The following is a 64,586-nucleotide window of genomic DNA, read 5'->3' on the forward strand; positions in this document are numbered from 1 at the left end:
AGAAGTTAGAGCAATGCCTTTAATCCCAGCAGTCAGGAGGCAGAGGCAGGTGGAACTTTGTGAGTTTGAGGCCAGCCTGGTCTACAAGAGCTAGTTCCAAGACAGGCTCCAAAGGTACAGAGAAACCCTGTTTCAAAAAACCAAAAAAGAAGAAGAGGAAGAGGAGGAGGAGGAGAAGGAGGAGGAGGAGGAGGAGGAGGAGGAGGAGGAGGAGGAAGAAGAGGAGGAGGAGGAGGAGGAGGAGGAGGAGGAGGAGAAGGAGAAGGAGAAGGAGAAGGAGAAGAAGAAGAAGAAGAAGAAGAAGAAGAAGAAGAAGAAGAAGAAGAAGAAGAAGAAGAAGAAGAAGAAGAAGAAGAAGAAGAAGAAGGAAGAAGAAGACAAGAAGAAGTTGTTAGAGCAAAACTGAGCCACCCTTTCCTGATAAGGGATGGGGTGTGATGTCCTACAGGATTCTCGAAGGTGGAGAGCAGGGAGTGGAATGGGGATGCTGGGGCCAGGGTGCCCACATCTGCTGAGCTGCCCAGTGCCCAGCTTGAGGGCTCACACAAACCACAACTGCTGTGCCAAAGGGCTCTCTGACGCCTTTAATGGGAGCATCAAGACTCTCCCTCTACCCTAGATGAGCCCTCCATGGATGACAGCGGGAGTTTGGGACTAGACACTCAGTCCTTGGCCCCCTAGTGAGACATTGGGAGATGCACCCAGCAGGTCCCCAGGAATGGGAGCTGGATAACCCAATCAGCTGGGCTCTGTCCCTTTCTGAATCTCACCTCCCAAGATGATTCTTCGGGATTGCTTCCCAAATAAACTTGAGGCAAATCCTTTCCAAAGGGTCTACTTCTGAGAAACACTAAATTAAGACAAAATATCATCAGTGGCACTTGTGGATGCTACTGACACTTTCAATATGGACCTGGACAGGTGCCAGAGGATAACACGCGACCGCACTCCTCTCTGCTAGGAGAGAGGTACTGCTACCGATTACAAGCCTGAGGCTCAAAGAGCCTGGGAAAGTCGCTCAACCACACACAGTGAAAAACGTCAGATGTGAACAAGAGAATGGACAGATTATGCTGCCTGTGCATCTATAAGCGTGTGGTGCTATGGGCTGAACCCGGGACCTCACATCCGCTAGGAAGGGCTCTCCCACTGAGCCACACCCTAGCTCTGTAGAGGCCCCATCTAAAGCGCCAAGGACCTTCAGCTCCTAAAGCAGGGTCCTGCGGTCTTTGGACACTTTAGAGAGTCACAATGTGCAATGGTACCTTAAAGGTCACGAGAAGGCCTGCGGCACGAAGCCTGTGTGAGGTTAGCAGAACACAGCAGCTCTGCAACCAGCGTCTCTGAGTTCAAATCCTGAACCAGCACAAGCTGTGCAACTGCAGAGAACTTAGGCGTGTTCTCTGGTGCTTCTTTTGTTTCTTCACTCAAATAAGGACTGATCAGGTTTATGGAAATGCGACAGGAATCCAGTGGATCAATCAACTAAATGTATAATTTAATATATAATACATTGTACATACATAGTATATTATATGTATATATAATATATATTATATATATACACATGCCCTCAGCGCTTACCAAATAAATATTAGATGCATATTACAGTTTTTAAAGGTCTTCATTGGTTTAACATATTACAGAACTTAAATTCTGGTCACAATTTTATATGTGTTTAGAGCATATGCATGTGTTCCTATGTATGTGCTTGCTGAGCCCAGAGGTCAACATCAGATGTCTTCTTCAATCTCCCCCTGACTTATTTTGGGGGCCTGGATCTCACGGAGCCTCCCAATCCAGCTAGACTGACCGGCCAGCAAGCTCCAGCAGTACTCCCGTCTCTACCTCCCCAATGCTGGGATTATAGACACACAGCACCATGCCTGGCTTTCGTATGGACACTGGGGATCGAACTCAGATCCTCATGCTTGCACAGAGAGCAGTTTACCAGCTGAGCCATGTCCGTAGCCTCTGAGGGAAAAGTAGGAAACTAACACACACTCCCTTTGTCTTAATGCTAAAAGGGGAAAGATGAGCTTTTCTTTGTCAACAAAACATCACAGCCGCCTGTCCCTTTAACCACCTCCTGGAGAGTAGGCAGCGTGATTGTACCCCTAACTGCAGCTGGAGCCCTTCACCTACAGACCCATTCTTCCATCTTCTGAGCTGACTCCTCTGCATACAGAGTCCCTTGGAAATGGTCCCCAAATGATGTGTAATGGAGACTTTGAATCTAACTCCTTAGGCCAAATATGACATCAGACCCTCGTTTTAATGGCTGCTGGATAATCCATGATACTAAGAAATCAGAATTCAGCTGGCCAGTTGCTGGTAGTGGACAGCTGAGCGGCCCGCCCCGTATCTCCGCACACCGGCACAACATCAGGGATGGACATGGTTTACCTGGGAGCAGCCTCCACTGCCACCTCACCTGGCCCACTTCTCTATGGTGTGACCACCCCAAAGGCCTAGCCTGCCCTTGAACCGAGGTCGGTCAGAGCTCGGCAGGTTAAACAAGATGTAGGGCTTGAAGGGCCGAGGCTGCCGGTGCCAGCTTCTACCAGGGCCCAGAGCAGATGGAGGAAGCCAGAGGGAGATTATAATAAAGAGGGAGCTGGCAGCTGGGCCTTCCTTTGGGAACCAGGGAGGCCAGGAAGGATGAATTAAATGCTTCTTTTTTTTTTTTTTTGAGAAAAAAAAAAGGTGACAGGAGCTGGAATCCAGCCACGGGCTTGTCTTGTGTCTGACAGCAACAACACATACGCCGGGCAGAGACGGACTCCTGGGCAGGCAATTTGGGGAGCCCATGGTATGACATGAGGAACACCAGCCCTCAAAGCGCAGTCTCGTGTGCCTGTTTTTTTTTTTTTTTTGAGGGTTTTTTTTTTTCACATAGTTCGCCCACCCAGCCCATTTCAGGGCCTTTGCACAGGCTGGATTCTGCTTCAGGGAAGCTCTTCCCATGGAGGAAACGGTCTCCTTGGGCATAGTTTAGCCAACCCCTCTCCTCGATGCAGCCCTAGACACCCTCTGGAAGGCAGCCTTTCTCCCCGGCACCCACTATACTGCCTGTCCAAGCCCCTATGTGATTCTCTTACACAGCCCTCCAAAGTCTCGGAGCTGGGTATAGCTCAGCCACCCTGTGCTTGCCCAGGGTGATAGCTAATACAGCCAGCCTGATGGACCTAGAAGCCTCAGGACAAGAGAGCCTGTGAGGGATGGGTTAACAGGGGGGAGGACTCATGTAAATGTGGGCAGCATCCTTTGGGCTGGGGTCCTAGACTCAGTAAAAAGAAGGGAATGAGCTACGTGCCAGCATTGATGGCTCTCTGCTTGCTGACTGAGGACGCAGTGTGATCAGCCGCTTCATGACCCAGCTACTGTGACTTCCCAGTCCTGATAAACTGTACCTCAAGAGTGAAACACGTCTTCCCTTTAAGTCACTTCCATTCTGTTTGTTTGTTGGTTGGTTGGTTGGTTGGTTGGTTGAGACAGGGTCTCCCTTTGTATCTCTGGCTCTCCTGAAACTCTGTATGTAGATCAGGCTGGCCTCGAACTCACAGAGATCTGCCTGCCTCTGCCTCCCGAGTGCTGGGATTAAAGGTGTGCGCCACCACCGCCACGCTGAAAGCCTTGCTCCAGACAGGTTCAATGACCAGAGATGGATGTGGCACCATTGTGACCACCTGTTATCCAAACAAGTGACCTGCAACCGCCTGGGCTGTTTTTATTCATGCAATTTCAATAACAGTTCTACATCAGTTGTTTCCTTGAGTTTCTAAAAATGGTTATAATAATTGCCACTTTGTTCCTCTGCCTCGTTCCCCTTCCATCCCCCAACTCTCCCGCTGGTAACCATTACCTATTTGATCACCGTTTGAAGCATAAGCGGTGTTGCAAGCCACAAAGGGAGTTTTCTAACTAGGCTCACCTACTCGTCGAAGAGTGCGCCCAGGTGGCGCATTTGCGGTTACAGCATCACACGAGGTGAGAGACACTTTTGTCTCTAGTGGTTCATATTTGCATCCGCTAGGGGCTGGGTTCTCATGATGAACTCACCGAAGCTGGACCAATTCATTCTCCATCTGGACCACTCCATCTCCTCTGGGGGTATTCCAGGTTTTTCCTTTGATTGATAAGCAACATAACTTGAAAACCTATACTTGCTTGCTGGCATTGTTTAACCCCTGTTCTCGCAGCTTTCTCCCTTAAGTTCTTGGGGTATGGGCGCAGCTATTCCACATGAGGGAACTGTGGGTTTCTACGATTCTGCTTCATCCCATTCCCAGACTGTTCCCGTTCACTCCTGATATCTATTTATTAGCATTTCTCCAAGACTCTTCTGGCTAAAGTCATTCTTCCCAGGACAGTTATGCAAATATGTAATATTAAACCTTATGACCAACTATGACCCATCCAAGCCAGCAGTGAAAACAAGGAGAGCAGGTAGCACACAGGTTCCCAGGGTCACACAGCGGACTGTCCACAGGTCTTTGCCAACTGGGTCAGGGTCTCCAGGGTCTTTCCACAAGGAGAGCCGTTCGTGCTATTCTCAGGGCTTGTCCCCTATCCAGCCACTACCCGGCCTTTAAGCTACTTTCATCGGGTATTCTGTCACGCCAACAGAAGGGTAACTATACACCAAGCAAGTGCAAGGCCACAAAAAAAGCCCCTTTTGCTTACTTATTTATTTATTTATGTTATGTAGGAGTGCTCTACCTGCATGTGTGCCTTTATGCAGAAGAAGGCATCAGATCCCACTATAGAAACGAACTCGGGACCTCTGGAAGAGCAGCCAGTGCTCTTAACCACTGAGCCATCTCTCCAGCACCCTCTCACTTTCTTAACACTGACCCTAACTATAGTATAAATTCCATGAAGACAGGGATTTTTTTTTCTTCCCTTGTCCCTGCCTTGCCCCATCCCCACCTTATATACTGCATAGAACAGAGATGGAGCCACGGTGCACAAGGATCAAACCAGAGCTCTGGCACTAAAAAACCTGAGCAAAAAAAATTCAGCTGTTCTACACCCATTCCTTTCTCTAAAAAGGAGAATGAGGACTTGAGCCATGGCTCCATGGATACTGGATGCTCTTGCCGTTCCCAGCAACTGCAGGAAGAGTTTTGGATGTTAACACCAGGTCCAAGGAATCTGGTGCCCTCTTCTGGCATCAGTGGGTACCGCACCCTTGTAGAGCAGTTCCGTACATAAAGAAAAAGCTCATACATATAAGAATCTCAATTAAAAATAAGTAGATAGTGGGAATGGTAAAACCTCTCGCCTTGCCAAAATATCACAAACCTTAAGCAGCACCCTTGAACACTCTATGCAGTGTGCAAGAGCCCATAAGTCTCTCCAAAGGAGTCCCAACAATGGCAGGCACCGCTTGCCCCCTTCAGTCCTTCCCGGATTTCCAAACCCATAATTCTACCCTGAAAGATCCGGCCCAGATCCCTTTACTGCTGCTGCAGGCCGCTAAAGATAACTATCACACGAGTTCTGGGGACCAAAATGTTATTAATCCGCACTTCTTTACAGCCCAGCTCAAAGGTCAGTTCTTAACAATTAAGGTGTCTGGGGGGCAGATTCTGACTTACTCATTAAGGTAGAAAACCAGCCTCTAGCCACTGTCCACTTAGAGTTTTAAATGCCAGTGATTACAGCTTGCACGGTCCACACCCACCTGCTGACCAGCGGTATTAATTATTTAAAGAACGACACTAGTGGCCGCGTCTCTCCTTAAATTCTCAAATTCCCTGCAACAATCTCTGCTTGTATCGCTCATTAGCGGCTCCGCGTAGCAACAACGGGCTTCGGAGGGTTGGGGGTTGGGGGGCACTTGCTACAAAACAGGTTTCCCTTTGCCAGGAAATTGAGGAAAATCCAGGCGGTTTTCAAAGCATCGTGCTCCCTCTCGTGGCCATAGTGTGAACTGCAACGCCAGGATCCAGAGACTCAGGATGCCGCAACTGGCTTTGGAGACATGCAGATGAACTTTAACCCGACGAGGGTTAACCCGACACATGACTTTTATTAAGTTCTTTGTGGGAAGGGGGTAATGTGCATAAACTCTTAAAATAACAAGAATTAGGGTTTGTGCCAAAATAAGGCTACACCTAAACCCTTTCCCTTGGATTTCAAAGCCAACCTGTGCCTCCAGGGGAAGGGGAGGTAGTGGGGGAGTATTGGGGTTTGTTTACGCTGGGGAAGAAAGGTTTTCCTGCTGTAGCAGACCGGATCTAAGCTCCGAGCCTCCTCTGGCTGCCAACATTTTCTTAAGCAACCTCCTTTGATGAGGCTGCCGCCAATTAATGGAAACACACGGAACACACGGGGGTGATTTCCAGAGAAATCCACCAGGCCTGAGAACCAAGGGAAGCTTGGCGCTTGGGGCAGAAAACAGAGGCTGCCAAGTTGAAGAGAGACAGCCTCAGTTCCATGTGTGCATAGGCAACCACCTAGGGCCGGGGGTCATTAGGAAGAGGCTCCTAGGGAGACCCACTAAATTTGAGACCCTCCACAACTTTTTCAATGAACCTGTGTCCCACCGAAACGCCGCCCCTCCCATCTTCCTTGCTAACGTTGTTTCCAAGACTTAAAATTCCCCAGCTCTCTTTGGGAGCAGCAGCTGGGTTCCTGGGTTCAACTCTCTGGCGTCCCTTACAGTCCAAAGGGACACCCTGCTGACACTAAGTAGCGGTAAAACCAGCAGTGAGCAGAGCTTTGTGAGAGCGTCAATCTGAAGATTTCATACCCGAGAGTGTAAGGACAGGCCACACCACAGCCTGGAGGAGTGGCCATGGGTACAGTGGGGGGTGGGGAGGAGGAAATGGAATTGTGGGAGGACTCCCCAAGCCCTCTTCCATCATTCCATTCCCACAAGTGGGTATTTGGTTTGTAATATAAACACAAAGAGAAAATTTCACTCAGACAGTTAATAGTTGATGCTTCAGGAGGCTGGTGAGGGAGCTTGGCGCTTTCTCCTCCCACTTGTAGGTTAAGAAGTTGGGACAGGTGGCTGAGCACCCTGCAATCTCACAGGAGTGTGAGCAGCGTTTGTTCTCTTGTGTGCTGTGATTCAGAGAAGCTTTGTCTGTCCTGGGCCCTGCCTGTTGCTTCGGGGAAAATGGCTGCCTCTTTTAGCCCCTCTGAGAAATGTGAGCCGGGAACAGGAAGGCTGATCATTGGAGCCACTAAATGGGGTGCCAGATCCTCCTCATGACTGAGTCACCTTTGCTTGGAAATATCTAAAATTGTTAAGTGTGTATTCATTTATTCAAGGAATAGTTACTCAGAGACCACTGTCATTGTCTGTCTTCCCAACATTAAGTGCTCCAATCCTGGATATTAAACTTCATCTGTTCTGGCTGCCAAAAAAAAAAAGGAAGAAGAAGAAGTTGGGACGGTAGCTCAGTGGTGGAGCCCTTGTCTAGCAGGCTTGAAGTCCTGGTTTTGATGCCCAGAACCGCCACAATGAATTAATTAATTAATCAATAACTGCAAGAGGAGGCAGTCCTTGTGTGGGGCGCCTTCTGGAAGCCACTCTCTCTTCCCTGTGTTTAGCCCCATAGCTTGGTCACTAGTGTGGATGACGCTCAGCTCTTACTCGCTCCTAGATTTTGACCCCATGTAAGGAAGGAAGACATGTCTGTAGTTGCTAGACTCTCTTAGAAGCTCAGAAATAGGGGGATTCACTTCCCCAAGGATTGAAGGACAAATTCCTCACAGCCGGAAACGGGAAGTGAAGGAGCAGTTCAAACTCCAGGTGAATGGAAGGGTTCCGTGTACAGAACAATAGCTTCTCACACCGCGGCCAACAGCAGGCACCTCTGGAGGGCTTGTTAATCACAGGACACAGGGCTGCCGGGGATGGCTTACTCAGTGGGGCTTCACTGGGACTTAGGAAAAGGGGTCTCACATCGTGTAGGCACCTACAGGATGAAGCTGAAGATAACATTTCCATTCTGGAACTACACACTGGACCAGTGACCACTGATTCTGCAGTACCTACCGCACTTCAGATAAAGGAGGAAACTGAACACGGAAGAGAGATCAGTTCAATAGATCCCAGACTGTTGGGAGCTGTGAATCCCCCAGATCCTGAATTTCTGGTAACAACTTGTAATGCTTACAGCTGCTCTGAGCATGAGACCCTCAGGAGTTCCAGATGGCAGGGGAGTGGTTTCTGGTGCTTTTGGCTGGGGTGTGGCTATCAGTTAAGGTTCCCTATATAAACTGCCCCTGGACACAATAAAGGGGGCATCCTGACATCAAGGATGACCCGTGTCTCTGTCTCTCTGTCTTTGTGTGTTTCAATCTCCAGCCCCTTGCCCGGTTCACGAACTGTATGGTAGCGCATAGAGCACAGCCGGGCATGGTGCCCTACACCAGACCTGGCTGTGCCTCAGAATGCCATGCGCCCTGATTGTTAGAATGTGGGTTCCCAGCCGGGTGGTGGTGGCCCTCACCTTAAATCCCAGGACTCAGCAAGCAGAGGCAGGCGGATCTCTGTGAGTTCGAGGCCAACCTGGGCTGTGCAGTAAGAGCCTATCTTAAAACTAAAGGGGGCTGGGTGCAGTAGAAAGCCAAGTGGTCAGTCAGCCTAAAAAGCTGCTCAAGGTTAAGAGCGCCCTCTGGCGGAAGGGACACGAGCCCACTGTAGCATGGGACTCTGGCAGGCCTTGCCCTTCTCCCCCATTTTCCCTGCCTTGCTAAAAACATTCCTAAAGCAGGCCACCAAGGTCTGCTCCCTTATTTGGCCGCTTCCTCCTCCTGAGGCTGACTACCAAAGTCCAACAGCCAAAATTCCCCTTTGGCTCACCTAATTAACACACCCAATTAAAATTAAACACCTCACCCTAACACAGGGTTTCTCCCTTCACCTTTATAAACCGCCATTTTCCTGTGGGCCACATCTGTCCCTCGTTTATCCAGAGCTGCCCTTTGTCCCTCTGAGACAAATATCCCTGCCACCTTTCCTTTGTCCCCTTCTTCCTGGTCCCCTATCTCCTTTACCACCAACATCCTGGAGTATTCTCACACAGACCTCCCTTTTTCTCTTCTTTTTTTTTTTTTTTTGGTTTTTTGAGACAGGGTTTCTCTGTGGCTTTGGAGCCTGTCCTATGACTAGCTCTGTAGACCAGGCCCTTTTTCTCTTCTTAAGAATGACACCCGCAAGGTCCTTTGCTGCTGGTTTTCTGCCTAAGTCAGAAATCAGCCACTTCAACTTTTCTTCCCCTCTTCATAAAGGGTCTCTCCATGCAAACAGGGTGTGGTTTGTGCCATCTGGGATCTGGAAGGGAGCCCCAAGCTAAGCCGGAGTCTACTTTGTCAGCTGCTCTTCCTGATACCTGGGTTCAGTCACCAGCACCCACATAACAGCTAGCTCACAGCAGTCTATTAACTCACTTATAGAGGATACAGCACATGCTTCTGGTGTCCTTGGGCACTGCATGTTATCATTCATAACCCTGTGACCCGAGGCCTCGCGTAAGAGACAGACAGATACACCACGCAGAGACAGCTTGAGTATAATGTTTATTTAGTGGGTAATGGCGGGGAGAAGGCAGGGGAAGGGAGGAAGAGAGAGGCAGAAGCTGCCTCTCCAGAAGAAGGGTGGGGGAGAGCAAGGGAGATTTTCTTGCCTGGGGTGAGGGGCTTGGGGGAGGCTTGGCTTGTCTCTTAAAAGGGACAGGGTACCCAGGTGACAAGCCAAGCCAACAGATTGCAACACTGAATTCATACGCTGTCACAGAATCCTGTAGGCAAAACACTTGTGTATTTTTGTTTTTGATTTTTTTTTTTTTTTTTTTTTTGGTTTTCTAAGACAAGGTTTCTCTATGTAGCCCTGGTTTTCCTAGAACTCACTCTGTAGACCATGCTGTCTTAAACTCACAGAGATCTGTCTGCCTCTGCCTCCTGAGTGCTGGGATAAAAGGCAGCACTCTTAAAGCATAAAATTAAATAAATATTTAGAGGCTGGGGAAATGGCTCAGCGCTGGCAGCTCTTTCTAAGGTCCTGAATTCAATTCCCAGCACCCTCATGGTGGCTCACAACCATCTGTAATGAGATCTGGTGCCCTCTTCTGGTGTGCAGGGATACATGCAGGCAGAACATGTATACATAATAAATAAATCTTTTAAATAAATGAACAAATATTTAAAGAGCTGCTCAAATGTTTTAAAAAAAAAAAACAAACCTGGATTTCCCCCAGAGTGAGATAGAAAACGATTTCCAAAAACAATTGCTCTATCGTGGCCCAATACAGGTTACTCACGAGCACCTCTGGGATGCTCACAGGGGAATGTCCTAATCCGGTAGTTCCTAGAGGGCCTCTCCCTCACCCACACGTGGTCCTCGCACCGTTTCTGGACCTGCCTCTGCCTGCCCACAGCGTGCACACTGCCCACCACTCCCTATCGCCTTCCATTCCCCTCTGCCGCCCCCACCAGCTTCCTCAATACTCCTGTGCTGATGGCACTAACAACCCACCTGGTGTGTCATTCCACCGCCATGAGAAAGCGCTCCTCCCTGGGGAAAAAGAAGCTTGGGACAGCTTACAAGGTAACAGCAAGTGGCAGAGCCACAAGGGAACTCCGGGCCGCGAGGCACAGATTCCCCCTCACACCAACCACACTGGGTCTCACAGCCCAGGACAGCCTGGAGCTCACAGTCTAATCCAGACTAGCCTCAAACTCTCCATCCTCCTGCTCCAGACGGCCGCTGTATAAGAACTCCACTTTCTCCTCTGTACTGGAAACAGCACCTATGAGAGGAGGGGTTCAGACCCAGCTTGGGCCCTCCCAGAGAACAGGAGTTCTTCTGCCATGTCCAGTCCCTGTTGGCGCAAATGGAAATGCGGGCTGTGGATGGACCCCCACACAGCACTGTGGGTTCACAATCCCCGCATGCTTCAAACTCTCAAGGGACGCCATCACCCCCGCTTGGCAACGTGCAAGCGATCAGGAGCTACTGGCCCTGCCCGAGTCATGCCCAGTGAAGATGTCAGTGAAGATGCTTTCCCGCTGAGGTCTCCAGGCCTTCTGAAACAAAAGCCGGGATTTCACCCCTGATGTAACTCCACATCTGGAGTTACCCTGTTCCACATGCTAAGGGTGAAATCCCTGAAGGTCCCACTTTATTAACAAAGTCTGTTCTGCCGCTGTGGGGACAGCCATGAGCAGGTATATGTGGAGCCCATGGCCAAAGGAACCTGGGCAGGAGCTGTGTTTTCCCACCGGGCAGCCGCTCAGACTCCTGGGAAGCCGCCTCTGTGCCCAGGTGTGTTGGCTGAAGGCGTGAGAAAGCAGAAGGCAGACTGGTACAGCAGGCGGGGGAACTCATCCACAGACCTTCAGAAAGCTCCAGGCAGGCCCAGCACACGTCTGTGCTGGGATCCTTTCCCCTCGCACAGAATAGCTAGGGTCGCCTGACTGAAGCACACTTTCTCGTACCTGGGCACAGGATACTGAGGAAAATTCAAAGTTCATACAGATAAGGTGTTGGTTCGGTTTTGTGTTTTGTTTGCTTGATTTTGTCTTTTTAAACAGGGTTTCTCTGTGTAAACCCTGGCCATCCTGGATCTAGCTGTGTAAACCAGGCAAGGTTAACTCCTCACTTAACGTCCTTCACATTCCAATACTCGGTCGCTCACGTCAATCATCTTAGGGTCGGGGATGGCTCAGTGGTTAAGAACACTTGCTACTCTTGCAGAGGACCTGGGCCTGGTTCCCAGCACCCACGAGACTGCCTGCAACTGTCTATAACTCCAGTTCCAGGGCATCCACCCTTTCCTGACACTCCTGCATTGCTGGTGAGAATGCAAGCTGGTACAGCCCCTTTGGATGTCAGTGTGGCAATTTTTCACAAAGTTAGGAAACAACCTTCATCAAGACCCAGTAATGCCACTTTTGGGTATATATCCAAAGGATGCTCATAGTGCCACAAGGACATGTGCTCAACTATGTTCATAGCAGCTTTGTTTGTCATAGCCAGAACCTGGAAACAACCTAAATGCCCCTCGACCGAAGGATGGATAAGGAAAATGTGGTCCATTTACACAATGGAGTACTACACAGCAGAAAATATAACGACAGCTTGAATTTTGCAGGTAAATGGATGGAACTAGAAAACATCATTTTGAGTGAGGTAACACAGACACAGAAGGACAATTATCACATTTACTCACTCATAGGTGGTTTTTAAACATAAAGCAAAGAAAACCAGCCTACAAATCACAATCCCAGAGAACCTAGACAATAATTAGGACACTAAGAGAGACTTACATAGATCTAATCTACATGGGAAGTAGACAAGATTTCCTGAGTAAATTGGGAGCATGGGGACTTTGGGAGAGGGTTGAAGGGGAAGGGAGAGGCAGGGAGGAGAGCAGAGAAAAATGTAGAGTTCAATAAAAATCAATATAAATAAATAAATGAATGAAATAATACCCTTTCCTGGCCTCCTCAGGCACCACGCACACATATATTCAGTTACACATAATTTTTTTTCTTAATTTAATATGTCTTCATTATGGTCACGGCTGGGAGTACGACTCTGTTGATAGAGAGCTTGCTTGCCCAGCATGTAGGAAGCCCTGGAAGTCTTCACTGTAGAAACCTTAGACATGCTGGCACATGCCTGTCACCTCAGCACTAAGAGAGAGAGGTTCAGGAGTATGGACCCATCCTAGACTACAGAGTGAATTTAAAGCCAACCAGGGCTACATGAGACCCAAAACAACAACAGCAAAAAATGGGGCCACCTTGATTCATTGTTCCCTCGTGGTCCATCACCATGGGGGCTTGAATGGACTCACCTCTTCTGTGGAGACGTCTCCTCTTCCGCTCTACCCATCAGTAACTCCACCCATTGTCACCACTTCGGTGTGCCCGATCCTCTCCACGGCATGTGCCCTCCTGAAACTGTCATTATTCTGTGTGTTTTGCCTACCTGTGTCCTTCTCCCTTTGACATCAGCTCCCTGTGGCAGCAGAGGCCCCGTGCGCTGTCTCCACCTCCCCTCTGGCGACCCGGGTCCAGGCTCGCACAGGTTCTCACAGGGGAACACAGGATTTACTCAGCTTCCCTTCCCTGGCTCATCGTTGCCTTTCAAAATGTTTTGGCATCTCTCTCTGTCAGGCCGGTAGAGAAGGCCGAGGAATGTGTCCACATTTTATGCAGTGGTTACTTTAAATTTTGATGGATTGTGTTGTTTTGACAGCACTGACACATCTTTAAACGTGCTAACTGAAAACGTGTGCTAGTCCTCGGTTCCCTCCCTCCCTCCCTCCCTCCCTCCCTCCCTCCCTCCCTCCCTCCCTCCCTCCCTCCCTCCCTCCCTTCCTTCCTTCCTTCCTTCCTTCCTTCCTTCCTTCCTTCCTTCCTTCCTTCCTTCCCTCCTTCTCTCTCCTCTCTCCTCTTTCTCTCTCTCTTTCAGAAAAACAGCCACCACCCACTTGCAAATAAACTTATGACCACAAGGGGGCACCCCCAGGCCGTGCGTCTGCTCCATCTGAGAAATGTGGTCTGGCCAACAGGCGATTTTTAAAAGTCATTTCAGTCTGAGACTCGAAGTGGGAACATCTATATGGAGAGGCAAGCCAGGAAGTTACATTCGGGGCAGTGATAATAATAACAAAGATGTATGATTTTTTTTTCTGGTGGCTGAGGCTCTGTGACGACCGTTCTTTGTCCTAAGTTTTTTAAGTCACAGTTGGATAAGCAACAGCAGGGCACAGCAGTTGACGAAACCGAACATCTTGTTACCTATGGCCTCCAGAAGGTCTTTCTTCATAACAGGGTCTTCAGGAGTCTGCAGGCGGGCTGTGCTCATGTGTGCTTCAGCATTGGTAAACACTCACGGGGAAAGCACAGCACCTAAGATCAGATCCCCAGCACCTCAGTAAACACAGACGCAGCACCGGTCATGCCAGCTCTGGGACCAGGCAGAGAGAGGAAAATCCCTGGGTTTGACTTCAAGGCATCGCAGCAAGCGCCAGGTACTGAGAAAGACCCTGTGCAGAGAAAGAGAAGAGAGAGACAGAGACAGACGGAGGAGTGGAGAGACATCTAAACTCCACCCACTTTTACATACTGATTACTTCCAAGGGGATTTCGCTTAATGCCGTCAGTTGAATGAATTTAGCAGTAAGGAAAAAAGACTGGAAAGGAATTGTAATGACCATGTCATTGCTACAAATATCCCTTGTACAGGCAAGGGGAATTAGGCAAAAGGGAAAATTGAGCCTTTGACATAAAAATCCTATTCGGTGTTCACACAGCTGTGTCATTAAAGAACTGAACCAACCTCTCTGGTTGTCTTTTTGGGGATTTTTTTTTTCTTTTGGTTTTTTTGTTTGTTTGTTTGTTTCGTTTCATTTTGTTTTTCGAGGCAGTGTTTCTCTGTCGCTTTAGAGCCTGTCTTGGAACTCACTCTGTAGACCAGGCTGGCCTCAAACTCTCAGAGATAGGCTTGCCTCAGCCTCGCGAGTCCCAGGATTAAAGGCATGCACCACCACCACCTCCAGCTGCTGTTGTCTTTCTTTCTTATCTCTGCCCTAGAGACAAGAGACACCGGCATCTACTTCCTGAAGCTGAGGCGGTGAGGTGTAGGAAATGGTGGCCTCACCCTGCTCATGCAAAATAGCTGCTGTGTGACCTTTCTTTCAGGCTCCGTGACTTGTGAGTGACACCTCTTGCTGTCAGTTATAAAAGTGAGATGACTCCCTGTCTGTGGACTATAAAAGGTCCTTTCATATTCCTCTAAAGATGCCGGGAAAACTTGCAGATGTTTTGCTACCTTTGTGAGGGGGGTCTCCCTACAGAGCCCAGACTGACCTCGAACTATCAACCTTCCTGCCTCAGCCTCCCAAGTTCTGGATTTCCACACCCAGCTTTAACAGAACATTTATCATTCATTATTGCTGCCGGTCAGTCCAGACCTTGTTCCCCCGGGGGTGGATTTAAGAATCAACTCTGGCCTGGTGGTGGTGGTAGACACCTTTATTCCCAAGATTTGCCAGGCAGAGGCAGCTGGATCTCGAAGTTCAAGGCCAGCCTGGTTTACAGAGCTAGTTCCAGGACAGCCAGGGCTGCTGCTACACAAAGAAACCTGAGGAGGTGGGGGGGGGGGGGGTCCATGCCTACCCAGAGAAACCCTGTCTCAAAACAAGCAAAACAAAACAAAAAAGGGAATGAAGGAAAAGAAAAAAGAAAAGAAAATGGTCTTCACCTGGAAGAAAACAGACTTCACGTCCTGATTGGTGAAATGGCAGGTTACTCCCCACCAGAGAAAGCCCAGCTGTGCCCTGGTTGATAAGTTTTGAATCCCTCGTTATTGGATATTCACCGCAGCTGATATAATAAGCCAGTCAAACTGAATTAATAAATCCAGGGTTAATGAATAGAGCAAAGTGACCCGGGGGACCCTCACGGGGGCAGGAGAGGAATCACAGGGCAAATATGGCAGCCATATCTTAAGTCGCCTATAGGTGTGGTCTTGAGCATCCCCTGGGAGAGGAGCTAACCCTTGGTGGGCTTTCTGAAGGGGTGGGGCTTGGAATGGGAGGCGTGAGACCTGAGCATAGAATGGGGCCTCAAGCTGGAGATACCCAACATCCCAACTTCTTTGGGACTCCGGTCGGGCTTCCACCTAAACACTGGTGGTGGGAGCCCTCTCCGATCCCCACCTTCTCCTGTCTTTGTCAGGTTCTGGATTTGGGGGTTCAGGGTAGACATGAGCGGCTTCACATTTCATGAACAGAACATTTTACATTTTTTTAACTTATGTATGTAAGTGCTCTAGATGAATGTACAACTTTAAGCCAGAAGAGGGCATCAGATCTCATCAGATGGTTGTGAGCCGCCATGTGGTTGCTGGGAATTGAACTCAGGACCTCTGGAAGAGCAGCCAGTGCTCTTAACCACTGAGTGTTTGCAAATTGAGACAACCATTGCTTAATGAGTATGGCTGTGTTCGAAAATTAAAAAAAAAAACACTTAATGGGGCTGGTGAGATGGCTTAGCAGTTAAGAACACTGGCTGCCTTTACAGAGGACCCGGGTTTAAGTCCCACCACCTACAACTATCTGTGACTCCAGTTTCAGGGGATCCAGTGGCCTCTTCTGGCTTCCACAGGCACGTGCACAGATACACACATAGGCCAAACACTGATACACATAAAAATAAATATCAAAAAAAGTTTTTAAACTTACTTTAATATAGATGCTGACTTTTGAGCATCAAATAATTTTCCACCTGTTGCAAAGTCCTGCTTTTCTTTGGATCTTTTTTTCCCAACCATTAAAATGTAAAACCTTCCTTTTCCCTCGTGAATATCTGAAGAAGTGATGGGTCTGTCACCTAGATGCTCTGCTGGCATCACCCTGACAGTCTTGATTAGCCATTGTCCTGACTGCTTCTAGCATCCTCTGGTCCTGGTGCGAATTTGTGAATGAGAAGGACTAGGAGAGAGCTGTGTCTGCAGAAACGGTCAGCTGGTTTGGTTGGATGCCGTTCTGTGGAGAGGTTGGAATGCTGGGGGTGTAGAACCTGATTGCCTTAGTTCAGGCTAGTTCTGGCCCCTGGAACAGCCATTTCTTACCAACCTTGGCATCAGAGCTAACATTTCTCTGTAGCTTTGGAGCCTGTACTGGAACTAATTCTTGTAGACCAGGCTGACCTCGAACTCACAGAGATCCTCCTGCCTCTGCCTCCCAAGTGATGCAATTAAAGGCATGTGCCACCACCACCCGGTGAGAACTAACATCTTGTGACTAATGGATAAAACCTTTTTGTGGTGCACACCTTTAACTGCAACACTTGGGAGGCAGAGGATCTGAGTTCAAGGCCAGGCTGATTGCTCTACAGAGTAGACCAAGACAGCCAAGACTACATAGAGAAACCCTGTATTGAAAAATTAGAATTAAAAAACACACACACAAAAACTTTTGGAATCTATTAATTGACCAGACCAGAAGCTTCCACCAACTCAAAAGCAAGAATGTCATCAGATAATATGAAGACCTGTAGAACTCCCCATCTCATATTGCTATGTGCGCCTCTCTGTAGAACTCCCCCAATCTCCTAATGCTGTGTCTGCCTGATATAACCACCAACTTGCCTTGATTTATGTCTTTCTATGATCTATATGACTATAAGACCACAAGAAATTGCTTCCATGTTGGAACATAGAATTTGGGGTAACCTAAAATCTCTGTTCACAGGTTATGGTCACTCAAAATGGATTCAGAATAAACTCTCTCTTGTCCCCTGTGGTTTTCACAGTTTAATCAGCCAGACCCCATCAATTACTCTGTAGCCCTGGACCTGCCTCTGTCTGCAGCTCAGTGCCCCTCGCAGCTGGCTCTCAACTGCTGGGATAAGGTCTCTCAGAAGCAGAATGTTAATAAGTAAGTATATTTGTTTATAAAAAAAATACGTGTTTCGCTGGGTTTTTTGTTTTGTTGTTTTGGAAGCTGAGGCCCTCGGTGGAGGACGATCACACACTTTGCTCTGGCACCAATTCAGAAGCAGCACACGAAAGGACACCCTCCCTACTGCTCTACTTCGCCAGTGAGGTTCAAGCACTTGTAGCCATTTCACATAGATCTGATCTCCTTCGGCTTCCACTAACTGCTGCATGTTCAGCGGGGCATATCCTAAGTCCCTCAGGATGGAGTTAGCAACAAACCAGTGTGTTTCACACTGATCGACAGCTCTTCCAGAGAAGTCTGAGTCCCACGCCTCAATTCAGAAATCCAGACACCTCTCTTGATCTTGTGGCTGCTATCACCCAGAGGAAGCCCAATGCTCACACTGGAGCCGCTCTAGCCAAGGTGTGGTCACTCTCGCTAGTGGAGCATGTCCTGACCGCCTCTGAGACTCACCAGACCATGTCTTCAAGAAGATTCCCCACAGAAACAAGAATTAGAACAGTTTCCAAGAGCCACAAACGGCAGCAGAGAGGCACAGTGCCACAGGCAAAGCAGGTCTTGTCTTTGTGCAAATGAAGCTGTTTTTGTAACAAGCAGCAGGCATGGGTTTGCAGAACCCACAAACAAGCACAGCTGGTTTCCTTCACTATAGTGTCACACCCCCCCACCCAACCCCCAGAAGCCAAACCACCGCAGGAGGTGGAGAAAGGACAGGGAGTCCTAAGGAGAGACTGGACTGTCAAGCTAACAAAGACCAATGTGGTGAGCTAGGGATGGTGACGAGCTGGAGGTGTTTGCAAGAGTGTCATGAAGGCAAGTGGCCATCTTCAGCAGGCAGCGACTATTCTTATTGTGATGGCTAGTCTTATCAACTTGACATCCTGCGGAAGTGATCCCTAACTAAAGAATTATCTCCATTGCACCGGCCTGCAAACAAATCTGGAGTATTTTTAGAAATTGCTAATTGATGAGGAGAGTCTGGCTCACTGTGGGCAATGCCATCCCTATTTGGCTGAACAGGCTGGGGCAGCAGGAGCCAGTCAGCAGTGTTCCTTCCCGTTCTCTGCTTCAGTTCCTCCTTGGCTTCCCTTGATGATGGACTGTTACCTGTAAACAGAATAAACCCTCCCCTCCCACATGCTACTTTTAACTAGTTGGGTTTTTTGTGTGTGAGAGCCTGTACAGGAACTAGTTCTTATAGACCAGGCTGGCCTCGAAACTAACGGAGATCCGCCTGCCTCTGCCTCCCAAGTGCTAGGATTAGTGTTTCATCATAGCAATAGAGAAGCAAACTAACTAGGACAAGGATGTAGGAAATCCTACAGACAGTAGCCTTTAAGTACCCGCCCACTTGGGCGTGGCCTCCCATTCTATAAATGCTAATGTAAAGGCGCATCTGGACTCTCTGGGCTGCGGGATTCCTTTACAGTTCCCAGGTTGGGTAGAGGACTGAAATCTGTGGGTCTATCCCTAAATAAATATATATCTATTATACTCAATTCTGAGCTAGCGTGGCATTTAAGCGACCGTCTTCAAGGACATATACACTTAAATACAGGTGTTTATGACTTGAAATAGAACATGGGTTTATCATTTAGTCCTTCCCTCCTCCACCACAGACCCAGCGATAACTACCACACCCTGCCTAACCATTTTTTAAGTAATTTAAGTTTACTAGCTTGTTCAGTTTTCCAGGAAATGAGAGGACTGGTTTGAACTATTAAGCTGCTTCAACTGGCAAGTTGAAATAAAACAAAGCCACTTATAGGACACCGTGTATATGAGAAAGCTAAAGCTAATAAGATAGGGGAGGCAGCTTATCAATTCAGAAGCTTCACAAAGATCTGCTTGGTAAACGGGGGGGGGGGGGGGTGGTCTCAACGTGTGAGCCACATTCACTATGCTGAGTGCCTTGTGTTTGCAAAGATGCAACTTTATCTGTGGACACAGGACAAAGCTGCACAGTACTGGGGCCTGACCTCGTGTGCATGTAAGCAACTAACACCTACCAGAGCCTGTTGTGGTTCCTAACAGATTGTCCTCTTGTTTTGCAACAAGTGGCAGTTAGGATTCAAACCCAAGGAATCAGATATCCTTTCCAATGGTGCTGCACTCCATGGGAAAGGGCACTAGCTGAAGGGGAAGGGTGTGAGTGATGTGGAGACAAGAGCAGTGGGCAGAAACAGTGCCCTAATTTGTGCTTTTGCTGGGTGTAAGTGATCTTTTCCCACTTTGGGGTGTTTGCTGTTCAGAACTGGAGGATGAGAGAGGCACAAAATCCACACCACACATCTGGAAACCTGGGCAGGACAGGGTTGCCTGACCTCATCACCAGAAATCCAATTATTTAAATTCTGCCTTTTTATGTGCCTAGATGTTTTTGTCTGTGAGAACATCTCTCCACCACATGCCTGCAGTACCCAAGGAGGCCAAAAGAGGAAGTCAGATACCTTGGGAATACAGTTACAGACAACTACCACGTGGGTGTTGAGAATCAAATCCAGGATTAAATTGAATAACAAACACTCAAAAATATACTTTACTAATTTCTGAGTAGTGATGAACCCAAAGACCATAAACTCTAAACTAAAGCCTGTTTCACTATCTACACCTTATCCAGAAAAATAGCCAGAGAAGCCCGGTCCTGGTAGTACACTCAACTCTATCTGTATTGGCTGCATTTAGCAGCTAAATTTTAGTGACTAGTAATCCTGAATCACTCATCCTACCTGCACATATAAAGCCACAAAACAAAGGAACTGTAACCCCCCTTTCCAGACAATCACACTTACCATACAGGTGCCTCAAGGTAGGGTTTCTCACATGATATCAACATGCAGATCAATGCATGCAGACTAATGGCAAATCATGCCAACAGAATCTGCAGACCTGACAAGACCCCGCTGTCCATGCAACTCTGTTTTCTCCTGCTGGCACCCTCAAGCTCAGGTACTTAAGACATGCATTAAGCTCTTACCCTGTGCATCCTCTCAACTGAGGAAAAATGCGGAAGAGGCAGGGGTGCTAGGATAGTAAATAAAGTAATTCCACACACGAAGACATTCTTCTATTTTACATTTTATTGCATTATGAAAATAATACATTTATTTGGCAAAGTGATCTAGGCTTCAAGTTGAAATAAAGGAGAATTCTGGTGTCCGGATTAATTTTTAAATGTGAAATATATGTATTCTAGCCAATACATACTAGCATCCTTGTTAGGCCAATAACCCAGTCAAGCTAATTTTCATAATTCCATATGAAATTACAAGGTGTTTTTGCATCCATTCATCTTATGGTTAGCATAAAACTCAAGAACTGACCTTCATTTTTGTCAAAACCAATAGATCTCCGAAACTCCTGCTCAGAAGACAATTTGAAACACTACTGAAAATAATTTGCTTTGGCTCTGCAGGTACATTTCCGTCCTCAGTACAGTTTTCACATTCAACCATTGCAGCAGCTTTAGGCTCTGCCCAAGTACCATTAAGTAAACTAGTACATTACATACATTATTTGAAAGTTGATTTTACAAATGCATAAATACATGCCTATCTACACTGCAAAATAAAACACTGGAACCTCAATGCTCTAACAGGCAAGCCAGACTTTGATCCAGACTTCTGGGACAGCTTTCCCAAGCCAGGGTATAGCTCCCTGACTAATTCCATTGCCCTGGCCACATGTGGGAAAGGCTGTAGTTGTGACAAGCAGTAAGTGAGTTTAATCAAAACTCAAAATGTATTTTGACTACTCCTGTTTTGCCACATTCTCAGAACTGAAAAGACATTTTTCAAAAATGTTCACTTCTTAAAAGGGGAAAAAGGCAAAAACAAGTCACATGTATACTGTTTCCTCATTGACATCACCCAATTACTGTCAAGGTTGGGAATGGAGAAATGGATTAAGAAGTCCTTCAATTATCAGAGGGCCAGCTACTTCAGTCATCAAAGCCTTGATGCTCCTGGATCTTCCCATAGGACTCTGCTGGGTATATCAAGGAAATATGCCTAAAACTTGCCTTTTGAACATACAAATGACTCAGTTCATGTTAGAACTGATGCTTTCTTTGCACCTAACACTTGTGAAAATGGGCTTCCAAGGGGCAATGCATCTGCAGCCTGCTGAATGGCTTCCCAATGTACTGAGTACTGCAGCTGCCCGAGACCCTCCACCAGTATCCTACATGAATCTGTATAAACAGCAACAACTTTCATCTATGATCAACATAGGCATCGCTAATAAATATTAAAACTATTAAACTATAGGTTAAAATGCAGACCTCTCATAGAATTGAGTGATGTGATTTTGGTACATTTACCATTATTGTACTTTATTTAATAAAGAAATACATTTTCCCTTGCAAAGATAGCAATTGCAAGTTTACAAATAAAACCACAGACCTCCACTCATGATGCTAAATCTTCAACTTTTAACCAGCAGCAAACTGATTTGTTTACAAATGGTCCGTGGCACCACAAAGAAAGACTATCAAAGGTCACAGGTGCTTAGAGAACAGGTTTATTGACAACAATCTCATAAATACCCTAAGGAAAAAATCTCAAAGTTTCTAAACCTAAAATATTTAAAATATGCTCTTACTGGCAATCCCTCAACAAAATAGAGTAACAGGTCACTACACATAAATGTCACATTCAAAATTTGCTTCATTTTAACATTTTTGCCAATTTTTTAAAAATTACACTTGACTTTTTACCCCTTTTGGGTACAATTAAATCAACATTCAATTTTATTACAGATCCATAAATATATCGTCTAACTGTTGTGAACTTGTAGGCTGTCAGTCAGTAGTATATTACTCTATGAACAAACTGAGCCAAATATCTTTATTTTTAGGCATAGTAATGTCTAAGTAGTCAAAATGCAAACGTCGTGGTTTCCCTCCAAATCCCCAAAGCTTATGATACAGTGTGAGAAATTGTTTGCATCTACTACAAGTCCATCTGTGTACCTCAGGTGTCTGAAACTAAAAAAGGGTTCTTTAGTATTTTGATAAAAATGTACTCGAATATTTCATAACATTAATATTTATTGCTTTATATGAATACTGTATTGAAAGCCCAAGCATTCAGTTTACACACGAAATTATACAATTATACCGCTTCACAAAGGCAGTGAACACATTACAGTCTACAAAATCTACTTTACAGAAATTTAAAAATTCTAAATATCAAAAGGTACAGCTGAAGAAACAGGTATAAATTTGGCAGCCAGTAATTTTGACAGGGAGTTGCAGCTTGCATGACTTTAAATACGTGACTTTGAAAATAGTGAGTTTAGAGTAGTAACCATTGTGCTTTGTGTTGATCTGAAAAATAGAACACTGGCTGTCGAAGAAGCATGTTCAAAAATATTAATTCACTTCAAAATGTTATACAAATCATGGTGGTTTCTGTGTATCCCTAAAGCTCTCGTCATTTTAGCTCAGGTACATTACTGAAATAATCCAAGAATTCTTCCAGTACAGTGCTGTTTCACACCAGTGCCGTGTGCATATAAGGTAATTTAGAAAGAAAGGTGTAATGTTCACAATGTTCAGAAAAGCAAGTGAAACGTTACAGGACCTGTGGGCTCTTTTGAGATGGTTTCCTGTCAGACTCCTAAGCACTCGTTCAACCAAATGGTGAGCTAATGCTCCTACACAACTCCCAAGATAAAGCACATTTTCTCATACATAACCAAGTCTTTTTTTTTTCCAGGCACCATAGAAGTATACAAAAGAATTTTAGTTTGCACAGATCTCTTGGAATGTGTTTAACCTGGTATTTCAGACTTAAAGATTCCCAGGGTTTTCCAGGGGCCAGATTTTATCTCAATTACTCAGAAGAAAAGAAAATGTCTTCTTAAAGAAGTGAACTCAGTCATTACCAATAAAAAAGTATCCACTGTATTCATCTCTTATAGAAACAGAAAAATATAACATCCCCCTTAGAATAATCTATATATGTATATATGACTTAAAGTCCCATTGTACAGTTGAACAATAAAATCTGAAACCACATGAAACCCTATAATTCACATGTTAACATGTTCAAACTATGACTGAAATATGGAAACCGCTAGAGACAAGACAAAATCTTCCTTGCGCATGTATAAACCAAATGTGATCATCTTTAAAGTTTTCAAAATTATAATTATCTTCCAGTTTAAAAACTTTAATTCTAAATTAAAAAAAAAAATCTATACACAAACCACTGATTTGAGTACACCAGGAAAAAAAACAAACAAAAACCCAACAAAAACAAGAAAATCAGCAATAAGCAGGACCCAGAGGAGCCAGTATTCACAGCTCTTCCACGCACAACTGTCAGGGTTTATTCTTAAGGTTCTTTATTTTACAGCCTGTTTCTCTTGTAAAACTAAAGGTCCATTTATTACTTAAAAGTTCTCTACAGTGTAAAACCAGAACTGTATGTAAAATACTGCCTCTAAGTGTTTCTAAGTAGTTAAGTCTTGTTCCATTGGTTCGTCTGTGACGTCTGTGGTTTCGTCACTCTCCATGGATGACACAGAGACACTTTCTCCCGTTTTCCTGGAAGTGGACCCTCCTGACTCTTCTGTCTCAAGGCAGTCAGAACCACTACTCACAGCCCCTGCACTGTCACTCCGTTCTGAGCGAGGATCTCTCTGAGCTGCAGACCCGTCAGAGTCTTCCATGTGAGTATCCTCCTCTGAAAGCTCTTCATTCACAGCTAAAGCGTCATCAGATTCTCTTTCTTGATTTTTTCTTTCTGGGACCATTTCTCGTGGTGTCATAAAAGATTCTAGAAATAAGCAAATGTTATAGTTAAAATTTACTTTCAAATTACATGCAGTTGTTTTATAAAATCAGTTATCTACGGCTTGTAACTTCTCAAACTTAGTAACACATAGGTGGTACAAGAGCCCAGTATCACTGCACATACTGGCTTTGTGGGAGCCTAGGCTGTTTGGATGTTCACCTTACTAGACCTGGAAGGAGGTGGGAGGTCCTTGGACTTCTCACAGGGCAGGGAGCCTGGTCTGCTCTTCAGGCTGATAAAAGAGGGGGAGTTGATTGGGGGAGGGGGGGGATATGGGAGGCGGTGGCGGGGAAGAGACAGAAATCTTGGATGGATGGATGGATGGATGGATGGATGGATGGATGGATGGATGGATGGATGGATGGATGAATCGGGGACTCTCTCCTCTCACCTTCCTCCTCCTCTTCCTCCTCGTCCTCATCGTCTTCTGTACAATGTTGCCTGCTGCGATTTTCTCTGTCTTTCTCCGGAGGGGAAGATGCTGTTTCAGCTTCCTCTGCTCTAACTGAGCCTTCACTGGACACCGTCTGGCTAGCTGTCTCTCGGACGTCACCTTCTTTGTCAAACCGTAGCCTTTTCACCTCATGCTCCTCGGCTTCCACAGTATCATCATCTGGATATTTATTTTTAACAGGGCTCAGTGAAGAAACTTCTGATTCGGAAGCTGGAGAATCACTGCCAATGGTTTTTAAAGTGTTATTAATAAAATTATTTTCCTTGTAATCTACATTCTCATCTGTAAATTGAAATACTTAAACTGTGCTGTCAAATTAAATGGAAGTACCGGTGCTGAGAAAAAACAGAAGAACAACCCTAAAGCAATCTGAACAGGTTTATGGATGTTCCCACTGGGACCTACTTGACAAGTTCTACCTTTCTAGGAAATTCTAGAAAAGCTTGTCTAACATTCACCATCATCTGGGCTGAAGAGATGTCATAGCTCCTACAGCCACATTAAGGCCTGTTCTGTCCCTCAGAACAGTAAACAGTGTTCCAGGACCTGTGGGACACGAAGATCCGAAGACCTCAAGCTGCACGTTATGAAAAGCACAGGATGTGCACAGAGCCTCCCACTGCTAGGTGACATAACACCCAAGGCATGTAAACACCATGGGCACAGGGGACAATGGTGATACCTAATCAGTACAAAAGCAACCTTTTTCTCGATTACTTTTGATCTTTACTGGTTGAATCTACCAAATCCAGAGACGGAACCCAAGACATAAAAGGTCCATATACCTTGTAAATAGTAAATAGTGCTAAAATAACAGCAACCATCGTTAAATTTCTACACGCTTCTTCCTGTCTCTTTAAATATAAAACACAAACCTGTGGGCTTTCTCTTCATTTGAATGCAGGTCTGACTCTTTGCTATCTGCACTCTCAGGCAAACCATTTGTTGTCAAGGAGGTTGACAAAGAAAGCTTTGGTCGATTAAGTGGCCTTGGTGTTCCAGGTCCATTAATATTAGACCTATAATGAGATAAACAAACATTATTTTCCACTTTTGGAAAAATTATATACCTCTATACACATCACCGGTTCCAAAGTATGTGCACTACTTCTGGTTTTCAAAGTCTTGTCCTAATTAGCAAATGTAGTCTGGTAGAACCTACAAGATAAATCTTGTATCTTCCCCATAAAATGTTCAATTAAAAAAAAAGTATACTGAGCCTGCTACCTCAAGCACTACCAAGAAACTTGGAACATTCTGGATGGTTTACAAAAAACAAACCACAATATTCTCACCTGTCAGTATAGTTTGGTGAGTTTCCAGGAAACATTACACCATTCATTCGGTTTAAGCTATTAGAACTGTTCTTCCTGTAATAAAAGAGAACACTTCAGCTGGGCATGGTGGCACATGACTTTAACCCCAACACTGGGAGGCAGAGGCAAGTAGAGATCTGTGTGTTCAAGGCCAGCACTGACAACCCAGCAAGTTCTAGGCCAGCCAGAGTCAAGAGTGAAATCCTGTCTCAAAATAGAAGAAATATTTCTTGCCAGGTGGTGGTGGCGCACGCCTTTAATCCCAGCACTCAGGAGGTAGAGGCAGGCAGATCTCTGTGAGTTCGAGACCAGCCTGGTCTACAAGAGCTAGTTCCAGGACAGGCTCCAAAGCTACAGAAAAAACCCTGTCTTGGGGAAAAGAAAAGGAAAGAAAAAGAAAGGAAAAGAAAAGAAAGACTTCGTTGGACTAATCTGAGTGCAGGACTGGGGAGATGGCTTAACAGCTAAGACCACAGGCTGCTCTTCCAAGACCTGGATTCTGTTCCCAGCACTTAAACATTGGCTCACAAGCATCCGTAAATCCAATTCCAAAGAACTGATGCCCCTTTCTGAGCTCCATGGCATGTACAAGGTATACATTACATCCAGGCAAAAACACAGATAGGAAGCAAAATAACACATTTAAAAGAAGAACCTGTGTTTTTTTGTCTTTGTTTTTTTAAAGCCGTTTTGTAACAGGGCTGTCAAATTCAAACACAGATAATGGGGAAATTAGCATGCACATACACACAAGTATGGGGAAAAACTATTAGTGACACGTGCTTTCGAACATCTTGGAATGTTCTTCAAATATTCATATTCATCAAAAAAGCAAAACATTAAATTCAAAAGGAAATCAATTCAGCATCACATTTAACCAAGAAGCAAAGGATTATCTCACTATCTGATTTAGCAAGAAAAAGTTAAAAATTCTAAAAACAAAACTGTCTAAGAAATAAATGGCACTTAGGATTAAGTCATCAGATCCTCCTTTTCCCCACCCTTCACACACCCGAGGGTACTGTGTGTGCGCGTGAGTGCATGCATGGGCTCTCGTGCAATTTCCATGACATCCACACATAACAAAGAATAATATACATGGTCTAAATGGTAATAGTGCCATGCCTGTACAGATGCCTGGAACCAAATCTTTAATTTAGTCTAGAAATCCTGACAACCAGCAGCAATACTTGTCCATCCTGAAGAACCACCAAAGTATCTTATTCCAAAACTAACTGGCAGCCCTGGAAAAGCATCTAGGTGGCCATAATTCAGCAGTTAACCCACCTCTAGTCCACATCTCTCTACTGGAAACACTTGCACAGCATTCTGGCAACTTTCTACCTCAGGGACCAGGTGGCAGATTTCATAATGTATAGAAGTATGTTTAGGTACATATAAAATAAATGTACTACTTTACCAAAATGGTGAAACAATTAGAATATAGTAACTGATATCAAAAGCAGAAAAACATTGTATACTTACTCTGAAGAAGGACAAACACAGCTAACAACCATCACATTCTGAAATAACAAAAAATGATGACTTGAGTGAGAGAAAGGCACAGCAACACAACTGTTAGTAACCTGTTTGAAACTCACACAATCACCCACACGGGTTAAGCGTCCATTTATTCCAACTGAAAGCAACTGGATAAAAACAAAACAAAACAACAAAAAAAACTAAGAGCAGTAAGACTTCAGGAGGATCTGACTGCACGCTCACTGGCTTGCTTTAATATTTATCCTGTATGTCTGTGTGTCTTGAGTTCAAGTCAGAGGAACCCTCCACCACACGGGTCTCAGGATCAGGCCTGGGAGATAGGTGATTTGATGAGCTGAGCCACCTCAAAGGGTCTGACCCCTACGTCCACTCCCCACCCGACCTCCTTCCTTTAAAGCCCTGGCTGGTCTGGAACTCACTATGTAGACCAGGCTGGCCAAGAACTCAAGAGAAGAACTTGCCTCTGATTCCCAAATGCTAAGATTAATGGCCTGTACTACCATGAGAGCCTGAAGTGTTTTCTTTTCTTAATTCCAATAGTTCTGATAATTTAAATCTGATAAATGGTATTACAATTCCTAGAAACTCACCAAGCTATACTGTGGTGAGAATGTTGGTTCACTTTTAATTTCTTCTCACTCTTTTTTTTTTAAACCATAATGGAACCCAGGCACTGGCGTATATGTAAAAGTAGGGCCTGTTTTCCATTTTCCTGTGCATGTAAGCACTTACATATGCAGGACCCAAATGCTTTTTTTCAAAAAAAGATTTATTTATTCATTTCTTGTGTATACAGTATTCTGCCTGCGTGTACATCTGCAGGACAGAAGAGGGCACCAGATCTCATTACAGATGGTTGTGTGACACCATGGGAATTGAACTCAGGACTTCTGGAAGAACAGCCATCTCTCCAGCCCTGATCGGAATCTCTTACACCTCATTCAGTAAGACAGAATCAGTTAAACCCAGAGCTGGATAGCCAGCTTGCTCTGTGGATTCCCTGTCTCTATCTTTCAAAGCTGAAATTCATTACAAGCATGACAATGAACTGAAATGTGATGGCTTGTATGTGCCAAATCCCCATTCTCTCTTCTAGAACCATTTTGAAATTAAATATTTAGTCCAAGTGTATCTATAAAGCAAAATTCAACCCAAGGAGAGACCAAACCCATTCTTTGGAAATTATACAAGAGTACTTTTAAGGAAGGTCACTCCAATTCCAGAGAAAACATTTTGTTTAAATCCCTTGCTCACAGCACTGAGCTGGCAAACGCAGGCAGTGATAACCTGTCTGTCCATCAAAAACTTCCAAAACACAATTACTAAGGGTCCAAGGGTCCTTAAGTTGCAGTACTGATGAACCCTGCAGCTTCCTTCCCTTCTGAATCTCACTAAACAGACAACATAAAGGATCAACAAAATATAAGACCCAAGAACTATACCAAAAATTCCAGTTAATGGTCTTGAACTCTGTTCCCAGAGTAAACAGAGTGATTTTAAAACAAAAAAATTGTAATATTTACTATGCTTTAGGGATAAACTACCCTAAGAATTCGCCATCTGTCCAAATATAGTTGATCCAATTACTTGTCTAGCGGTGATTTAACATTTTGATCATGTAAACTTTTGACACTTTTGTGTATTACTTCATTCTCCAGAATGTTCTTTCTTTAGTAGCAGTACCCCACCAACGACAATGTGGATTAGATCTTTCTACTCAACATATCACTAACACGTTTTTACACACAGGTTTATAAGGTCGTGTGCCTCTGAATTCCAGTGACATTTACAACGTACTGCTAACATCTTTCTAGTGGGTTCTTGTTGTTTTGTTTCTAAATGCTTAACAACAACAACAACAACAACAGAATGTTTGCAAATAAAAGCAAAAGCCAGGAAGTGGTGGCACAAGCCTTAAATTCCAACACTCATGAGGCAGAGGCAGATCTCTAGGTTTGAGGTCTGCCTGGTCTACAGAATGAGTTCCAAACCAGCCAGGGCTGCACAGAGAAACCCTGTCTCAGGAACAAATTTCCAATTTCCCTTGGAGGAAGCTCTCTCATCTGGACTATGACATTACCTTACAAGAGGCAGGCCTCTGTCCTCAAGAGACTGTCTTTGTACAGGAAAGAAATTAACACCATGACCTGACCTCTCTCAGCTTACCCCTTCTTCCCTTTTCCTGTAAAATACCATGTCCCTAAGTACGCATTTTGGCTCATAGGACTATAGAGCCAAAGCTGGACAAGCAAGTCACCTGCCTTTCCTCTATTTCTTTCTGTCACCTGCAATTAGTGTCTCTCCTGCTTCTCTTTCTCCTCTTTTCCTCTGTGATTTTCTTCTTTTTCTCACTTTTTTTCTTATCACATGTGACCAAATGAAAGGGTAAAGATAAGGATAAGATCTCTCCCAGTACTGGCAGCAGGAAAAAAAAAAACCAAAAATAATAAATTAGTTAATTTAAATATTTTAATGGAAAAATGAAATTGGCAAAGCAGCTTCCCTGAAATTTAAAATAATGGCTGTCTGGGGCTGGAGAGATGGCTCAGTGGTTAAGAGCATTGCCTGCTCTTCCAAAGGTCCTGAGTTCAATTCCCAGCAACCACATGGTAGCTCACAGCCATTTGTAATGAAGCCTGGCCTGCAGGCACACATATGGACAGAATATTGTATACATAATAAATAAATAAATATTAAAAAAAAATAAAAATAATGGCTGTCTGGGGCCTCTTGGGCCTTTTTTCTGGCCCTGCCTATAAATTTCTCTCTGAAACATTGAATGTAATTTAGAAAACAATCCAGTAAACAGTCTATGAAACAATTCTTGTGATAGAATACATACCTTTTCTACTCCTCTGAGAAATTTGTCTGTTCCTGTATAATTTCTTCTTGGATCTGTTAGCAATTCACATAGTCGTTGAATAGTAAAAGGGATACTGCAAAAGAATAATTTTATAGTTGAGGTCATAAGTGTAAGAAGCTAGGAGCTGTGCTTCACAGTGAAAGCTTTATGGAGAGAGTCACCCTGTGTCAAGCCACAAAGAATAAATTCAGGAGTCACTTAAAGCAATACCAAGGAACACCGAAAACAATGTGTCAAAACTCATTCCGGAAAAAATTTAGTGCAATATTCTAAATTCTGACTGCTCAATTTGCACTTTACCAGAGGTAACACAATAATGCTTGTCCGTTTATTTACAAACAAGATGTTTCTTCAAGCATTCTAATGCACCCAAACATTTTACTAAATATCATAAACGACTTTGTTACTGAGATCAAGTATGACAAATTAGTCTAACACTAAAGTATTTTTTTTTATTTTTTGGTTTTTCGAGACAGGGTTTCTCTGTGGTTTTGGAGCCTGTCCTGGAACTAGCTCTTGTAGACCAGGCTGGTCTCGAACTCACAGAGATCCGCCTGCCTCTGCCTCCCAAGTGCTGGGATTAAAGGCGTGCGCCGCCACCACCCGGCTTAAAGTATTTTAAATATGACTCTGCTCCCTTACCACTTTAAAGAGAACCTATAAATTTAGTCAAACTTATATTATTTTGGTAAGAATATTGAAGTTAACTATACCAAACACTTTTTACCAGAATGTAGTTTTCCTTTAATCACAGCAAATACAAAAGAGTAAAAATCTTGGAATAGTAATCAAAGAGTTTTGAAGAAACCAGAAAGATGGTTCAACAGTTAAGAGCACTGGCTGCTCTTCCAGGACTCAGGTTTGATTCCCAGGACCCGATCCAAGACCATCATCTGGTCTCCATGGGAACCAGGCACATGGGGTACATAAAGACATGAATGCAGGTAAAACAACCATACATAAAAAGAATTTCTTTAAAGAAGGGTTTTGGCTCAGAGCAGTTAGCAATCATCAGAATTACAGCTCGGTGTAATGCTGTAAGCATTAGATGTGACAGATGCTGAGAAAAAAACCACATGGAGTGAGTCTTTGGGTATCAGTGTTTTCCATTAAAATCTACTTAATGCAGCTTATGAAGAGAACTGCAAAGTCTCAGATTCACATAGAATATCACAGGGCCTTCATTTTCATACAATAGTCTACCCTACAGCAATGTATGTAGCACACATATCTGATGGAAATCACAGTAGTTCTTACTAGATAAACTACATTTAAAGCAGACTTTTTTTGTTTGTTTGTTTTGTTTTTGTTCTCCATAGCTTTGGGGCCTCTGGAACTCACTCTGTAGACTAGGCTCACCTGAATTCAAGGAGATCCACCTGTCTCTGCCTCCCAAGGGCCTGGCTTAAATCTCACTTTTTTAAAAAAGAAGACAAGGTCTCATTTTTGTAGACCACAATGACCTCAAAGCTACTTCTTCCTATCATCACAAAGCAAAGTAAGGAAATAGTGTAAGGAAGAATAAGTACCAGATGATATACCAAGTCTCAACTAATTATACTCTGGAAAAGGGGAGAGAAGAATATAAGCACATTTTAACAAATAGATTCAATGGGCTAGAGATGGCTCAGCAGTTAACAGCACTTGCTGCTCTTGCAAAAGACCTGGGTTTGGTCCAACACCCACATGACGGTTCAAAACCATCTGTTAACTCCAATTCCAGGGAATCAGACCCTCTTCAAATCTCCATAGGCGCCAGGTGAAGATACATACATGCAGAAAAACACTTTTCACATAATCTAATCTTTAGAACAAAAACAAAAAGAACCCTCTCGGTCACATGAAAACCAGAATTAATGATAAAGCAAACAAGCCTATTTTAAAGCTATATGTAATCCACAAAGGATAAAAACTAAATAAATGCTCTTTTACAGAAGTGATGCACATGTGCAGCACACACACAAAAACCACCACCCAGGTTCTCAGTGCACATCTGAAAACCTATCCGATTAGATGTCTTCCTCAGTCTTTTATAGCCTCGTTTAAGTCAGTTATCCCTAGAACCTAACCGTTCAGATAATCAAAAAACCAAAACACAAATCACACACACAAATGAAATCAAAAAACACCCCAAAACAAGTAAAAAATATTATTTTAATTTAAAGAAAATGAAAAAGTGAGTGGACACCTTGCAATTCAAAGAGCAAACAAAAAACCAAAATGAAACAAACAGGGAGGGAAGAGAGGAAAGGTAAGAAAGGAAAATATGGAAAGAGATAAAAACTTAAAAGAGCCATTTGAGGGGTTCTATGAAAACCCATAAAATAGAAGCTTAAAATATACACATATATGTAACTCTAAATGAAATCACAAAACAATGGGGGAGAAAAAAGCCCCAATTAGACATCTCTCGACACCAAATGAAGTCTCCAATTCTAGGGATAGGTTACATCTAATCAAGTTGTTGGCTAAAGAAGCCCCATGGACACCCCCAAACAGCCAGGCCATTGGTTGCTCTCCGCAAAACAATGCTAAGACCCTATTGCAGAAAACAACACATATACTAATCACTGAACAAAGAAGTTGAACTGGCACTATCCAGACCCTTCACCCTTCAAAGAGCAAAAAAATACATACTCAGAACTTATTAAAATAATTTAGAAAATAATTCTGTGTTAAGATACTACAGAGCATTCGACTTACTGCCTTTAAAAAGCACAATGCTGGGTGGTGGCGGCGCACGCCTTTAATCCCAGCACTTGGGAGGAGGGGCAAGAAAATCTCAATGAGTTCAAGGCTAGCCCGGTCCACCAAGGACAGCCAGGACTGTAACAGAGAAACCCTGTCTCAAAAAACCAAAAAATAAATAAAAACTAAACTAAAAGCACAGAAAAGCAATAAAACAAACAGAACAAGGATGGAGAAATGGCTCAGGAGTTAAGAGCACTGGCTGCTACTCTTGCAGATGACCTGAGTCTAATTTCAAGCACATACATGGCAGCACATAAACAACCATTAACTCCAGTCCTAGGGGATCTGATGCCTTACCCTGGCTTTTAAGGACAGACACTATGCATGCACGTAGTGTACAGACACACATGCAGACAAAATACCCATACATAAAAGAAAAAAAAGTTGGCAAAAACACAAGAAAAGCAAAAAGCAATTTAAAAAGGGGGCTACTGACATAAAAAAAAATGCCATTTTCTTTTACAAAAGTACAAGCTGGAACCTCAAATGTAGACCAAAGAGATGTACACAAAACCCTGAAAACCATACACAGTAATACAAAACTACAGTAGCTATAGTTATTACAGAGGGTTTTGTAATAGGGCTAGGATGTAGCTGAGTGGTAAAGTGCAGACTTAGAATTTGCAAGGCTTCAATTCAATCTCCAGCAACACACACACATGCAAGCACGCGTGCGTGCGTACACACACTCACAGAAAGAGAAAAATGGTTAACAACCTGTTCAAGTATGATATGCTCTTATCAACAAAAGATGGTTTGTACAATACACACTACAAACAAGCATGGCTCAATGCACTGTGTACAACTTCACTTAAAAACAACAAAAAAATCTATGCAGGGTGGTGGTGGCACACACATTTTATCCCAGCACTCAGGAAACAGAGAAAAGCAGATCTTTGTGAGTTCAAGGGCAGCCTGGTCTACAGAGGGGATTTCAGGCCAGGCTCCAAAGCTACAGAGAAACCCTGTCTCAGAAAACAATACATACATACATACATACATACATACATACATACATACATACATACATAAATATTGAATGAAAATGAGATGAGTATACTAATGAGAAGACCCTCAACTGGTGAACAGAGCTGGGGAGATAACTCATAAAGCGTTTGCTGTACCCCAGCACAAAGACCTGAATCTAAATGCCTAGCATCCTTATAAAAGCTTGGATAAAACAACACACATCTGTATCCCAAATGCTGGGAGGCAGAGACAAGTGTATCCCTGGGACTCGAACACTGGCTAGCCAATCTAGTCAATTAATGAACTCCAGGGCCAGGAAGCAATGGAAGAAGGCAGTATGACAGAACGTATGGTTACCACGGGCACTGCACAGATGAGCATGTGACACATACTACACACAAAATGTAATTAAAAAAAAAAAACTTAATGGAAAGCAAAAAGTATGATTTAAAAAAAAAGTATGATAAAAAGCCAACAAAATCTTTATTCAGAACTTGAAAACAAAGACTGTCATGTTTCAAATCAGCATATATAATAATAGAGCAAAAAGGAAGATATAAAATGAGAATACATAATGTATCACTAATTAAATTTCAATTCTGCCTAATTAGAGTAAATAATCCAAACAGCCATTCTGAACTGGAATTGAAATACTTATGGCTCAAAGATGAAAAACACCTTAAGAGCAATTATGTTTAAGTGTGCTTAGACATTTAATGACTGTTCAAATCATTTAAAGGAGATGAACACACGTTTTAGCAGGTTAAGAAATTATAAATACTAACTTTATCTAATAACCTACTTATCTGATATCTAGTCTAGTAGAATTAATTATGAATATTTGTTCTTACTAATTTATAAATTAGCTCAATATTTAATATGCAGTGGTATAAATCATTTTAACTTCTATACATTTGGAATATCTACTCTGTGTATGTGTATACTATATACAAGTATTCTACAAAGGAAATCTGTTTATGTTGCATACATCCAGTTCATAAATAAATTTTATGCAACATATAACACGTGGCTTCTTTCCCATATGTGCTTTTAAAGAGCCCTTGCTGGGTGGTGGTGGCATATACCTTTAATCCTAGCACCTGGGAGGCAGACACAGGTGGATCTCTGTGAATTTGAGGCCAATCTAGTCTATAGAGTGAGTTCCAGGAAAGGCTCCAAAGGTACAAAGAGAAATCCTGTCTCGAAAAACAAAACGAAATAAAGAAGCCTCAACTAAACTCATAAAGAACAAGCATATGGTTAAATAACTAACGGGACAACAAAGTATCTTCCCAGACAAAAGTTTCAGTAACAGACCTAATGCCAGAGCATAAACTTCTGATTATTGTAGGCAAATTCCTAAGCTTAAAATGAGAATAATACGTTGAGAATGGTGGTGCACACATTTAACACCAACAGGAACCAAGAGGCAGGGGATCTCTGCATTCAAGGCCAGCCAGGGCTACATAGTAAGACCCTGTCTCAAACTGCAGCACCCCCCCCAAAGAATATGGTTTATGGCATAAAAGCATACAATTAGGGCTAGAGGGATGGCTCAGCAGTTAAGAGCACTGACTACCCTTCCAGAGGACCAAGGTTCAATGGCAGCTCACAACTGTCTGTAATTAAGATCCAACACCCTCACAGACGTACATGCAGGCAAAACGCTAATACACATTAAAAAAACAAAACAACAAAAAAACATACAATTAAAAAACCTCTTCACTCGGCTCGATGGTGGTGGCACAGGCCTTTAATCTAATCCTAGCACTCTAAGCAGAAGAAGGTGGATCTCTGTGAGTTCAAGGCCAGAGTGGTCTACAAAAGCTAGTTCCAGGACAGGACAGGCTACAAAGCAGTAAAACCCTGTCTCGAAAAACCAAAACACCCTCTTCACTTAACACCTACCATTAAACAGGAATCTTATTACTAGAAACCCAATTCACTGTATTTCATAATGCTGTCTCATTCCTAGTGCCAAATGCAATATTCAACAAGTCAATTTCACAAACGCATCACTCCTTCAGTAAATATAAAGTTCTAAATTAGAACTTAATGACTAATAGGAAGCACAGCAACATTTTTAAAGTAACACATTTATTTAGTGTTCCTGGTATTTTCAATGATTTACAAGAGATTAAGAATGTTTAGTTACTGGGGGAAAGGCAGGTTCAAACTCTAAAATATATAAAACCTCTTACATATACAATTAAGTCTTCAACAAATATCAAAAACAAAAAAAATATTTTCTGATAAATGAATGTTGCTGCTACCTTAATAAATGCATGTATAAAGTACGAATACCCCTGAAACTCATAAAACCAATTCAACTTTTTTTAACGAAGACTATAAACATTTAAAAATAACTACAAGCCAAAAATTGGCAAGTATAGCAAGGCGGGCGACGGTAGCTCACGCCTTTAATCCCAGAACTCAGAAAGCAGAAGCAGGTAAATCTCTGTGAGTTCAAGGTCAGCCTGGTCTACTAAAGGAGTTACATGACAGCCAGAGCTGTTACACAGAGAAACCTTGCGGGGGGGGGGGGGGGAGGCAGGCAAGCACTAGAGATACAGGAGTTAATTATTAACCAGACATAGCAAAACTTAAAAAAATAACATCTATAATGTTAAAATTAAACCTTTAAAATATTATTAAGTGCATACCCATTAAATCCAGTGACAATTTTCAGTATTCTTTCCTTCATTTCATCAAAGGGAATATATTCAACATTAGGATTGGGAGGACCTCTTGGTTCAGGAGCCGAAGTTCTGAAATCATCCATCACTTTCTCCAGTTTGAAAATAAAATAACCTTTAAATTGGGACCACTGAATCCTATAAAAGAAAAAAGTCAGAAAACATTAATAATTACCCTTACAATTACTTTAAACACAAACACAGACATTATAAAAATGCCTCATAATTTCCACATTATAATGCTTATATGGACTAGGAAGTCTTTTTTTTTACCATTAAAAATACAGAATAAGACAGGCAGTGGTGGCGCACACCTTTAACCCCAGCACTCAGGAGGCAGAGGCAGGAGGATCTCTGTGAGTTCGAGGCCAGTCTGGTCTACAAGAGCTAGTTCCAGGACAGGCTCCAAAGCTACAGAGAAACCCTTTTTTGAAAAAAAAAAAAAAAAAAGAAGAAGAAGAAGAAGAAGGAGGAGGATAAGAAAGAAAGACAGAAAAAAAAGGTACAGAATAAGCCACGTTTGGTGACATATATCTTTTAATTCCAGCCCTTGGAGGACTGTGTCTTAAGGTTTCTATTGCTGGGAACAAACACCATGACCACAGCAACTCTTATAAAGACAAACATTCAATTGTAGTGGCTCACTTACAGTTCAGAGGTTTAGTCTGTAAAGGAAACAAGGCAGACATGGTGCTGGAGAGGGAGCTGAAAGTACTACAGCTTTTGCAGACAACAGAAGTGGTCTGAGTAAAGCTTGCACATCTGAGACCTCAAAGCCTGTATCCATAGTGATACACTTCCTTCAACAAGGCCTCATCTCCTAATGACGCCAACCCCTATGATCTAATGGGGGGGGGGGTTTACATTCAAACTACCAAACCGAGGCCAGTTCTGACTACAAAGTTCTAGGCCAATCAGGGACCACACAGTGAGATCTTGTCCCCCAAAACAAAGCAAAACAAAAAACAACAACAACAAATCCAAAATAACTAAGTTCTTTTCCTCCCTCCCTTTTCAGTCATTGTCATTTGAGGTATTCAGAGTATTGCTACCAGTATCACTCAACAAGTAAGGTGAAGAAAGAAATCATAAATTCCAACATAATCCTTTGAATACAAAAAAAACTACACATACACACAGGCATACAAACATGCACACACACGAGAAAAAATAACAAAGTACCCTATTTTTTTTTTATCTCTATTCAGTGCTGGGTAGCAATTTTCTCCAAGATATAACACTGACGAGCTCACTGCAACCCATCTTCCCCAAGCTCACAGTAAAAACTGCTGGTCTTTTTTTTTTTCAGTGTGTGGGTGTTTTGCCTCAATACTTGTGGCCAAAGAGGCCACAAGAGTGTGGAGTTTCAGACAGTTGTGAGTTGTAATATGGCTGTGGGAATCAAAACCCAAGTCCAGTGGAAGAACAAGTGCTCTTAACCACTGAGCCATCCCTCCAACTCCCTCCCACTCACAGATTCACACCAACATTACTATCAGAACTTCAGTTTGTTTTGCTCTGTTTTAAATCTGGAGCTAGAGATGTAACCCAATTGGTAGAATGCTCACCTAGCATAGATAGTGTGCCTTGGAGCTTGATCCCTAGCACCACATAAATTGGGCACAGTGATTTTATGACTGTAATCTGAGCAGTTGTCAGATGGGACAGATCAAAATTCAACAAGGTCAGCATGGGCTAACATGAGATAACCCCCTCCACCCTTTTTTCATTTTAACAACCCACAACATCAAGGTCAAGAGCAATTAAAAGGTTCTGAGGAAGAATAAGTGATTGATTTCTGCTACTCAGAGGCTGACACACTGGAGGACCACTTGGTAAGACTGTCTCAACATAAAATTTCCTGAAGAAACAGGAAGATCCATGATCAACAAAATTAGTTTCAAAAGACTTTGGATAGTAAATAGAGAATTCATGACCGAGATTTTTGTGTTTATATACAGAACCTTCAGGAGGATCAATTAGGTTCAGAACTGTTGACAGGAGGACTCCAGGACAAAGTTGGCAAAGTTGAAATAAGCTAGACCTGAAAAGGATAAAGCCAGCAGTACAAGAATAAAAATGTCAACAAAGAAAATTTTTCATACTCAGCAATGCCGGCATCATGGGTCACAGAATCGTGTCTTGTGACAAGCTGCTCTATGTGGCTGCAGCATGGCCCAACCACTATCCACATGTGCCAGGAGCACCAGCCACACTCCTCAGAAGGAACAATCAACAGTACCTCCAGACATTACCAAATGAACTGCCACTAGGTAAGTCCCTTTTGCTGAGGACTACAATAAAAAATGAAACTAGAAAACCCAGAACCTCAAACCCGATTCTCACAGTGAGACATAAGGTTTACTTAAAAACAGTCTAGCACTGTGACAGGAGAGTAAACAGGTTAGTCTTGTTAGCAGCTGTGCCTTTGGCAACACCACAAGCAATGTCACTATGAAACTGTAACCCAAAATAAATCCCTTTTCCTTCCAGTTGCCTGTGTCAGGACATTTTATCACAGTAATAAGGAGTCACCAAGATAAGCAGTACACAGGAAGATGTCTACAGGTTGAACATAATAAATATTAAGGAACTTAAACATGATTTGGTATCAGTAGGGCTTCTATATCCATACCCTGAAGGCAACAAGGGATGACTATCATTTTGCAAATTCAAAGAGCTCACAAGGGTAACTGAAAGCAGCCATCCTAAGAATTGACAAGACAGATCTGTATCAAGGCACAATATAGAGAAAGTGCATTAACTGAGCAGTGGTAGTGCAAGCCTTTAATACAGCACGCAGGGAGGCAGACATAGGTGGATCTCTGCGAGTTCGGGGCCAGTCTGGTCTACACAGTAAACTCCAGGACAACCAGAGAGATACAGAGAAACCAAACCCTACCTCAAAAGACAAAAATAAATAAATAAATAAATAGGAGAAAGCACATAATCTCAGAACCAAAGAGAAACACATCAGACTTATTAAAGTCAGTGTCATAAGAGCAATAGCAAACCATCTTTAAAATCTAAAGGATGAGAATTTTTTTACCTATATGCCCAAACTATTCATCAAGTAGGACAGCGACAGTAACACATTTTCAAACAATAAAGGCAAAATTAACCGGTTTGCTGCCAGGCCGTCCCTCACCCCATGAAATCAAGCAAATCAAGAAAGGATGGCACAGTGTCTAGAAAATGAAGATCACAAATAAATCAGAATCAGAAAGAGGAAGATCCCTCATTAAAAGAACTATGAACTTGGTGGTAAGATGTGAAGACTCCTATCTTTATCACTTATAACATGGTAAAATTAAAAATCTATGGGCAATCAATTTAGAATAAACAATCAAGAATGGCTCTCTGGGCTAGCAGGACGACTCAACAGGAGAAGGAGCTTATTGCTAAACCGGATGACCTGAGTTCAATCCATGGAACCCACACTGTAGGAGAAACAAACCAAGTTGTCCTCTGACCTCCATGGGCACTGTTACACATATGTCCATCACTCCCACACAATTTAAATTTTAAACGTTTCTTCATCACTGGAGGCCCCCGCCTGTAAATCTAGCAGAGGAAGTCTTGTCTCAAACATGTACAAGGGAGCTGCTTGGGCCAGTCCCCTTCCAAAGGCCACACAAGTCAAGGGATGACACAGAAACAGCCTATCCACCTAACACCGACTAAAAGAGATCTAACCATGGCTCCCACTTGCATTCTGTTTATACTTGTATCAACAGCGGCATGTTTCACTTCAAGATTGAGGTATTAAAACAAAGAGAGGAGACATACTTGGCCTGTCTGGCAGGAATGAATATACTTACTCTAAGGCAGTACTCAAGTCAGTGGTTTTAATCTATGAGTCACAATCACTTTGGGTATCTGATAGCCCTTTCACAGAGGTCACCTTAGACCATAGGAAAACACATATATTTATTACTGTATGATTCATAACAGTAGCAAAATTACAGTTATAAAGCAGCAACAAAAGTACTTTTATGGTTGGGGTCACCACAACATAAGAAATTCTATCAAAGGGTTACAGTATTAGGAAGGTTAAGGATCACTGCACTGCTCTAAGGAAAGATATATATGCACCCTTCTTTAGCTGTCAAGACTATTTGACACTTGCTGTTCTTGCACTCCCATTTCTGCTCACAACCACCTGTAAATCCAGTTCTAGGAAATTTGGTATGTTCTTCTGACCTCCAAGGGCCTCTTATGACTTCAGAAGTACCAGGAATGCATGTGGTGTACATATATATACATACAGGCAAACCACCCCACATGTTACTTCCCAACTTATTTCTATTTATTTAAAAATAAAGAAAATATGACAATCAGTATAGAAAATAAGGGGGAAAATCATCACTCAGCTTTGTCAAACTCTAGTGCGAGTTATTATTACAGTACTTGATGAGGGAAATACATTTATGTATCTCACATTCCCAAAAGTCTGGCTCCCCTAGGATTTCCACTGAACTCACCTTTATTCTTCACTCTCTTCAATACAACTCTTAATGTCACATCCAATGGCCTCACTTCCTATTTCTTTTCTAAAACTGAAGCATAGGGAAAATGCCCAGCTACATTCTCATATTCGCCTCCTGATGAACAAGCTATATGCTCATGCTCACCTATACACAATAATGAACAATCTACACACACATCTTCCTGGTACATTATCCCACCTCTTATTTTTCCCATCTTCATGATTTTTCTTTATTCCTCCCCTTTTCTAGATCTAACCTCATTTCTTCATTGTCCTATACAGAAAAAGTCCTAGTGATAGCTCCCAATCAGACTTTTAGTTCTGTCACTAAATATAATTGTCCCTATCAAGATCATCTGTGACCTCCATGCTGCTGCGTCCAGTGGTCAACTCTTCTCACACCTTAACTTCCCCCAGGAGCATTCTGAAATGTTACCATTCTTCATTTTCAACTGCTCAATTCAGCAACTCAGAAGTTCAACCAACCTCTTCTCTATGTACAACCAGTGGTTTCACCCAGTGTCATTTTTATACCTCTGTATGTCAGTTAGATCCTAGACTCATTTATCCAACCATATACTTCATGTTTACATTTTGCTAACAATATCCAATACTGAACTAATTTTCCCAACAAATAGTTCCTGCCAGATTTTTCCTGGCCCCTGCCAAAATATCTGTGATGTGATGAAATTCCTCCCCCACATCTTCCCATCAATAAAAAATTCTGTTGTATCTTTAATATATAAAGAATAACAGCTAGGAGCCAGGCATGATAGTGCAGGCCTTTAATCCCAGCCCTAAGAAGGCAAGGAGGAGTTCTGTGAGTTCAAGGCCAGCCTGGCCTATTACAAGATCCTGTTTCAAAAATAAAACCAAAAGCTGGGTGTAGCAGTACACACCTTTAAGCCCAGCACAGACAGACAAGGCCTCCAAGAGTTTGAGGACTGAACTACACAGTGAGTTCCAAGGCATACAGTAAAATCCTGTCCCAAAATAAATTACTAGTTATTCCAAAGCACCACTATTCCTTAGCCTGAACTAAAGCTATGCCTGCATGGGGCTTAATGTGTAAGGGTGGGTTAATGGTGGAGCTGTACTTGAGTGCTGGGCTGAATTATCCATTCCAATGAAGAAAAAAATAAGAAAAAACTACACCCAACTCTCACTTACAATGCCCAAAAGATTTCAGCACAGTCACCCATAGAACAATTCCACTGGCAATCTATCGTTATCTCTGCTTCAAACCTGGGTTTCACTAAGAGTAAAGACCAAAGTTTTCCAAAGGGTCAAAATGACTCATCTGGTTCCATTGTCACCTCTTCCAGTCCTTTGTCATCCCGTCATCCTACTCCAGCCCTCCCCTAGTGTGAAAATGCTATACACCCCACTACTGTTTAAGTACCAGGAGAATGTCAAAACAAAACATCAACTAAAGGATGCACTACATTACCATGTGACGACAGAAAGGTTAAAAGGGTCCTTCTAACTCCGTGGAACTCCAAATTACACAAGACTAAGGAAGTCATTAAGTGTTATAAGCACATCTAACATGGGAATGAAGATTTTTCCAGAGCGGTCTTAGAAAGCCTTTAGAGAAACATAAAGTCACCATGACGAGGGAACATTATCTACCAGAGAACTAATGAATGAAGTAAGCAGAAAAAGAGGGCCACAACTTAATCAGACATATATGTTCACAGACGCTGAAACTTCATTGGGCCTTACATTCTAAATTCAACAGTAGAAGCACATGAGAATTTTCAGTATGTCTGAAGAGAGCAAATAAAACTGTAATTCATAAAAAGTCTACAATGAAATCAAAAAACAATGAGAATAGTATGTAGATAATGAACCCAGATAGAAAACTCAAAATTGTTTGAGAATCTTATAACCCCTATTCCAAGTTTACACACCACAGTAGTTTCCTGAGGAATTTTCCTAGCACTCCTGAAGTTTGCTGGATTTTGCAAGGGCAAAGCTATGATTTATTCCTCTGGCACAAAATCCTTAAGTAACCACTTCCCATCTTTCTACATTGAAACATTCCACATCTTGCCCGGGCGGCCCTCACGTCTTTAATCCCAGCACTCCGTCTTTAATCCCAGCACTCCGTCTTTAATCCCAGCACTCCGCACTCAGGAGGTAGGCGGATCTCTGTGAGTTCAAGGCCAGCATGGTCTACAAGAGCTAGTTCCAAGACAGGCTCCAAAGCTACATCAAAACCCTGTCTCAAAAAACCAAAAATTCCACATCTTAAGTAGTTTCTGACTCCCATAGCAACCAGTAGTCTTGACTTCCTTTGATCACTGTAGTGCCCCCCCTTCCTTGTACAACTAATAAAAACTGCTGATCCCTTCCTAGACACCTGACCTAATTTACTTATGAAAACATACTTTGTAACTCTGTTAAAGCATCAGATACCTTGATGCTAAAACGTATAAATGAGAAATTACCTTTCTTAGTTATTCCCAGTGCTGGGAAGGCAGAAAGAGAGGCTGGCAGAGCTCTGATTTCCAGGCCAGCATGGTCTACATTCTGAGTTACAGAACAGCCAGAGCTATATAGTGAAACCATGTCTACAAGGAGGATGAGGGGGAAAATACCTTTCTTTTTAGGGGGTAACATCCTTGTCATGCAAACAAGTACACAACTCTAACTCAAAGATTTCTGCAGACTGAGGTACTGAATGTATGTGGATGAAAGGTAGAAGCTGTCCTTCCACCCTCAGCAGAGTTGTAATTGCAACCCACTATAGGAGTTTACTTAGTAACCAACTGCAGACTGCACGGCTTGCTGGCTACAGTGTATATATAAAGGAACTGGTTCCCTAATTCTTTTGTATTCACCACTTTTCTAGAAAGACTTTAATACAGGGATAGGCCTCTCCAGCTATTTCTATTTTCTTTTGGTAGGATGATGCCCACCAGGACCCCTCAAAAAAGTGGATTAATCCAAGTGGATCAGCAATACACTCTCCCTCCCTCAAAAACATAGAACAGAGAGGAAACTGGAAAGGAAAGCGATGAAGCCCACATAACTAATGAGCCTTTCTGCAACAGCCCAAGGAGCAGCGTCACCAATTTCGGCTGTTTAGTCTTCCACGGGTGCCTTATCCTCCTACCCAAAGACCAACATCTTTCCCAAAAATGGATCTTTTTCTTTTCTTGTTTCCTTTTGGATTTAAAGCAACATCAGTTACACAAAAGACCTTAAACATATACTTTCTAAAACCCAAACACCCTTTTAGAATGAAATCTAGAATGCATGTTTCAAACAAAAATGAGAAATAAAGGGATCTCTTCCTAATTTCCCATTATAATTTAAATTTTTCATCATATAACTTAAATGTTATGGGACTAGTACATTAACTCAGGTCTTTGAGAACACTCCCAAAAAGCTATTTAAATATCCATCCTAGCAGATTACCCAATACTTAAAGGTTTGCTTCAGCATTTAGAGAAATCTGGGCTTTAATGTAGTACTCTATACATTCCTCATAAACTAGTCACAAATTAAGATGATTTTCCCATAAGCCCTATTAATGCAAAACAGTACACACATTTTGAACACCCCTAAACAAATAAAAATGCCCTAAAATCTGAAAAATTTGACTATCTTGTCAGCTTCAGATCTTAGAGCATTTTGGGATTTGGAGTTTCACATTAAGGAAACTTAACTGGCAAAGTCCAGAAAACAACTTTTTGGACAAGGAATGTTGGATTATAACAACTATCCATTAAAATGTGAAACCATTTCATACCTTTTTTGTTGATTTGTTTTTCAAGACTGTGTAGCAGTTCTGGCTGTCCTGGAACTCACTCTGTAGACCAGGCTGGCCTCAAACTCACTAAGATCTGCCTGCCTCTGCCTCTGGAATGCCGGGATTACATCACCACAGACACTTTTTCATACTTAAAATAGGCTAAGAGCAGGGCGATGGCTCAGCAGCAAAGGCACTCACCCTAGTAAGCTGACAACCAAGTTCAATCCCCCAAGACCTACATGGCAGAACCTTCCTTGCAAGCTGCCTTCTGTGAGGTACATGATAGAGGCCTGAGAGTATGTATTGTTGACATAAGCATGGTCAGGCTCACAAAAATGTCAAGTCTTTGGTCTTTGGCTAAAAGCAGTGTGTCCAGACCTCCTGCTGAGATTGGCTTAAGCTGCCCAGCCCACTGGGACTGTGGTAGCATGCCCATCAGAGGCTTGTAGGTATGCTTGTCTGTGGGGCTGTCCTTTCTTCATTTCTAGTCATCCCAGTCAGGTTTCCAGGACCTAGCTCTACACACACAATAAATATCCTTTAAGAGCGAATGCTCTTTTAAGCTCTAGAGCTATCAACAATACAACTAAATACACGCTTCTCCTAAACTTCAAACAGTTAGACTATTAAATGTAAGTATAGAATATAAGACTCCATTATATTAAGAAAAAAAGCTGAACCTAAAACAGCTTGGTAGGAGAGTACTATGTCTAACTTTAAGATTCTATCCTCAATCTATCTATAATTAGATCTGGAACCCTCTTCTGGTTTGCAGGAATAGATATAGGCAGAAAACTAAATAATTTTTTTAAAAAATGTGGTGAATAAAGAACATACCGGAAAAAAATCATTTTAGTTTTTTTCATTTCTAGTTTGCAAAAGATTCCAAAATTAAGCTATTAGTCAGGTTAAGTTTATAATTACGTTAAAATCTTAAAAAGAATTCACATAAATTTTCTTAAACACAGGAAAATTTTTCATAAAGGTAAATAAAGCTGATTTCAATTTTACATTTTTCTGTTATATATCACACGTTAGAAAAACTAGGCTAATACAGACATGACACTGAAATTTCCTTAACTCAGTGAGCATCTCCCCAGTTCCCTAAGGTACCTGGTTGGGTATCTGCAACACAAGCTTGAGGGTCAACCTACCTGGTACTCACAGACACAAAGAGACCCTGCTTCAAGGCAAGGGGAAAAAAAAGAAACATTATATGAGCCTGCATGGGCACGCATATATGCATGTGCACACACACACCCTTCCCTACATACATGAAAAGAACTACATTCTTTTAAGTAGAAATGCAAAACAAAAAGCTACATCCACTTAAGTAGAAAGGCATAGTCATTTGTCAACCTAATACTGAACCCAACTGATCTTGGACTCATTTAAAAGCCTGACTACTTGAAACATTTCTCTTTAAAAACTACACTTTTAGTCAGGCCCATCCACTATTCTAGTTGCTTGAGGCTTAGGTAGGAAAATAAAGGTGTACAAAGCATCTCACATGAACAACAAAAAAAAAAATTATAAAAGCTTCCTCTGGACCTAATTTTCAAAATGCAGTATATATCTGGGACAGTATAATACTGATAAAGGTTGTGACCAAAAGACTGAAGTGAAATTTAATACTTTGCTATGAAAATACTACAAATGACTGTGTACTGGTTGTCTAAAAACCTAACTAGCCACACAGGATGTACTAAATAAATCCAAGGTCCTTCTCACATCTTTAAATGCAGCTAAAGGAACAGGAATAATGTTTTCACTACTCAACGTACACTTACAAGAATCCCATCTTCAACAATGCACAATGTGGTAGTTTGAATGTAACTGGCTCCCGTAAGCTCATAAAAAGTGGCACTATTAGGAAAGTGTGGCTTTGTTGGAGGAAGTGTGTCACTGTGGGGGGTGTGGGCTTTGAGGTCTCCTTTGCTCAAGCTTGACTCAGACAGACCATTCCCTGTTGACTGTAAGATGTAGCCAGCACCATGTCTGCCTGCATGATGCCATGCTCCCCACCATAATGGCCCCATGATAATAAATTGAACCTCTGAACTGTAAAAGCCACCACCTCAGTTAAATGTTTTCTTTCATAAGAGTCGCCATGGTCTGACAACTTATGCTGGAGAGGGTGTGGGGAAAAGGGAACACTTCTGCATTGCTGGTGGGAGTGCAACCTGGTACAACCCCTTTGGATGTCAGTGTGGCGATTTCTCAGAAAATTAGGAAACAACCTTCCTCATGACCCAGTAATACCACTTTTGGATATATATCCAAAGGATGCTCAATCGTGCCACAAGGACATGTGCTCAACTATGTTCATTTCATAGCAGCTTTGTTTGTCATATCCAGAACCTGGAAACAACCTAAATGCCCCTCGACTTAAGAATGGATAAGGAAAACTTGGTAATTTACACAATGGAGTACTGCACAGCAGAAAAAAATAACATCTTGAATTTTGCAGGAAAATGAATGGAGCTAGAAAACATTATTTTGAGTGAGGTAACCCAGACACAGAAAGACAATTATCACATGTACTCACTCCTAGGTAGTTTTTAAACAAAGCAAAGAAAGCCAGCCTACAAACCATAATCCCAGAGAACTTAGACAACAATACAGACAGTAAGAGAGACTTACATAGATACAATCTACATGGGAAGTAGAAAGTAGAAAAAGACAAGATCTCCTGAATAAACTGGGAGCATGGGGACCCGGGGGGGGGGGGGGCGTTGAAGGAGGGAGGGGAGAGGAAGGGAGGGAAGCAGAGAAAAATGTAGAGCTCAATAAATATCAAAAAGAAAAAGAAAAAAGCTGGTCTAGATTGGAGTATATGGAACCCTGTCCAAAAAAAAAGAGGGGAAAAAAAACAAAAAAAGAAAGGGAGAAAGAGAGGAAAGGAAAGGAAAGGAAAGGAAAGGAAAGGAAAGGAAAGGAAAGGAAAGGAAAGGAAAGGAAAGGAAAGGAAAGAAGAAAGGAAGGAAGGGAAAAAGAGAGGGAAGAGACAGTGTTGGAGGAGATTTCTGAGTGCTTGTGAGAAAACTCCAAATCAAAAGAAAAAAAAAAGAGTTGCCGTGGTCATGGTGTCTTTTCAGTGATAGAAACCCTAAGACACATCCATACTTCAATTTAACGAGTAAACCTGAGATTCATTTACTGCACAAATCTGTGACAAGTATCAACTCAACTTGATCTTACAATATTCATAATTTGCAACCCTCAACTTCAATGCAATGACTAGTGGAGATGGTGCCTTTCAAAGGTAATTATGGCTACATGAGGTCATTTACATGGAACCTTCATGAATAGGTTAGTGTCTAGAGACAAGAGAAGCTGACATTCTCTCAAATGTGATATGATGAAATATTAATAAGGCAGACAACAAAGTTTCACCATCGCAGGGCCTTAATGATACCTGCCATAGGAATTTAGCAGTCACTGTATTTGGGGTAAACATGAAAGTGAATAGTTTGACCTTGAAGAATCATTATCTAAAACAGTGATTGCCTGTTTTCTGTAATGTGAAGAACTGTTTTTCTGAGAGTGCTTTACAGTCGTAGCATGCCTTTGGTCACAATATGATTCTGGCACACCTGAGGCGCTTGGATTATTGTGAACTATGCACAGTACACAATAAAGGAATAAAGTCACGTTGGCATTTAATCCTTTCCTTTAGAGAGACATATAAATTAGACTACAGATCTTGGTATGAGGAAATACTGTACAAAAAAAACCCAACTTTGGATAACAATCAATAAATAAACCTTTGTACATCTGTTTGAGGTTCGGTTCAGTTCAGTTCAGTTCATCAGAGGCTATACTTCCTGCTGCCACCCAAACCTTAAAATTCCATCTTGGAGTAACCTGTTTCTTTTACCAACCCAACAACATAATACAGAACACCCCAACAGATAACCTCTCTTTAAGACTTCGCAGTCTGAAAAATAGGGAGAAAAGACCTGCTCAGTAAGCCACATAGTCTCTATATTATAACAGCAGCCCAAGCAAAAATAGTTAAGTCTACTATTTTGAAGAACCAATGATACAAAATGCATGATCCCAGGTAGGTGTGACAGTGCATGCCTATAATTCCAGCATTTGAGAGACAGCAACAAAAGCATCATCCGTTCCAGGCCAGCCTGGCAGAAACATAACAGGTGCCAGGACTGCGGGGACTACAAAACGAGTCCTCGTCCCAAATACACATGTAAATAAAGTGGGGCTGGAGAGATGGTTCAGAGGTTAAGAGTGCTGCCTGCTCTTCCAGAGGTTCTAAGTTCAATTTCCAGCAACCACAGGTGGCTCACAACCATCTATAATGAGATCTGGTTCCCTCTTCTGCCATGCAGGCAGAACACAGTACACTGGATGGATGGATGGATGGATGGATGGATGGATGGATGGATGGATGGAGCGACTGTGGTTGCACAGGCCTATAGTATTTGGAAGCTGAAGACAGACTACAGGTGCAAAAAAGGACAAAAAGCTCAAGCTCTTCCTGGGCTAGGGACCTGTGTCCAATTAAAAATTTTAAAAAAAACTAAGCAAGGCAGTGTATGTCTTTAATTCCAGCAGCACTTGTTAAGCAGAGGTAAGATCTCTGTGAGTTCCAGGCTAGTCAGAACTAGATACTCCAAAATAATAAAAACAAAGAAACACACACACACACACACACACACACACACACACACAAAAGACAGAGAGAGACAGATGATATGTTCAGATAACCAAAAAAAAGAGCCTGGCTTGGCATGACACCTGTTTTTAACAAAATATTCATAATGCAGAATAAAAAAATAATAGTAAAGTGAGATTTTAAAAGTCAAGATCACTGTTTTGACAATCTAAGGTCTAAATGGCAGCTATTCTGACAAAAAATAGACAGATTCTGGACATACAGAAATTAAAAAGTAAACAAGACGAACTTATCTCCAAATAATTACACACACATAGTCAAGGTTCACATATTTTCTAAAGTTAAGAGTATTGTCAAAGCAGGGCAGCGGTGGTACTCGGGAGGCAGAGACAGGTAGATCTCTGTGAGTTCAAGGCTAGCCTGATCTACAGAGTGAGTTCCAGGACAGGCTCCACAGCTACTAGGAAATCCTATTTGGGGGAGGGAGATTGGAGGGTAAGGAGTTGTCTTGGGTCTGGAGAAAAGTCTAGGCACAGTGATGTGTACCTGTAATCCCAGTGTTGAACAGGTGAAGACAGGATTCCTAGGATTTGTGGTCAGTAAACTAACTTAATTGGTGAGTCCAGGGTCCAAGTAAGAACTTGTCTCAAAAATCAAGGTAGCCAAGTGTAATGGCACTGATGGAGGAAGGTCATTGGCTAATAAAGGAACTGCCTTGGCCCATCCTATTGGTTAGGACATAGGTAGGTGGAGTAAACAGAACAGAATGCCGGGAGGAAGAGGAAGTGAGCTCAGACTCCACAGCTCTCCTCTCGGGAGCAGATGCCTCAGAGAGACGCCATGCCCTGCTCCCGGGCAGACACACACGTTGAAGCTCTGACCTAGAATCTTCCCGGTAAGACCGGTGCTCACAGATTATTAGAGATGGGTTGATCGGTATATCAGAATTAGCCAATAAGGGCAAAAGCTAAAGGGCCAGGCAGTGATTAAATGAATACAGTGTCTGTGTAATTATTTCGGGGCATAAGCTAGCCGAGCAGGCGGCTGGGGTGTTGGGGACGCAGCCCCGCCGCCGCTCTTATTACTACAATGGCACAGACTTTTAATACCATCACTTAGAGAACCAGATAATGCTTTTTGAAATAGGTCAGCTTGGTCAACATACTGAGTTCCAGTCCAAGTAAGTTGAAGAAGAGAACCTCACTATACCTATATCTATCTACCTCTTTCCCTACCTACCTACCTACCATCCATGAATAGCTACTGAAGACCAACACCTGCCCCAACCCCTCCCCCTACCTATCTGCACTAGCATGCATATAAAGTGAGTTTTTGTTGTAAATAAAAGCTTTTCCTTTTGTCTTTCAACCTAGTTCTCTGTGTGCCACAGTGGGGAGAAAGTCTAGTTCTGCCCACTCAGCTACAAAACTGAGTAAAAACAAAGCATACATAAAACATCAAAGTTTCTATGGAGAAAGACATGAAATCATGAAAATTTTGCATATAAAATATTCATTCCACAGTACATAACTATATTTTGGCCAGCAACAGAACACTAAGAGAATACAATGGAAATGAAAAACTCCTATTGCCTAGTTTGATAGCACAGCCACACCATCAAAATAACGTGCTGCAACAAACACTATGGTATGGACCTTGTGAGTATCCCAACAACCCCACCACACTGTATATTTTAGAACAGCAAAGCATATGCAGTTCACAACACTTGGTATGAACATGTGACTCACTGATCTACATACATTTTACTGATGGAGAACATCTAGCTAAAGCAAAGTTGACTGTGTAACAGCAAAGTGCATGGCGCCAGTTGCAGCCTCAGAAACCAAGAGGACCCACTGACTGCAATCACCAATGTTTGCAAATATCAACTTCCAACAATGTTCTCCAAAATATCCCTATCGAGTGATGTAGAAAGCTCTTTGAACAGTCTTAAATGACAAAAACTGAAATTACCCTATGAAGAAAAACGTAAAATATTATCAGCATACATTTTTAATTTTTTAAAAAAGTTTTATCAGTATAAATGGTTTTTATTTGGTTAGTTTTGTTTTGCTTTTTCCACATAGGGTTTGTCTGTGTGTAGGCTTGGCTTTCTTCTATGAAACTCACTCTACAAACCAGGTAGGCCTCGAACTCAGAGATTCAACTGCTTCTTGCCTCCTGAATTCTGGGGTTAAGGGTGTACACCACCACTGCCTGACAGTAAGGATATTTTATCTGCATTATGTAAGTGCACCGTGAGCATGCAATGCCCACTGAGGTCAGAAGAGAGTGTCAGTTCCTCTGGAACTGGAGTTACACAGATGGTTTAAGCCACCATGTGGGCACTTAGAAGCAAACACAAGTCCTCTTAACCACTGAAACATCTACCCAACCCCATCAACCATGTTTTTAAAGTTGCCACACTTGGGCTGGGCCAGTGATTTCCTACAGTGAATATGACAGCAAGACCATAGACCACAGAAAAAACAAGAAAGGCAAGCAACAAGGTAGTTATGAACCTACTAAAATAAACAGGGGCAAAGACTAAAAAAGAAAATCAAAATCTTTGAATGAAGACAGGAAAGACAACAGTCCTGTACCTACAACAGTCTTGGTATCGTCATCAGTGCCTACTCACTGACTCAGTAAATACCTCCAAATGTAGGGCTGGGTGTGGTGGCACAAACCTTTAATCCTAACACTACACTGCTGAAAGCAGGAGGACCAATCAGTAGTTGAACGCCATCCTCAGCTCATATAGAGTTCAAGGCCAATCTGAGCTACAAGATATTGTCCGTCTCTTAAAAAAAAAAATAGTGTTCACATTCTACCCATTCAATATTGCTCCATGAAGCACTGTATATAAAAACCCAAAACAATGAGACCAGTCTCCTTGACAAGAACCAGTGAGATAAAGAATGCAGTAAATTCAGGGAAAAAAAACCTCTGCAAATCACTATGGAAAGAGCCCTACAACAGAACCAGAATAAAACAATCTAGAAAAACAAATTTAATTTAGCATGAAAAATTTAGAGACAACTTGATAATGGATAAGACACCTTATCTTCCCAACTCAGACACTAGAATAGTGTAAAACCCAAGTATCAGTAAAACCTCTCATATCCCTCAAATTTCAAATACTTCTACAATATATGCCTTTTTCATATAATAAAGAAAAGGCCAGGTTTATGTACGACAAACTAAAATTGAAGGAGCTCTATCTAGCACATTCCAGCATGGTAAACATGGCTCTGGCCAGTCTTGCCCTTCCTAATCCCCTCTTCCTAAAACCATTACATTACATTCTTAAAGCCAGCTACCAAGATCCATTCCCTTTGGAATCCATTCCTTTTGGCCATTTCCTCCTCCAGAGACTAACTACCAAGGTCTAGCTATCAAAAAGTCCAGCAACCAAAATCCCCCTTTAATATGTCCAATCAAAATACACTACCGCATCCTAGCCCATTCTAACACAGACCCCCTCCCTTTTCTCTTCTTAAAAATTACACCTGCAAGGTCATTTGCTGTTTTTCAGCATAGGTCAGAAATCAGTCATTGGTCTTCCCTGTTTAATAAAGGATCTCTCTGAAAAAAAGTCCTTGGGTGTGGTTTATGCCTAACTTAGGGTCCGGGAGAGAACACGCTGAGGTGTCCAGGTCCCTTCAAAAATAACGTACTCACCACGGCCAAGTATAACTGCATCATTTACCATCTGTATACTCCTAAGCTTTCTAAGTCTTGCCCCACTTTAAACAGAATATATACTTTACAGAGAACAGTAACAGGGGCTGGAGAGATGGCTCAGCGGTTAAGAGCATTGCCTGCTCTTCCAAAGGTCCTGAGTTCAATTCCCAGGAACCACATGGTGGCTCACAACCATCTGTAATGGGGTCTGGTGCCCTCTTCTGGCCTGCAGGCATACATACAGACACAATATTGTATACATAATAAAAATTTTAAAAAAAAACCAAAAACTAGAGAACAGTAACAAGGATTAAAGCAGGGTATGAATAGGAAATATTTGACATCTTATACAAAATATTCTCTATCTGTCTCTCCTGGGGTTTCGTGGGAGACAGTTAACAATCCAAAGCAAAAGTTCCCATGTGAGCCAGCCATATGCACATCTGCAATTTCAGTACTAAGAAGACTAAAGACGACTAAGGGCAGGCAGCCTGAGCTACAGAGCAAGATTTTATCTAAAAAAATTTTGCTAGGCAGAGGTGATGGCACATGCCTTTAATCTCACCACTTAGGAGGCAGAGGTAGGCAGATATCTGAGTTCAAAGCCAGTCTGATATACATAATCAATTCCAGGTCAACAGACCTACATAGTGAGATCCTGCACACATAAACCTCATATTGAAGCCAAGGTGGTAGAGCACACCTTTAATCCCAGCACTCCAGAGGCAGAGGCAGGTGAACCTGAGTTCGAGACTAGCCTGGTCTACATATAAAGTTCTAGGAACAGTCAAGGCTACACAAAGAAATCCTACCTTTAAAAAAAAAAGGTACTGAAATCCATCCATTATGTATAAAGTAATATATGCTAGCTAATAAGAAAACCTTGGTGGGAGAGGGAGAGTCTAGGGAGAAAGTAAGAGTGCTTAAGGGCCCTAAATTTGAATTCTCAGCATCCACATAAAAAGCAGGGTGTGGCTTTTCATGCCTGTAACCCCAGCATTACAGGGTGAAGATAGGGGATCCTGAGAGCTCCAATAAACCCCACTTAGCCAAAAAGGTGAGCTTCCAATTCTGGCATCCACATGCATGTGCACAAGCATGCTCCCAAAGTTCATACACACAAACAATAACACAAAAGCAGTATTACTTTAGGGGTTATAGGTACAGACAGTGAAATTAACTAACAAAACTAAAGCTCATACAACAGACCAAGTTTCAGATGCTACACACCCTTAAAATTAAAGGAGAAATCAGCAGTAGTTAGACCTGAGGAGGGAGGAAAAAAGTCTTTAATCTGTACCTTCCACCATTAAAAACAAAACAAAACAAAACAAAACAAATAAACAAAACACCTGGGGCTAGTAAAATGGCACACAACCTGACCTCAAGTTTGAATCTGGGGCCCAATGGTGGAAGGAGATAACTCTTGCCAGGTGTCCTGACCTCCACACCTGTACCCAGACACACCAAAGAAAGAAATAAACATGTGCTCCGGGCTTCCCGGATTTTGTGAACTGACACCCATGCGGAGGTGGGCTTTGGTGATGATGCAACTGTCTTTGAGTCATCTCCACTCCTATAAACAACTCCTCGCTCATATCCCTGTAAGTATCCCCAATAAAACTCATTAGCTCACCAAGTTCCGTACTTTGGTCTGTCGTGGGCTCCCTATCTGGGGTGAGTAGATGAGTGGAAAAAGACTACACAGCACTGGTCTAGCAATGATTTAAGTTTTTCTTTAAAAATGAAAATCAGAAAGAATGGTATTCTTGGCTTTAGGTCATTTCTCAAAGCACCATCAGACAGACTAGACAAAAAAATAAAAAGCCCAAGCAAACTCCCCAAAGGGTGAGGAAAAGCTGATCACTGGGACCTACCTGTTCAAGAGGAAATAATAGTATAGAGATCAAGGCCCTAAACTAAAAATCATCACAAAAAAAAAAAAAAAAACCACCAGGAAGCATGGCAGCACAACTTGAGAGCAGCAGTTAAAAATGAAATGCTCGCCGGGCGGTGGTGGCGCACGCCTTTAATCCCAGCACTCGGGAGGCAGAGGCAGGCGGATCTCTGGGAGTTCGAGGCCAGCCTGGTCTACAAGAGCTAGTTCCGGGACAGGCAACAAAGCTACAGAGAAACCCTGTCTCGAAAAAAAAAAAATGCTCTTGGCCACTGTGAAGATCTGAAGGGACCACTCTGCTCATACTGAGCTCCTGAATGTGGCACAACAGAGATCATGTCTAGAAACCAAAACCCCATAAGGAGACAGCTATGGCTACAAAATGAGACTCAAAACAGGGGTGAGCACTACAAATTAGGTAACTTTGTTAAAAAAAAAAAAACTTTTTGGGGGCTGGATCTTAAGATACTTCAAGAGTTAAGGGTACTAATAGCTCTTCCAGAAGATCTGGATTCATTTCCAAACACCACAAGACAGCTCACTACCATAACTTCACACAGGTTTCTGAACTGGCAGGCATGGCATTCACACAGTGCACAGACATATATGCAGGCAAAACACCCATACATATTAAAAACTTAACATTCTTAACACTACCATCATATCCACCTTTGCGAATGTGTAATGATAGATCCATGTAATAATTTCGGGCTATACTAATCCAATCATTTCATCTCCAAAACCAGGGATTTTTCTTGTGGAAAAAAAGTTCACTAAAAAAAACTTCACATATTGGACTGGGGATGTAGATCAGGAGTGAAGCACCTACCTAGCACACAGAAAGTTCTGGATATGATTGATCTCCAGCACCAGGAAAACAAAGTAATCACTATCTGGTTCTGCAGCTTGACTCAATGACTGAGCACGGTGCAAGGCCCAGGTTCTACTCTAGGACCAGGGAAAAACAAACAAGCAAAGGCCACACCTAATTTGGGGGTGGGGGGGAATCATCCAAACTTCACCAAATGTAATAAAGAATATAAAAGCATCAATCATTTAATACAGAACATCTAAATATACAACATCCAAATGTAGTAAGCAGAAGATTCAAAATCTGGTGACCCAGTAGGACAGGATAAGATAGAACATTAAAGTTACCTTTCAGAAACGTTCACTAGAGCAATGTGCTTAACAAAAAGTTAAGGCAATTTTTATAGACCAGACTAATAAGCATCATAGTCTCTAAAATACTCCCCTCTTTTCCAAGAAAGGGTTTCTTTGCATAACCTTGGCTGTCCTGGAACTTACTCTGTATACCAGGCTAGCCTTAAACTCAAGAGACCTGCCTGCCTTTGCCTCTCAAATTCTGGGATTAAAAGCATGTACCACTAACACCCAGTTAAGATAATCTTGCAAGTTAAAAAAAAAAAAAAAACTTGAGGAAATAAAATGCTTTTCTTCTAGTAATACAGAAATAGCTTAGTCCTGTCAACAACACAAGCAAAAGAGGCAATGATATTTTAGGCAGTAATTTATTTTTAAAAGATGGCACCTAGTCATTTTTAGGCTTTCCTAAATAAGTAAAACTAGTGACTTGCATCCATTTTGGGTGTTCTGCCTACATATAATGTGCACATAACATATAAATGTGCACCACAGGACTGTGCCAATGGAAGCATAAGAGGCCATCAGCTCCCCTGGACCTGGAGTTACAGAGAGTTGTGAGCCTACAAGTGGGTACAGGAAATCAGCACTGAGTCCTCTGGAACCACTGAGCTATCTATCTCTCTGGCACAGCAAATGATTTTTGTTTTTTAAGAAAGGGACTCACTGTGTAGCCTTGGCTGTCCTGGAACTGATTATGTACACCAAGCTATTCTCCAACTCAGAGATCTGCCTGTCTCTGCCGTTAACCCTCTGCTGGGCCCTACCATGCCTGGCAAAGATTCCATTCTTAGCCCTGAACTCACAGTGATCCACCTGCCTCTGCCACCTGAGATTAAAGGCATGCACCACCACACTCAGCTGTTTCTGAGGATTTTTTTTTTTTTGCCTTTTGGAACCTGTCCTGGAACTAGCTCTTGTAGACTAGGCTGGCCTTGAACTCACAGAGACCCACCGGCCTCTGCCTCCCAGATGCTGGGATTAAAGGCGTGCACCAGCACCACTACCACCACCACCGACAGGCTCTGAGGATTCTTGCCCGCCCCCCAGACAGGGTTTCTCCTGCAGCTTTGGAAGTGTCCTGGAACTAGCTCTAGTAAATCAGGCTGGCCTTGAACTCACAGAGATCCACCTGCCTCTGCCTCCCGAGTGCTGGGATTAAAGACATGCACCACCACTGCCACCTGTTTTTGTTTTTTGTTTTTTGTTTTTTTTTTAAGACAGACTATCCAAAAACTCACACTGGATCAGGCTGGCCTTGAACACGGAGATCCACCAACCTCCCAAATCCTGGGATTAAAGGTGTGTGCCACTTACCTCCTGGCCATGATGGATGTATTTTAATAGACCACTGAAGAGGTTCTGCTTGTATAACTACTAAATTATGCACTACATCAGATATTTGTTCTTCCTGAAATCCAGCTACTTACTAGAAAGTTAAACTACAGTCATAAGCAAATCTTGTAAGAAATGAACACTTGTTAACCAAGACAGAGCTGAGCATGTTGGGGCCTGCATGTAATCCCAGCACTACAGAGATGAAAGCAGAAAGAGCCTAAATTTAGAGTCAGTGTAGGTACCTTAAAGAGACATTAGCGCAAAATTTTTAAGGGAGCTGAGAATGTGGCTCAGTGGAAGAGCTCTTGTCTAGCACATGAAATACTAGGTTCCAGCTCCAGTGCCAATAGTAATAATAACAACAACAATATGACGTCAACAACAACGAGGAAAGCTGAGGGTAGCAGCTCCCATCTGTAACTCCAGTACTTGGTGGCTGAGATAGAACTGTGTAGAGTTTGAGTTCAGTCTAAGCTACCTAATAATTCAGAGCTCTCTGAGCTGGAGCTTGAACCTGCCTTAAAAAATAAAAATAAAAACTGCCTGGCACAGCTGCCCAAAACTTTAATCCTGAAAGGCAGGGACAATAAGAATTACTGAGTTCAAATTCAACCAGGGCTACAGAATGAGTCCATGTCTGAAAAATGATAATGGCAGACAAGATACATAATTCCTTGCTGAATGTTATACTAAAACTAAGCAGAGCTCACAACACTGAATGCAAAATACCCTTTCCTCTTGCCTGCTCCTCACCCGACCGTCCTCAATTTACAAAGAGGCTGTCTTACACAACGTACCTGAGCCAGAGAGTGAAAGCAACTTCTATTACACCAACTACAGAACAATAAACCACATTTTTCCTTTTGAAAAATACAGTATAAGTTCAGATTAACAACATTTGGAAACAAGCCTAGTAAGATATTGGGTATATGTAGTAAGTTAGCTAACTTAGATTCTGTCAGGACAGAGTCAGCTTCATCTGGTATGTGTCATATAATCACCCTCATAAATACAAGTTAGACTTCAAGCAACCACAAGTGTCAGTATGACAACAAAAGACTGGATACAGGACAGCACACACACAAAAAAAATGCCAACAACGCTCTAATAGTATCAAAGCCACAAAACTGTGGGAATAAACCTGTTTTCAATAATCAAGAACACCATATTGAAACATTCTTTTCTATGATTCTTTCAAGCTAGCAGGTTCTCCTCGTGCCAAAGCAGATATCCAGAAAACTGATAAGATTCTTAACAACTGTTAGGCTACACACCAGGAGTCTTGCCTTCACTGTGATCTTTAACTAAGGCATCTCCAATTTTTCTTACTAAACTTATTGATTTATTCTTATGTATGAGTTCGAAGACAACTCCTCGGAGTCAGTTTTCACCTTCCATTAAGTGGGATTCCCTAAGTGGAATTTCAGACCTGGTAGTAAACACCTTAACCAGTTGGACTGTCTCACCAACCCCCAGGGTCACCTATTATGTGAGCGTTCTGAAATCCTCTTTTCCCACCTTCTTAAACAACTCTAAACATGAACCCATCCATGCTTCTACTTACATGGTTTCTCCAGTCTTGGCTACGTGACAGAGAAACTGATCCAGGACAGGACAAACTTCCTTTTTCCCCCTCTTCTCAAAATCTAGGTAAGGGAAAGAAGAGAAAGGTTATCAGCACATCCTCTCCAAGAAAACTTTATTCACAAAGTCTTTCTCTACATTAGAAAACGATTAAGAAAATTGGTCTCAAGTGGGAGTGGAGGTGCACGCCTTTAATCCTAGTATTCAGGAGGCAGAGGCAGGCGGATCTGAGTTCGAGCCCAACCCGGTCTATAGAGTGAGCTCCAGCACAGCCAAGTGTACAGAGAGAAACCTTGTCTCGAAAAACAAAAACAAAACAAAAACGAAAGAAAATCTGCCTCTCCGAATACCTCCGTGTCACCCTTTTCCACCGACAGCGCGAATTCTCCTAAAGGGGGCACTCCACCTCACTAAACCATCCTTCAGTGTTTCCCCAAGAGCGGTGCAGGGGAGCCCCAGCATCCGATCCCAGCCCCGATCCCCGCAGCGTACATCTGAATGCAGCTACTCCCAGGTCAACCCACTAAAGCCACCATCCCCCAAATGCTCCTGGATGTCAAAAGGGGGTTCTCAGGACGCCAGGACCCCGCAGTTCCAAGTTTGGGAAGCAGTGTTCTCGAGCCTGTTGCTCGCCAAGCCTTGGTCCCGGCGTGGTGAGGGCGAGCGGGGCTCCCCAGGCCCAGAGGCCGCCGCCGCCGCACGACGAGGCCGCGCCGGTGTCAGGCGCTCCCCTCCCCCCACCCCCGCGGCCCACACAAAGCCCGGCGCGGGGGCCGCGGGGAGACGCGGACGGCCTCCGCCCGAGTGCGCGGCCGGCAGGGCGGCGACCCCCACCTTTCAGCGCCTCCTGCAGCCTCTCGACGTCCATGGCGCCGCGGAGTCCCTCGCCGCCGGCGCCTCCCTCGGCCGCCGTCCCGGGGGCCGCGGCGCCCGCCCCCGCCCCCCCGACGCCCGCCCCCGCCCTCGCACACACTCCGCCACACGCCGGCGACCGGGCAGGGGGGGTCCCGGAGGGAGCCGGGGGGGAAGCGAGAGACGGAGCGAGACCGACAGAGCGAGAACCTCCCCGAGCCGCTACCACCAGCCCTCCAACATGGCGCCCGGCACGTCAGCGCGCGCACGCTCCCCAGCCCCCCCCCCCAGCTGTCGTCCTCGCTCCCGCCACGCCCGCGCGCGCACTCGCACACGCCCGTGTGTGCGCGCGCTCTGCCCGGCCTAGTGCGCGTGCGCTGAGGGAGGCGCGAGTTCGGAACCCGCGGCTTCCTGGGCGCTTTGAAGAAGTCGCTGAAGCGATAGAGTGCCTGTGATGTGTCACTTTGCCTCTCTGAACCTCGGTTTCCCCATTCATACACTGACGGCACTGGTGCCGATCCCTGTGTACTGCTACAATGATCGCTGGAGCTCTGAGAATACATTTTTCCAATTTTGGGGTTTTTTTTTGTTGGTGGTGGTGGTGAAAGAGGTGGTTTTTCAAGACAGGGTTTTTCTGTGCTGCCCTGGCTGTCCTGGAACTCGCTCTGTAGACCAGGCTGGCCACGAACTCAGAGATCCTCCTACCTCTGCCTTCCAAGTGCTGGGATTAAAGACATGGGCCATCACTGCCAGCCTTCATTGTGTTTTGTTTTTATTACCAAGGATCTTATGTTTCCCAAACTAGAAGATGACCTTATGCTATTCATTCTTTTGACTTCTTCCCAGTGTTAGGGGAATAGAGGTGTGCCACCATTCCTGGTTTTATGGGTGCTAGGATACAAACCCAGGATTAGCGAGCATTTTACCAACCGAGCCCAGTATGCCTTTTCTTTTTTAAATATACAGTCTACTGACTTCTGTACTGGGGAAGGGGTGTGCCACAGCATACATGGAGAGGTCAGAGGACAACTTTTTTCTCTTTACCCCTTCCATGGATGAAGCACAGACCCCTGAGTCTTCCTGGTAAATGCCTTTACCTGCTGGGGCCTCTCCCTGCTCCCTGTGCATTTTCAAAACAAAGCAGACTTACTATTGCCTGCCTGAACCCAACTTTGATATTTGGTGAGAAGTGATGGCTACAACTGAGTGACCAAAAGCCTGGAAATCTAGAAACTGGATTTTTATCTCATCTCTTCTCCCTGTGTGAGCTTGGGCTAGTAACCTAAACTCAAGAAATTCCCAAGCCTCAGTGTATATGTAAGCACCCCAGAGCCCTGCACATGCTGTGTAAGGCTCTGCCACTGAGCTAAGTCCTCAACCCTTGAAGCCTCGCTTTTCTCATTGTAAGTAAGGTCAAGAAGATGGCTCATCGGTAAAGGCACTTCCTGCCAAGCTAGGACCTAAGTTGATTTTCTGGGGCCTCGCATGGAAGGCGATAACTGACTCCCACAAGTTGTCTCCTGATACTTAGACGTGCCCACTGCTCCAAAGACACAATGGAAAGTAAGGAAGGGAGGGAGGAAGGGAGGGAGGGAGGAAGAAAGGGAGGGAGGGAGGAAGAGAGGGAGGGAGGAAGGAAGGGAGGGAGGGAGGGAGGGAGGGAGGGAGGGAGGGAGGGAGGGAGGAAGGAAGAAAGGTGGCTATGAGGCAATCAACACATTGGCTATGATTCTAAAGTGTTCAGGCAGCTGCTGTTTTATTATCATGGGCATCAGTTCTTACAGGACAAGGAAGGAGAGGGCAGGAATCTGGGAGGGGCTCTTCAGCCCTGACCAAAGGAGACAAAGTATGTAAAAACAGTTCCTTGAACTCAGAACCTAACACATCTGACTATTACCAGCATGAGCTGTTTTATACTTTTACTTTCAGCTTTTTTATAATGTAGGACCAGCAAGCTGATGCTTGGAACGAGAGTTTGATCCATGGTACCCATGTGGCAGAAAGAGAGAAGCTAACTCCCTCTGGTTGTCCTCTGACTTCCACGACGCACACGTACATACACATACAATAAAATAAAAACGATTGCTTATTCAACCTTCTTTTCCCAAGGCCCACCGACTACATTGTCAACAAAGAAGGGAAGAAGCCCGTTGCTTGACTTGTCTAAGACAAGAGACAGAATCTGGACACAGCCATTACAAAGTTGATCTTAAACAAGCATGGCTCGAACACTTAACCCTAGGCTGTAGACGCAAGCAAAATACTCCCATACCCAGAATAATACCCCTGACAATTTTGCCGACAAGTTATCTCCATCTTTAGGCCACCACTGATCAGAACATGTGTCCAATCTCAAGAAGGTTTTGGGGGAGGATGATGTTGAAACCATTGGTCGGTCGTCCCTGCCATATGCCGTGTGTCCCTGCAGCTCCGAATGGACCGCTAACTCCACAATGAAATTTAACTTCTCCTTTCTGCCACCCTAACTACCATAGAGCTGAGTCTCCGACATCAAAGCATTCTGCGCTGTACAATACAGCTGCCATGAGCCACGGGCAGATATTTAAATCTAAGGAGTCAAACTCAATAAAATTTAAAATTCAGTTCCTGGATTCTTCAATAGAAACCAGTTCCTCAGGAGTTTCAAGCGCTCAGAACCAAAAGTGGCCAGTGGCTCTTGTATTCCACTGTTACAAGGTTACAGGGAGTTCTACTGGAACCTTCCTCTGGAGAACAAGCCAGGTCGATTCCTGTTACGCTGCTTTGTCCCTTGTGTCACTCTCGGCTTGGGTCAAATGGAACATATTTTTGTGGCTCTTCGGAATTCATGTAGCTCTTTCTTTTCTGTGTGCTGAAGATGGAACCCAAGGCCTCTGTCACACTAGGCAAGCGCTCTCCTGCTGAACCCCACCCCCTCTATTTATTAACCTGCCGCCCCATTCCTTCCTCCTCCTCTCTCCCCTTCCCTCCTTTCTCTCTCTCTCTCTCCCTCCCTTTCTTCCCCCCTTTCTCCTTCCCTCTCCTGTCCTCATCTTCTCTCTCCAGTCTTCCTCTAGCTCCTTTTTCTCTCCCTCTTCTTTTCCTCCCTCTCGCTTCACTTCCTCCTCCCTTCCCTCTTTCTTCCTTCCCATCTCTTGTCTGCCTTTTCTCTCCCTTTCTTCCTTCTTCCTCTCTCCACTTGTCTCTTTTCCCCTTCTCATTTTCTCCTCCTCCCTCTTTTTCTCTCCCTTCTGCCCTCCTTCACCTGTCCTATTCTCTCTCCTCCTTTTCCCTTTTCTCCCCCAAGCACCTCGAATTTTTATGGACAAAATTGCACTCTGTAGACCAGGCTGGCCTGGAACTGGCCATGTAGCCCATACTGATGGCCAGCTCACTACCCCCCTGCCTTCTTAGCCTACTGAGTGTTGAGATTACAGTTCTTGATCACCATGCCCAGCCGCCAGGGGCTAATTCTCCAGCTTTCTCCTATAGGGTTTTCTGTTTAAAGCGCCTCCCCTGCAGTAGTTCACTGTGCAACCTTCCTCATACATACATTTCTAGTCTTGTGTTAAACTCCACTTCCCCCTGTTCCCTTAGGCTGGCCTTGCTGTGTGCACTTCTCTTCTGTCTTGTGTCCTATCTGGAGGTCAGGCTTGCAAAGAGAATAGAGGCAAAGAGGAGCCTGTGTTTCCTTTGGTTCCTACATCCTCCTGGATTTCTTGACTTGCCAGCTTGCAAACTCCCTGGGAAGAAAGTAGGACCGAGATGTGACTGCCGGCCACAGAATTCCCCAAGATTCTTGGGATCTCGCCTATGTAAGATCTCTCTCTACATTGAATCGATGTGTGTGGTGGAGGGCAAGGGCTGTACCATAGAAGACCCTGGGGACTTCTACCTCGGGGGCTTGATGGCAGAAGTCAGTTGTCACTCATGAGAACACAGGTTAGACTATCCCAGCACTCAAGGAGGCTGAGGCCAGTGGATCTCTGAGTTCAAGGCCAGCCTGATCTATGTAGTGAGAGTTCTAGGACAACCAGGACCACACAGAGAGAACCTGTCTCAAAAGTTAACTAAATAAATAATGGTGGGCCTGTAGGGAGTTCACTGAGAGGGCTCCTGTCCTCACCTGGGTCCCTCAGACTTCAACCCCCTTCCACTCCACAACTGATTCTGATCACGAGGCTGCCAGGCAGTGGTGGTGCATGCCTTTACTCCCAGCACTAGGGAGGCAGAGGCAGAAGCAGGCAAAGGATCTTTGAGTTCAAGGCCAGCCTGATCTATAGCGTGAGTTCCTGGACAGTCAAGGCTACACAGAGAAATCCTATCTTTTTTTTTAAAAAAAAAAAAGATAGATAGATAAACTAAATAAATAATGCTAGGAAAAAATAATTAGAATCT

General features: G+C 43.4%; 1 protein-coding gene across 1 annotated transcript; it reads right to left on the reverse strand.

Moving 5' to 3' along the window:
* Nucleotides 1-20,503: 20,503 nt before the first annotated feature.
* Nucleotides 20,504-60,463, reverse strand: Ppp4r2 (protein phosphatase 4 regulatory subunit 2). Its single transcript, XM_075983336.1, has 9 exons — nt 60,192-60,463; nt 59,338-59,419; nt 36,764-36,934; nt 30,360-30,453; nt 27,500-27,537; nt 25,994-26,068; nt 25,574-25,717; nt 24,636-24,919; nt 20,504-24,226 (listed from the first exon to the last, which is right to left on the reverse strand). Exons 1-9 carry the CDS (start codon nt 60,223-60,225, stop codon nt 23,901-23,903), a joined length of 1,248 nt encoding a protein of 415 aa, XP_075839451.1. The 5' UTR covers nt 60,226-60,463; the 3' UTR covers nt 20,504-23,900.
* Nucleotides 60,464-64,586: the final 4,123 nt, after the last annotated feature.

This window comes from Microtus pennsylvanicus, chromosome 8 (assembly GCF_037038515.1).
Source record: "Microtus pennsylvanicus isolate mMicPen1 chromosome 8, mMicPen1.hap1, whole genome shotgun sequence".
NCBI classification, from domain to species: Eukaryota; Metazoa; Chordata; class Mammalia; order Rodentia; family Cricetidae; genus Microtus; species Microtus pennsylvanicus.

What these genes read in the sequence shown, in the direction of transcription:
- Ppp4r2 (XM_075983336.1), bottom strand. Translation starts at nt 60,225, where the DNA reads ATGGACGTCGAGAGGCTGCAGGAGGCGCTGAAAG. An exon ending in GCTGCAGGAGGCGCTGAAAG is followed by an intron (nt 59,420 to 60,191) that starts GTGGGGGTCGCC and finishes TCCCTTACCTAG; the next exon opens with ATTTTGAGAAGAGGGGGAAA. An exon ending in AATGAAGAGAAAGCCCACAG is followed by an intron (nt 24,920 to 25,573) that starts GTTTGTGTTTTA and finishes AACCATTGGCAG; the next exon opens with TGATTCTCCAGCTTCCGAAT.